The 72089-nt window shown below is 42.7% G+C and overlaps 4 protein-coding genes and 1 long non-coding RNA gene across 9 annotated transcripts in view; 1 reads left to right on the top strand and 4 right to left on the bottom strand.

Moving 5' to 3' along the window:
- Positions 1-11911: 11911 nt before the first annotated feature.
- Positions 11912-24273, bottom strand: LOC111959084 (uncharacterized). Its single transcript, XM_023980514.2, has 6 exons — positions 24080-24273; positions 17000-17125; positions 16847-16889; positions 16505-16540; positions 16267-16299; positions 11912-12488 (listed from the first exon to the last, which is right to left on the bottom strand). Exons 2-6 carry the CDS (start codon positions 17120-17122, stop codon positions 12112-12114), a joined length of 612 nt encoding a protein of 203 aa, XP_023836282.1. The 5' UTR covers positions 17123-17125; positions 24080-24273; the 3' UTR covers positions 11912-12111.
- Positions 24274-29761: 5488 nt separating this feature from the next.
- LOC139023702 (uncharacterized) lies at positions 29762-30054 on the bottom strand. The gene is made up of 2 exons (XR_011474836.1): positions 29978-30054; positions 29762-29944 (listed from the first exon to the last, which is right to left on the bottom strand). It is a non-coding gene; the product is annotated as an uncharacterized lncRNA (long non-coding RNA).
- Positions 30055-31668: 1614 nt separating this feature from the next.
- apom (apolipoprotein M) lies at positions 31669-40257 on the bottom strand. Its single transcript, XM_070437340.1, is given in 9 exon segments — positions 31669-31864; positions 31978-32013; positions 34988-35089; positions 35382-35516; positions 36509-36579; positions 36988-37117; positions 37120-37126; positions 39699-39863; positions 40039-40257. Coding segments are annotated over 8 exon segments (858 nt in total). The 3' UTR covers positions 31669-31864; positions 31978-31984.
- Positions 40258-53025: 12768 nt separating this feature from the next.
- Positions 53026-69030, top strand: bag6 (BCL2 associated athanogene 6). Of its 5 annotated transcripts, none has more exons than XM_023980055.2 (25): positions 53026-53494; positions 56257-56350; positions 56441-56558; positions 57075-57292; positions 57418-57489; positions 59212-59334; positions 59564-59742; positions 61182-61311; positions 61519-61719; positions 62417-62516; positions 62956-63012; positions 63155-63510; positions 63765-63837; positions 63998-64326; positions 64534-64825; positions 65026-65195; positions 65385-65438; positions 65590-65692; positions 65807-65931; positions 66126-66263; positions 66477-66524; positions 66636-66815; positions 67126-67233; positions 67598-67759; positions 68409-69030. In XM_023980055.2, the coding sequence occupies exons 1-25, from the start codon at positions 53235-53237 to the stop codon at positions 68499-68501; spliced, it is 3783 nt and encodes a 1260-aa protein (XP_023835823.1). In that variant the 5' UTR covers positions 53026-53234; the 3' UTR covers positions 68502-69030. The 5 variants fall into 5 exon arrangements, with proteins under 5 accessions (XP_023835823.1, XP_023835822.1, XP_023835821.1 ...); XM_023980054.2 differs by having other exon boundaries at positions 62417-62648; positions 67613-67759; XM_023980053.2 differs by having other exon boundaries at positions 62417-62648.
- Positions 69031-71307: 2277 nt separating this feature from the next.
- Positions 71308-72089, bottom strand: part of LOC111958787 (tetraspanin-13-like) — a 3177-nt gene continuing 2395 nt past the window's right edge. Inside the window, exon 6 of the mRNA XM_023980058.2 lies at positions 71308-71524. Within this exon, the coding sequence (XP_023835826.1) occupies positions 71450-71524 (75 nt within the window). The 3' untranslated portion in view covers positions 71308-71449. The remainder of the gene's footprint in view (positions 71525-72089) is intronic.

The raw sequence follows: 72089 nt of genomic DNA, 5'->3' as shown, positions 1-72089 counted from the left end.
CTCCAGTCCCAGTCCTTGGCTGTCTACCAAAACAAGTAACTGGGGTGACCAGACCGAGCCGCAGACTGCAGCTTAAATGTAGTGTATAGGGGCAATGTATCACTGCTGGTAAAGGTAGTTTGGAGCACTGCCACGTGACACTGTTTTACATGCACTGTGTCACTGTTTCCTTACGTATTCTTACGTGCAAATAAAAGCAATATAGGTATGACCATCAGGGAAGCTTGGAGTATGGTCACAGTTTTTTATGTATTGTCATTCAGTCATAATACTTGAGAACTGTCACGTTGCTATAAAGAGTCGGGAGCCAGGCGCAGTAATGCGTAATAGGGGTTTCTATTTCCCAAATTACAGCGTGCCGTATAAAGGCACGGGGACGAAAACCAAACATCCATGTTACAAAAACACAGGATTGAAACCCAAACAAAAGAGCGAGGAGTACCTCGAATAAATACACACGCGCACAATGATTAACACCGGGACGAGACCCGTAATCATCTGGCAATCCACAAGGGCACGAAAGCCAAAACACACAGCACAGGTACTCACACGCACCAACGGACATTGTAACAATAACCAACCCCCCAATGGAAACCACTATATACAAATACTAATCCGTGGGAATAGGGGACAGGTGTGTGTGATGAAAGGTCCAGAAGGATCCGTGACAAGAACTGAGATCTCACCTCTGATTCATCTCTCAGATTGATTTATGTATTCCTATGTTAGTGTGTAGCAATGTTTCCAAGACTATGACTACCTGCAAATACACGCCAACCGCAAGATCTTGGAAAGAGCAGGGAAGCATTAGGTAATACTTCAGGGGTCATCTGAAATATAATACAGGAACATCTCATACTGAATTCTATTGAGGAAAGAAAGAGACCTTTTGATTGTGAGGAACATAAGTATTGTGATAAAGGGAGGAAACATCTACCTGAGACTTCATATCTCGATGCCCTTCTCTCTGCCCTATTAGCAATACCGTCACCTCAATCCTTCCACCCCTCTCAGTAGCAGGGCCATGGTCCTCCATCCTTCCACCCCTCTCAGTAGCAGGGCCATGGTCCTGCCATGGTCCTCAATCATTCCACCCCTCTCTGTAGCAGGGCCATGGTCCAACCCTTCCTCTCTCTGAAGTTTCAACATTACCCACCACTATCTCTGGCCCTCAAATACTTTGTGGCGGCAGGTAGCCTAGTAGTTAAGAGCATTGGACCAATAACAGAAAGGTTGTTGGTTTGAATCCCCGAGCAGACTAGGTGATACATCTGGTGATGTGCCCTTGAGCATGGCACTTAATGTTAGTTGCTCTTTATGAGCATGTATGCTAAATGACTAAAATATAAAAAGCCACCCATCCCCGATTATGTAATGATGTAATTGGCCCTATTTTGGATTCACCTATCTGTGACTGAAAGCTGGGTCTCCTGCCAGAACAGTGTATTAACCTTACTAGGTATAGGCTTGGGGTCACATGGTTCAAGTTTAGGTCTCCTCAGGACTCATCACGTGGACCTTGATCACAGAACCAGCTGGATATTTCATGTCCATCCAAGTTACCTCAGGGATTACTTCTAGGAACAGAGAAGCAGGCTTTTTCCAACTATTTTATCTGTTTATGTACTAAGATGGCAGTGATACATATCCTTAGGGACGTCAGAGGGGTGATTCATACTGTTTCATCTCCCATTGTCTGAAAGAGCATTTGGGTCATTGTTGTCAAAATTGTTATGATTGTTATCAAAATTCTGAAAACATTTTTGTAGTTAAATGCAGATCGTCTCATGAGGTAACACACTCAAATATTCAAACATACTGTATAATGTCACCTTGTTGTGTACAGAAACAGTCAAACACACTGGCTAGTAGTTAGCACAGTAAAGTAGTTATAGTGGATGATAGTGTCAGTGACTTGCAGTCAGGGTAGGCAGGGTAGGTCGTGCTTACCCTGTGATAATCTGTCAGGAAGTCTATGTGTAGCTGGTGTATAGGAGTCAGGCGCAGGACAGCAGATATGAGTAAATAAACATATTTTACTCAACATATAATAAATGCACTACAAAAACAGAGCCCACAATAACGGACCTTCCTACATAGAAACAATCACTCAAATCAAATCAAATCAAATCAAATTTTATTAGTCACATACACATGGTTAGCAGATGTTAATGCGAGTGTAGCGAAATGCTTGTGCTTCTAGTTCCGACAATGCAGTAATAACCAACAAGTAATCTAACCTAACAATTCCACAACTACTACCTTATACACACACACAAGTGTAAAGGGATAAAGAATATGTACATAAAGATATATGAATGAGTGGTGGTACAGAACGGCATGGCAAACGCGATGCAGTAGATGGTATAGAGTACGGTATATACATAAGAGATGAGTACTGTAGGGTATGTAAACATAAAGTGGCATAGTTTAAAGTGGCTAGTGGGACATGTATTACATAAAGATGGCAAGATGCAGTAGATGATATAGAGTACAGTATATACATATGAGATGGGTAATGTAGGGTATGTAAACATTATATTAAGTGGCATTGTTTAAAGTGGCTAGTGGTACATTTTTACATAATTTCCATCAATTCCCATTTTTAAAGTGGCTGGAGTTGAGTCAGTATGTTGGCAGCGGCCGCTAAATGTTAGTGGTGGCTGTTTAACAGTCTGATGGCCTTGAGATAGAAGCTGTTTTTCAGTCTCTCGGTCCCTGCTTTGATGCACCTGTACTGACCTCGCCTTCTGGATGATAGCGGGTGAACAGGCAGTGGCTTGGGTGGTTGTTGTCCTTGATGATCTTTATGGCCTTCCTGTGACATCGGGTGGTGTAGGTGTCCTGGAGGGCAGGTAGTTTGCCCCGGTGGTGCGTTCTGCAGACCTCACTACCCTCTGGAGAGCCTTACGGTGTGGGCGGAGCAGTTGCCGTACCAGGCGGTGATACAGCCCGACAGGATGCTCTCGATTGTGCATCTGTAGAAGTTTGTGAGTGCTTTTGGTGACAAGCCGAATTTCTTCAGCCTCCTGAGGTTGAAGAGGCGCTGCTGCGCCTTCTTCACAACGCTGTCTGTGTGGGTGGACCAATTCAGTTTGTCCGTGATGTGTACACCGAGGAACTTAAAACTTTCCACCTTCTCCACTACTGACCCGTCGATGTGGATAGGGGGGTGCTCCCTCTGCTGTTTCCTGAAGTCCACAATCATCTCCTTTGTTTTGTTGACGTTGAGTGTGAGGTTATTTTCCTGACACCACACTCCGAGGGCCCTCACCTCCTCCCTGTAGGCCGTCTCGTCGTTGTTGGTAATCAAGCCTACCACTGTAGTGTCATCCGCAAACTTGATGATTGAGTTGGAGGCGTGCATGGCCACGCAGTCGTGGGTGAACAGGGAGTACAGGAGAGGGCTCAGAACGCACCCTTGTGGGGCCCCAGTGTTGAGGATCAGCGGGGTGGAGATGTTGTTACCTACCCTCACCACCTGGGGCGGCCCGTCAGGAAGTCCAGGACCCAGTTGCACAGGGCGGGTCGAGACCCAGGTCTCGAGCTTGATGACGAGTTTGGAGGGTACTATGGTGTTAAATGCTGAGCTGAATCGATGAACAGCATTCTCACATGGGTATTCCTCTTGTCCAGATGGGTTAGGGCAGTGTGCAGTGTGGTTGCGATTGCGTCGTCTGTGGACCTATTGGGTCGGTAAGCAAATTGGAGTGGGTCTAGGGCACATATGTCAGAGTCAAGGCGGGCCACATCCGGCCCGCGAGAAGGTTTTTTACGGCCCCTGGGATGATCTTGATTTATTATTAGAACCGGCCCGCAGACCGCAGCAAGCCGGCAGCCCGCAGATCTTTTACACGCACCAATACTACATTTCCCACAATGCAACGGTGACGCACCGAGCAGTAGGCTGCTTCATTTCAATATTTATTGCACAGCAGTCGTCAGCATCACAGTAAAATTAACTTTCAGATACCCATCAAAAATGGCAAAACGGAAGGTGGACACTGAGAACCGGGGGTTTCAAACAAGGTGGGAGTCGGAGTATATGTTCACGGAGGTAGCTGGAAAACCTGTGTGGCTCTGTGTGGAGAAAGTGTGGCGGTACTGAAAGAGTATAATCTGAGACGACATTATGAAACGAAACACGCGGACAAAAACAAGAATATGGACATGGAACAAAGGCTACAAAAGGCAGAGGAATTAAAACGAGGCCTCAAATCTCGACAGGCTTGTTCAAAAAAGCCAAATCAAAGGCCAGGCTGCTGTCAAGGCCAGTTTTATTTTGGCAGAAGAGATCGCAAATCAGCCCGGCCATTTACGGAGGGGGATTCATCAAAAACTGCATGATTAAAGTTTGTGACGAAGTTTGCCCAAAAAAAGGCAACTCTTTTTAAATGTGAGTCTGAGCAGAAACACCATTGCCGAGAGAGTAGACCAGTTGTCCATCAATCTAAAAGAGCAGCTTGTGAAAAAGGGAAAAGATTTCATTGCATATTCCTTGGCTGTGGATGAGAGCACCGACATTTCTGACATTGCCCAGTTGTCAATTTTCATCCGCGGAGTGGACTCCAGCCTAAGCGTGACAGAGGAGTTTTTGGCTTTACGTCCTATGCATGGCACAACTACGGGGCATGATTTGTATGAAGAGGTGTCAAGATGTGTAAATGAGATGGAGCTGCCTTGGGAAAAACTCGTGGGTTTGACAACCGACGGAGCACCTGCGATGTGTGGACACAGGAGCGGACTGTGGCGAAGATACGGGAAAAGATGCAAGAGGAAAACGCGACAGGTGAGCTGACAGCTTATCATTGTATCATACACCAGAAGCGTTGTGCGGTAAAGCCTTGAAAATGGAGCATGTAATGAGCATCATCACGCGCACAGTTAACTTTATCAGAGCCAAAGGTTTGAATCACCGCCAGTTCAAGGCATTTCTGACGGAGTTAGAAACGGAGCATGGTGATTTGCCTTATCACACAGAGGTGCGATGGCTAAGCCAGGGAAAGGTGCTTCAAAGATGTTTCGAGCTTCGTGAGGAGATTTGTCTGTTCTTGGACAGCAAAGGGAAAGACACAACACAACTCCGAGACGAAATGTTTCTGTGTGAAATGGCTTTTCTGTGTGACATTACGAGTCATCTGAATGCAATGAACTTGCAGCTGCAGGGTCGGATCATGTCATCTCTGATATGTACAGTACAGTGAAGGCATATTAAAACCAAACTGACTCTGTGGGAACGCAGATGCGGAAAGAAAATTTGAGCCACTTTCCCAGCTGCCAGACCATGAAAGAGAAGCTCTTCTACCAGTGCGTTCCCGAGCGCACAGTTGGCTGATAAAATAGGTATGCTTGCCGCTGACTTTCGACGCCGATTTGCTGACTTTGAAGCACAAAAAAGCAGGTTGGAACTGCTCGGTAACCCATTTGCTGTTGACGTGGAAAGCTCACCACCAAACCTCCAAATGGAGTTGATTGACCTCCAATGCAATGATGCACTGAGGGCAAAAATGCGGCAGTGGGTGCTGCGGAGTTCGCCCGTTTCCTCCCCGACACAATGCCCCAGCTGCGCATCCAGGCTGCTCAAACGTTGTCTATGTTTGGCAGCACATACTGTGTGAACAACTGTTTTCTTTGATGAACCTGAACAAAACATCACACAGAAGTCGACTTACTGCTGAACACCTCCACTCAATTCTGAGGATTTCCTCAACTCAGAGCCTTACCCCGAACATTGATGAACTTGTGGAAAAGATGGGACACCACCAAGTATCACCCTCAACCTCAAACAAGTGAACATTACTGTGCAATCACATATTTAGAGTTTTTACTCAGTTCAAGTTTAAAAGTTAAAGTTAATATTTGTTTTCACTGCATGTTACTTCTCCTTAAACAAAGTGTTGTTTTTGATTAATAGATTTTTGCACTTTATTTTATTGTATTTCAATCCAATTATATTTTAAAAATATTTCAGTTGAGTGGATGATAGAAAATTGCTATTATTGTTTTTTTCTTTGAAGTAAATTTAGCCCACTTTTGCTAAAATAAGAAATATAGGCTACTGATGGTGCCTTGAATACCGGTTTCTTTCATAATGTTCATGTATGGGGATTTTTATATAAAGGAAATTTGTCTTTTGTGTCTGTTGAAAATTAAAGATTACTGACAGAGCCATAAGAAAATATTGCTTTATTTATCTGATCATATTGGAATATATTTGTTAGGTTTTCAGTAGTTCAATTAGGTTCACTAGACTATATGCGTCATTTAAATTTTTTTCAATGAACATTCGAACAGTCCGGCCCTCGGCTTGTAGCTAAATTTTTTATTTGGCCCTCCGTCCATTTGACTTTGACACCCCTGGTCTAGGGTGTCCGGTAGGGTGGAGGTGATATGGTCCTTGACTAGTCTCTCAAAGCACTTCATGATGACGGAAGTGAGTGCTACGGGCGGTAGTCGTTTAGTCCTCAGTACCTTAGCTTTCTTGGGAACAGGAACAATGGTGGCCCTCTTGAAGCATGTGGGAACAGCAGACTGGGATAAGGATTGATTGAATCCACTCACAAACAAACATGGGGGAACAGAGGGTTAAATAATGAACAGGTAATTGGGGAATTGAAACCAGGTGTGTAAGACAAAGACAAAACAAATGGAAAATGAAAAGTGGGTCGGCGATGGCTAGAAGGCCGGTGACGTCGACCGCCGAACGCCGCCTGAACAAGGAGAGGGCCCGAACAAGGAGAGGGACCGAACAAGGAGAGGGACCGACTTCGGCGGAAGTCGTGACAGTATCTAATTTTTAAAAAGCTGTTACGAAAAGCCAAATAAAAAATACAATTATATAAAAATTGACATTCTTTTTTACAAATCTAATGTTTTTTCTCAATGATTCTGGTTGTTTTTATACTCAAAATCGCAAAATGTGCTAAAACTACATCATAACATCAGGAAAGGCGCCAGAGTATGCATGCCTTCCTTCCCGTCCACTGAAATCCATTTTCGTGACATCCAATTGGTAGTTACAGTCTTGTCCCATCGCTGCAACTCCTGTACGGACTCGGGAGAGGCGAAGGTCGAGAGCCATGCGTCCTCCGAAACACGATCCTGCCAAGCCGCACTGCTTCTTGACACACTTCTCGCTAAACCCGGAAGCCAGCCACACCAATGTGTTGGAAGAAACACCTTACAGCATGCGACCATGGTCAGCCTGCATGCACCTAGCCCGCCACAAGGAGTCTCTAGAGCGTGATGGGACAAGGACATCCCGGCCGGCCAAACCCTCCCCTAACCCGGACGACGCTGGGCGAATTCTGCGCCGCCTCATGGGTCTCCCGGTCATGGCCGGCTGCGACACAGACTGGAATCGAACCAGAGTCTGTAGTGACGTCCCAATGTAAGATGTACACAATTGGATGTGTCTACATATTTTGGAGCTTGCATACGTTAAACTGAACAAATCTAGCTAGCAAGCAAAAGCAACCTGACAAATGAACACCATACTGCACCTCAAACTATTTTCCAAGATGGATTTCTAAGAAAAACTTGGTCAAATTCAGAGAGGGAGACCAACATCTGCACTCCCTGACCTTCATCAGAAGAAGAGACAGAAAGTCTTCAGAATTGGGCAAAGAAACGATGCTGATGGCCTCTGGATATGATACCTGGCTGTCAAGGCATCAACCGGATTTCTGCTGTTGGTCTATGGGGAGATTTTCAGCTAAACTGAGGCACTCTTTCGTGTTTTGCAGAATAAAATAATGAAAATGGGGTTCTGCTGTGCATGTATCAGGGAAACAATGAAAGTTGTGGATGCCCAGGGACAAGAGTTTGACACTTTCTATGATCGGTTTGAGGAGAAATGACCCACACTAGGCCTGACAGACACAGCAAACCGGAGCAGACAGCTTATGAGAGGAGAGGAATGTTTTACAACATTTTGGACAACATCAGTATTCAAATAAAAGCCAGCTTTGATCATTTTGTCATCCTTGGCCCTCATGCCAATCGAGACTGAGAGCCTTTTCAAACTCAAAAAGAATAAAGAAGACTTCTACAATGTTGTCACTGAGAGGTTTACCCTGAAGGACAGATGAATGGACTTCCTTTACAAGTAAAGGTAGGCTGAAATGCATTTTCCTTAGCAATTTGCAGGTTAGTCTACTGTGAGAACAGACAACATCCCTTTGATGCATTTGATTTATCAAGCTGGAATTACGTTTTGATTAGACACATTTTTCAGTCATTTCGATTGTTGATATGGACATTTCGTGAGAACCTTATTTATTATATATGTGTGTAATAATATTTCACATAATATTAATATGTATGTGTGTTTGTTGCACGCGCCACGCACAGTGCATTGGAAGAATTGTAAATCCATTATGAAAGGCTATGGGGTTTGCATTGCAAACTACTCAGATTAAATGTGTCCATATATTGGTATTTTAGTGCCACCTATTGGATGTAACTGTGGACGCTACATCGGTCTATGGATGAGCTGAGTTGAGCAGTGTGTCATTTTGTCGGATGATATGAAATATGCCGCAATCAGAGGCTATCACTTGTGTGTCTTGGTTACATTGGTATTTACATTTGGTAATAATATTTGTCAATTTAGCCTATGTCACTCTGGTTGTTGGAGCCATCTGTTGTTTGGTGGACTTGGCCTTCATCAAGGTTTATTTGTGAGTAAATCTGGCTTTTATAATAGCCAGTGCCTACCCAGCCACTGACCTCATCGCACGTCACTGTCCTGTGTCTCATGGTCCTCACATGACTGAAGGACAGGCTCATCATCTGTATTTGTCATGTGGTTCATTCATATGATCTGTTTGTAGATAAATGAATTTCAACTACTCGGAATGTAACTGTACTTTAGGATGAACTGGCTGAGAAAAGCAGGAAGTAGGTCCTGAAAACAGGAGTTGAAAGAAAAAATGCTCAGGAATGAAACCACAACAGTAAGGAAGTGATAATCAACTATTGCTTAAATTCTCACGAAAGAAGGAGCAAATATCCCTGTATTGCAGATCAGCGAGGACATCACTTTGTTTCATCACCAAACCTGATTGAAATGATTTCATCAATCAGGAGGGATGGAGGTAGATTCAGTTCATTTCAGACGATGGGGAGTATAGTCCCGTGCTTTAGGACATGAAAGGATTAGGACCTGTGCTGCTTCCTGTGTGAGATAGGGTCAGACTCTACTAACGCCGTAGAGCATGAACTTCCAGGAGCGAGTGACTGCGTTGATGTTTACAGAGAACGACAGGGTGTTGTCCAGCGTCACGCCAAGGTTCTTTGCACTCTGAGAGGGGAACACTGTGAAGTTGTCAACCGTGATGGAGAGGCCCTGTAGTGGCCAGGCCTTCCCCGGGAGGAAGAGCAACTCTGTCTTGATGAAGTTGAGCTTGAGGTGGTGGGCTGACATCCAAGCTGAGATATCTGCCAGGCATGCAGAATTCTGTGTCGACACCTGGGTGTCGGAAGGGGAAGAAAATTTGTTGAGTATCATCTGCATAGCAGTGATGGGGTAAAATCACTGGGAAAGCCAAGCCAGAAAAATATGAACATATTACAACCAATCTTTTGTGATAATTGCGTTGTTTGCTCTGTAACCTGTTAGTTCATATACTTTGCGACCGTGATATACAGTGCATTTGGAAAGTATTCAAACCCCTTGACTTTTTCCACGTTACAACCTTATTCTAAAATGGATTAAATCGTTTTTTTACCTCATCAATCTACACACAATACCCCATAATGACAAAGCAAAAACAGTTTTTTTGAAAATGTTGCAAATGTAATACAAATAAAAAACTGAAATATCACATTTTCATAAGTTTTCAGACCCTTTACTCAGTACTTTGTTGAAGCACCTTTGGCAGAGATTACTGCCTCGAGTCTTCTTTGGTATGACGCTACAAGCTGTTTCATCAGACCAGAGAATATTATTTCTCATGGTCTGAGAGCCCTTTGAGTGCCTTTTGGCAAACTCCAAACTCCATATGCCTTATACTGAGGAGTGGCTTCCATCTGGCCACACGAGGCCTGATTGGTGAAGTGCTGCAGAGATGGTTGTCCTTCTGGAAGGTTCTCTCATCTCCAAAGAGGAACTCTGGAGCTCTGTCAGAGTGACCAAATGCCATTCTCCCCCGATTGCTCAGTTTGGCCGGGCAACCAGCTCTAGGAAGAGTCTTGGTAGTTCCAAACTTCTTCCATTTAAGAATGATGAGGACACTGTGCTCTTGGGGACCTTCAATGCTGCAGACATTTTTTGGTACCCTCCCCTGTGCCTCGACACAATCCTGTCTCTGAGCTCTACGGACAATTCCTTCGACCTCGTCAACTGTGGGACCTTATATAGACAGGTGTGTGCCTTTCCATATCATGTCCAATCAATTAAATTTACCACAGGTAGACTCCAATCAAGTTGTAGAAACATCTCAAGGATGATCAATGGAAAGGATGTACCTGAGCTCAATTTCAAGTCTCATAGATCTGAATACTTATGTAAATAAGTTATCTGTTTTTAATTTGTAATAAATGTGCAAAAATGTCTAAAAACCTGTTTTCGCTTTGTCATTATGGGGTATTGTGTGTAGATTGATGTGGAAAACAATTAATTTAATAAATTTTTGACTAATGTGGAAAAATGGAAGGGGTCTGAATACTTTCCGAATGCACTGTATAGGCCTAAGGCCGAGACAAAAAGAAGAAACAGTGGCAGAATAAATTCAACCACACCTTTGTTTTAATCACAAAACCGGAGAACAACCTCTGTCCGGTGAAGTCCAGAAAGCATATGACGGGGCTGTCCATGGTTCTGATTTCTGTGTGTGTGTGTGTGTGTGTGTGTGTGTGCGCATTCGTGCAAGTAGAAAAAACATGTTGACTCACCCTACTTGTAGAGAAACGCCAATACCATCCTCCTCTCTTTCATGTTGACGAAACGGTCTATCACTCTGTCATACAGTACACGCTTTACATTTTGTTGTCCTTGGCTACCTGGCTAAAATGTTTGCTTGCTTGTCTAACTTCCTTTCATGGGCAACATTAGCTACATATTTTATTTAACTAGGCAATCTGTTAAGAACAAATTCTTATTTACAATGACGCTGGGCCAATTGTGCGCCACCCTATGGGACTCTCAATCACAGCCGGGTGTGATACAGCCTGGAATTGAACCAGGGTCTGTAGTGACACCTCTAGCACTGAGATGCAGTGCCTTAGACCGGTGTGCCACTCGGAAGCCCCCATAGCTACACATTTACACAGATCTTCTCCATGTCACATGGTAGGAGCGGCCTGCCAGGTATTATGCAATCCAACAGTGTGCAGAGCTGGAGACGCCCGGGCCAGACAGAGTGAATAAGTGTGTACAATTGCAGGTTTCTGTGGAGAGATGACTAGGGGAATAGAAGCTATGACTAATCTGACACCGACAACTTTGTGGCTTCCTGTTTTGAGTAGCTATCAATCGCAAGTTCCTGCTTGATTCTGTGTACTAGGGGCAACTAAAGCATCACTGCATTCCATAGACAATGATGATAACAGTAAATAGTGGCAGTGGCATACTTAAACTGTAAGTCATTTTGCCGTTTGATCTAGTAGAATTTGTGTGTTTGACAACAGCTGATAATCAGATAAATTGATGCGATGTACCAAAATGAATAAACACTGGGAATCATGGCAAATCGCACATTAGATGACACATTCGGAGTGCTATTTTAGAAATTTCGGATACTATAAAACTTTTTTTTTTGCATACTATTTAGTACGCTAGTATTGGTATTCAGACACGAACACTGTCTCCATATCAAGTCTATTTACCATCTATAATATCTAGCATCGACTAATTCACATCATGATAGATACCATTAATTTCTCAAGTAATCACACACACACACAAATACATAGTTTGACGATGTATTCTGTTACCTCATTATATAATCAAATCTGTTCAGCAAAACAAACAATGCATATGCATAACAGTTACAGTTTTCACAAAATAAAATCAGTTTAGTAACTACCGCACACTTTTTTTAAAAACAATGTTTTAACAGCTTCTTTGGTTCAATCTTGAACTAAGTCTCAATAACAATGTCTGTTGGCTTAACATGGGGGGAGCTGATATGCCCCCCAGTAGGTATTCTCTCCCCCATACCTAAAACTATTATTCTCTGATGTTATCTCAAGGCTGAGACTGTTACCATGTTGGAGCTTTACCATCCTGGACATGAATACAGTGCCCCCTTTCTCTCCGTGATACACGACTTCACTCAGTCTCCTTTGCTGGGTCTTATTTTGAATGCCATTTTTGAACAGAGTCACCTTCCTCTTCCCCTCTCCTCCGGTGTGCCTAGTGAAGGTGACCTGGACATAGAAGTAGTAGAAGCCTTCAGATCTGATGTAGACAGAGTTGTCGCGGAGGACGAGGGAGCAAGAGCCACAGACGGGGACACTATGGTCATTCTCCCAAGATAATGTTCCTTCTCATGAGACAGAAGGAAAGAAAAGAAAAGAGAATAAAATAAAATATTAAAACGCTTTACATCATATAAATGGGTTAATATACACTACATGACCAAAAGTATGCTCGTCGAACATCTCATTCCAAAATCATGGGCATTAATATGGAGTTGGTCTCCCCTTTGCTGCTATAACAGCCTCCACTCTTGTGGGAAGGCTTTCCACTAGATGTTGGAACATTGCTGCGGGGACTTGCTTCCATTCAGCCACAAAAGCATTAGTGAGGTTGGGCACTGATGTTGGGCAATTAGGCCTGGCTCGCAGTTGGCGTTTCAATTCATCCCAAAGGTGTTCAATGGGGTTGAGGTCAGGGCTCTGTGCAGGCCATTCAAGTTATTCCACACCGATCTTGACAAACCATTTCTGTATGTACCTCGCTTTGTGTACGTGGGGATTGTCATACTGAAACAGGCAGTTTGGAACTCGGAAGTGAGTGTTGCAACCAAGGACAGACTATTTTTTACACGCTACGTGCTTCAGCACTCAGTGGTCCCGTTCTGTGAGCTCGTGAGGCCTACCACTTTGTGGCTGAACCGTTGTTGCTCCTAGACGTTTCCACTTCACAATAACAGCACTTACAGTTGACCGGGGCAGCTCTAGCAGGGCAGAAATGTAACTAACTTGTTGAAAAGGTGGAATCCTATGACGGTGCCACGTTGAAAGACACTGAGCTCTTCCGTAAGGCCATTCTACTGTCAATGTTTGTCTATGGGAATTGCATGGCTGTGTGCTCAATTTTATACACCTGCCAGCAACGGTGTGGCTGAAATAGCTTGAATACTTTCCTTTTAAGGGGTGTCCACATACTTTTGTATATATAGTGTATGTTTGTGCATATATTTGAACAGACAGGTGGCAAAATATTGAATAACTATACTTTTAATACCCCTTTAAAACTCTGTATACAGTGCCTTCGGAAAGTACTCAGACCCGTTGACTTTTTCCACATTTTGTTACGTTACAGCCTTATTCATATTATATATATTTTTTTCAGCAAGCTACTCACAATACCCCATAATGACAAAGCAAAAACAGAAATCTACAAACAGATACCTTATTTACATAAGTATTCAGACCCTTTGTTATGACACTCGAAATTGAGCTCAGGTGCATCCTGTTTCCATTGATCATCCTTGAGATGTTTCTACAACTTGATTGGAGTCCACCTGTGGCAAATTAAATTGATTGGACATGATTTGAAAAGGCACACACCTGTCTATATAAGGTCCCACAGTTGACCGTGCATGTCAGAGCAAAAATCAAGCCATGAGGTCAAACTAATTGTTCGTACAGCTCAGAGACAGGATTGTGTCGAGGCATAGATCTGAGGAAGGGTACCAAATAATTTCTGCAGCATTTAAAGTTTGGAACCACCAATACTCTTCCTAGTGCTGGCCGCCCGGCCAAAATGAGCAATCAGGGGAGAAGGGCCTTGGTCAGGGATGTGACCAAGAACCCGATGGTCACTCTAACAGAGCTGTAGAGTTCCTCTGTGGAGATGGGAGAACCTTCCAGAAGGACAACCATCTCTGCAGCACTCCACCACATGACAGCCCGCTTGGAGTTTGCCAAAAGGCACCTAAAGATTCTCAGACCATGAGAAACAAGATTCTCTGGTCTGATGAAAACAAGATTGAACTCTTTGGCTTGAATGGCAAGCATCATGTCTGGAAGAAACCTGGCACCATTCCTACGATGAAGCATGGTGGTGGCAGCATCATACTGTGGGGATGTTTTTCAGCGGCAGGGACTGCAAGACCAGTCAGGATCGAGGAAAAGATGAATGGAGCAAAGTACAGAGAGATCCTTGATGAAAACCTGCTCAAGAGTGCTCAGGACCTCAGACTGGGGTGAAGGTTCACCTTCCAACAGGACAACGACCCTAAGCACACAGCCAAGACAACTCAAGAGTGGCTTCGGGACAAGTCTCTGAATGTCCAGCCAGAGCCCAGACTTGAACCCGATCGAACATCTCTGGAGAGACCTGAAAATAGCTGTGCAGCAACGCTCCCCATCCAACCTGACAGAGCTTGAGAGGATCTGCAGAGAAGGATGCACACACTCTGATTGTACAGCTACCATTTTAACCTTACATTAATACAAACTCCCCAAATGCAGGTGTGCCAAGATTATAGCGTCATACCCAGAAGACTCGATGCTGTAATCGTTGCAAAAGGTGCTTAAACAAAGTACTGAGTAAAGCGTCTGAATACTTATGTAAATGTGATATTATTTCCCCCCCAAAATATTTTTGCATTGTCATTATGGGGTATTGTGTGTTGATTGATGGGGGGGAAAACAATGTAATACATTTTAGAATAAGGCTGTAATGTAAGAAAATGTGGGAAAAAATCAAGGGGTCTGAATACTTTCCAAAGGCACTGTACGTTGCAAAATTATAACGTATTTTCACAGACAGTAATTGTAGCATTGTGTTGGGGTTAGTGGATGCCCACATCTAAGCAGTTACAGTAGATGGGTTGATTGTGGGTCTTAAACCCCACTTCATAAAGGAGCAGACGGGGGACACAGCGCATGATGAGTGAAACATTGGTGGAACTAAATCTACCTCATTCTGAGCACTCCCTGATTGTACAGCTACCATTTTAACCTTACATTAATACACCTACCCTCACAATAGTTTAATGAATAGATTGAATATTTGCATAATGTTTTCAATACATAAATATAATTTTCTGATGAATAAAGAGGCATAACATCTTGTTGATTAGAGACATACAATGTTGGACTGTGTAGTAATATGTTCTGCTCATGGTGAGTAAGCATGTTATACTGTATATCTTGGCCCTCCCACCCCTACGTGAGGGCAGCTCCCGCTCCAAGCTCTTCTCTGTCCTGGCACCCCAATTTTGGAACCAGCTCTCCCTTGAAGCTAGGTCAGGAGAGTACCTGCCCATCTTCCCGAAAACATCTGAAATCCTACCTCTTCAAACAGTATCTTAAATAATCCTCCTCCAAACAGACAAATAATGGCGCAGTACAACAGTGATGTGCAGAACGGCATCACGGAACGCACAACTTGTCGATCCTTGTCACAGATGGGCTATTGCAGCAAATGACAACACCGGGTTCCACTCCTATCAGCTAAAAACAAGAAGTTGCTCCAGTGGGCACACGATCACCAACACTTGACAACTGAGGAGTGGGAAAACAATGCCTGGTACGTGACAGCGAGTTCAGTTTACTTGAGTGGCCTGTGCAGTCCCCAGACCTCAACCCAATAGAGCATCTTTGGGATGAGATGGAACGGACTGTTCACAGCATGAATGTACCACCGTCCAATCTGCAGCAACTGCGTGATACCATCGCGTCAGCATGGACCAACATCCCTGTGGAACGTTTCCGACACCTTGTAGAATGCCCCGAATAATTCAGGCTGTTCTGGAGGCAAAGGGGGGTCCAACCCGGTACTATATGGTGTACCTAATAAACTGACCGGTGAGTGTATTTTACAGACACATTCTCCATTGTATCATATAAATATTAGGTGTATCACAACCTAGGTGTCAAATGTGTTAGATCAGTTGTACAACCTGAGTGTGTACAGGGCCCTAGTCTTGTTTAGTGGAACTGACAAGTTCAGACAGACTGCAGAAGCTCCAATGTTAAGTCATGCATTCCATGAACTTAGGATGTAAAAAGCAAACTGCAACAAGCATGGAATGTTAGGCCCAAAAGTCCATACCTATAAACTAGGAAAGGAAGTGTTTAGCTTACCCATGGTCAGCTGGATATATGAGAGACAGGGAGCTGGAAAGCAAAAAAGCGGCCATTCATTTTCCTGTTTTGATCTATCTTGTAACGTTTACGTGTTACTCTCTGCTTGTGCAATCTTATAATGACATCTTTCTCCAGAAAATGCACCATTGACCTGAATTCTATTGGACACAATGTATTGTTTAAACATTAGACATTCATTGATAATCAGAAATGGAAATAGCAATGCTTTACTTACCCTTTGATGAATGCAATTGAGCCAGAAAACTGCCGTCTGAAAAATATAAATAATATTTAAAGTCATTGTCATATATATATATATATATATATATATATATATATATTTTTAATCCCAGCCCCTGTCCCCGCAGGAGGCCTTTTGCCTTTTGGTAGGCCGTCATTGTAAATAAGAATTTGTTCTTAACTGACTTGCCTATTTAAAAAAAATATATAATAATAATACTGTTGTAGAATGTCTAATATGGGATAGGAAATATATAACAGTGCCTTGGTCAATATAATGACATACAGAACATAAAAAAACTATTAATGTCAGTATGTGTAACCCAGTACAACTTACTTGCAGGGTGCTGGTTTTCCTCCTTTGATTCAGGTAAATTACTCTTGGAGAGAGAAATTACATAGTGACACCTTGAGATCACCATCAGTCTACCCTTATGTATGATCATCATCATATCTGAGTCTAGCTATCACTGATGATAATTGGACATACCTTGTCAGGTGAGTTTATTTGTACTGTTGTGAGAACTGCGACCATAATCCCCAATGCGACTGTGAGAAACCCGCACCACACATGGAGCAGCAGGTATCTGGAGGTGTGCTGTTGGCTCTTCATCCTCTGAAAAACACACACGTACCACAAACCACTGAGAGCCGTCCCAATTCACTCCCTTCCACTTCCCATCGGCCCTAATCCTTATCTAATCCTAAATGTGCAGATCTGAAGGGTCTAGAATAGATATAAGCAGGCGGGTTGTAGATCTTCCACCATAGGCTACTGTTTGAGTCTGAGCACCTCAACATTAGTCAATAGGCTGCCTTCTGAATAACATTTAGTTTAGATTTTACCCCACTGACCAACTAAATGCCATGCTTAAAGAATGTGATCATAAGAAGGAGATTATGTTCATGGGCGAATTCAATGTAAACTGGGAAAACAAAACTTGTAGGAAAAATCTCAAAGAGATCACAGATTATTTCAACCTGGCTCAAATAATACAAGGTCCAACCAGAGTAACAGTCATCCCAGACTCAAATTGATCTGGTGTTTACTAACAGACCTGATCGAATAATTAAGTCCAGTAACTTACTAACTGGCATATCTGACCACAATGTTACATTGGTGGTTAGAAAGATCACTAAAAAGAGATTTAAGAACCATATTAATGTGTAACAGTACAATAAAAAAATTCTGAAAAGTGAGCAGAGAAACTACGATGTAGCTATAAGTCAAATGGACTAGTCTGATCTGTTAAGCAATGAAGACCCAGAGTCTGGATACAGAACATTTCTGTCAGCTATTGACAACGTGGATACCTCTTTTACTAGGAAATGTCAACGTAAGCCAAGACGAAAAACCTCTCTACCATGGCTCAACGAGGACCTCTGGAGGCAGATGAGAGAACGTGATATTTCCTTGAAAAAAGCACTGAAGTCTGGTAAGAATGATGGCAGATGTATATTTGCATCACTGAGAAATAAGGTAATTAAGAATATAAAAAAAGCTGTGTTCTTTCTTAGAGTGATCAATGAAGCAAAAGAAAATGGCAAAGTGATTTGGGAAAATCTCAACAAACTAACAGGGAGAGGAGCTGAAAAGTCCAAAAAACATCCTGAATTAAAGGTTAATGGGATTCTAATTCAAGACTCCAATTTCATATCCACCACCTTTAACAATGTTTTTGTTGACTCTGTCAGGGAACTGGCTCAAAAATGTTCAACCAAGACCACAGTTCTCACTCCCATAGATAATAATAAACCAATATTCAGAATTCCTGAAATCCCAGCATCAGCAGTGGACAGTATTATTAGCTTCTTCAGGAGCTCTAGAACAAAATATGTATTTGGTCTAGACACTGTATTCCTGAACAGACAAAAATTCTCTGATTGCCCCTATTGTATATCTAGTGAATCTGTCCATCAAATATGGGCTCTTCCCCAATGCTTGGAAGTCTGCTGCAGTGATACCTATTTTAAAATCTGGTGACCCAACACTGGTGGAAAATTACCGACCTATAAGCATCCTTCCAGTGCTATCAAAAGTAGCTGAAAGATGGCTGATCATCTGACTGATCACCTCATTCAGGGGAACTCCATACATCAAATGCAATTTGGATTCAGAACTAACCATTCCACCGAAACAGACAATTGCTATTTTCTGGAGTGCATTAAATCTAAACTGGACATAGGTGGTGATGCAGGCAAGAATTGCAGGCAAGAATTATCGACAAGACTGTTTGTATTTACTTCTCTAATAAATCCATTAATTTTTCCCAACGAGCTGTTCTTGTTAATGGGGAGAATCTGAAAGCTGTGTCTAACTTCAGGTATCTTGGTGTCATTTTGGACTCCAACTTGTCATTTAAGAAACATGTGAAGAAGGTGGTTAACACGGTTAAGTTTGGATTATCCAACTTTAAGTTTAAAAGACATTTCCTTCCTCTGGAGGCCRCCAAACTATATATGCATGCTATGATGTTCTCACATCTGAGACATTGCCTCACATGCTGGTCACAAACAGGAGCTACTATTCTGAAACCAATTGAATCACTCTACAAACACTTAAGATTTTTGATAACAAACCAAACAGTTACCACCATTGTTATATCATTTACAAACATAATTTATTTAGTCTGGATAGCTTTAAGCAGTATTGGAGTTTAGCCCGTTTGGGAAGAAAAAGTATGTGAACCCTATAGAATTACCTGGATTTCTGCATAAATTGGCCATAAAATTGTATCTGATCTTGATCTAAGTCACAACAATAGACAAACGCAGTCTGCTTAAACTAATAACACACAAACAATCATAATTTTCCATCTCTTTATTGATCACACCGTTTAAATATTCACAGTGCAGGTTGGAAAAAGTATGTGAACATTTGGATTTAATAACAGGTTGACCCTCCTTTGGCATCAATAACCTCAAACAAACRTTTTCTGTAGTTGCGGATCAGACCTGCACAACGGTCAGGAGGAATTTTGGACCATTCCTCTTTACAAAACTGTTTCAGTTCCACAATATTCTTGGGATGTCTGGTGTGAACTGCTCTCTTGAGGTCATGCCACAGCATCTCAATTGGGTTGAGGTCAGGACTGACTAGGCCACTCTAGAAGGCGTATTTTCTTCTGTTTAAGCCATTCTGTTGTTGATTTACATCTGTCTAATGGGTTGTTGTCCTGTTGCATCACCTAACTTCTGTTGAGCTTCAATTGGTGGACAGATAGCCTTACATTCTCCTGCAAAATGTCTTGATGAACTTGGGAATTCATTTTTCTGTCGATGATAGCAAGCTGACCAGGCCCTGAGGCAGCAAAGCAGCCCCAAACCATGATGCTCCCTCCACCATGGTTTACAATTGGGATGAGGTTTTGATGTTGGTGTGCTGTGCCTTTTCATTCTCCACACAGTGTTGTGTGTTCCTTCCAAACAACACAACTTTAGTTTCATCTGTCTACAGAATATTTTGCCAGTAGCGCTGCGGAACATCCAGGTGCTCTATTGCGAACTTCAGAAGTGCAGCAATGTTTATTTTGGACAGCAGTGGCTTCTTCCATGGTGCCCTCCCATGAACACCATTCTTGTTGAGTGTTTTACATATTGTAGACTTGTCAGCAACGATGTTAGCATCTTCCAAAGATTTCTGTAAGTCTTTAGCTGACACTCTAGAATTCTTCTTAACCTCATTGAGCATTCTGCCCTGTGCTCTTGCAGTCGTCTTTGCAGGACGGCGACTCCTAGGGAGAGTAGCAACAGTGCTGAACTTTCTCCATTTATAGACAATTTGTCTGACCGTGGACTGATGAACATCAAGGCCTTTAGAGATACTTTTGTAACCATTTCCTGCAAGTCAACAAATCGTAATCTTAGGTCTTCTGAGATCTCTTTTGTTTGAGGCATGGTTCACATCAGGCAATGCTTCTTGTGAATAGCAAAAATGTTTTTTTATAGGGCAAGGCAGCTCTAACCAACATCTCCAATCTCGTCTCATTGATTGGACTCCAGGTTAGCTGACTCCTGACTACAATTAGCTTTTGGAAGTCATTAGCCTAGGGGTTCACATACTTTTCCCAACCTACACTGTGAATGTTTAAATTATGCATTCAATACAGACAAGAAAAATACAATAATTTGTGTGTTATTAGTTTAAGTACACTGTGTTTGTCTATTGTTGTGACCGCTTTCAAGACTTTCAAGACCGTCTATTGGCCGCTTTCAAGATGAAGATCAGATCAAATTTTATGTAAAATTTATGCAGAAATCCAGGTAGTTCCAAAGAGTTCACATACTTTTTCTTGTAGATGCAAGCCTAGAGCTGCCGCTTTCAAGGAGCTAGAACGGCCGCTTTCAAGGAACGGGACTCTAACCCGGAAGCTTATTAGAAATCCTGCTACGCCCTCCGACGAACCATCAAACAGGCAAAGTGTCAATACAGGACTAAGATCGAGTCGTACTACACCGGCTCTGACGCTCGTCGGATGTCGCAGGGCCTGCAAACCATTAGACTACAAAGGGAAGCACAGCCGAGAGCTGCCCAGTGACACGAGCCTACCAAACGAGCTAAACTACTTCTATGCTCGCTTCGAGGCAAATAACACTGAAACATGCATGAGAGCACCAGCTATACCGGAAGACTGTGTGATCCCGCTCTCCGCAGCCGATGTGAGTAAGACCTTTAGACAGGTCAACATTCACAAGGCCAGAGGGCCAGACGGATTACCAGGACGTGTACTGCGAGCATGCGCTGACCAACTAGCAAGTGTCTTCACTGACATTTTCAACCTCTCTTTGGCCGAGTCTGTAATACCAACATGTTTTAAGCAGACCACCATAGTACCTGTGTCCAAGAACACTATGGTAACCTGCCTAAATGACTACCGACCCGTAGCACTCACATCTGTAGCCATGAAGTGCTTTGAAAGGCTGGTCATGGCTCACATCAACACCATATCATCCCAGAAACCCTAGACCCACTCCAATTTGCATACCGCCCCAACAGATCCACAGATGATGCAGTCTCTATTGCACTCCACACTGCCCTTTCCCACCTGGACAAAAATAACACCTATGTGAGAATGCTGTTCATTGACTACAGCTCAGCGATCAACACCATAGTGCCCTCAAAGCTCATCAATAAGCTAAGGACCCTGGGACTAAACACCTCCCTCTGCAACTGGATTCTGGACTTCCTGACGGGCCACCCCCAGGTGGTAAGTGTAGGTAACAACACATCTGCCACGCTGATCCTCAACACAGGGGCCCCTCAGGGGTGCATGCTCAGCCCCCTCCTGTACTCCCTGTTCACTCATGACTGCACGGCCAGGCACGACTCATTCAATTTGCCGATGACACAACAGTGGTAGGCCTGATCACCGACAACAACGAGACAGCCTATAGGGAGGAGGTCAGAGACCTGGCCGTGTGGTGCCAGGACAACAACCTCTCCCTCAACGTGATCAAGACTAAGGAGATGATTGTGGACTACAGGAAAAAGAGGACCGAGCACGCCCCCAATCTCATCGACTGGGCTGCAGTGGAGCAGGTTGAGAGCTTCAAGGTCCTTGGCGTGTACACATCACCAACAAACGAATATGGTCCAAGCACACCATGACAGTCGTGATGCGGGCACGACAAAACCTATTCCCCCTCAGGAGACTGAAAAGATTTGGCATGGGTCCTCAGATCCTCAAAAGGTTCTACAGCTGCACCATCGAGAGCATCCTGACTGGTTGCATCACTGCCTGGTATGGCAACTGCTCGGCCTCCAACCGCAAGGCACTAAAGAGGGTAGTGCGAACGCCCCAGTACATCACTTGGGCCAAGCTTCCTGCCATCCAGAACCTCTATACCAGGCGGTGTCAGAGGAAGGCCCTGAAAATTGTCAAAGACTCCAGCCACCCTAGTCATAGACTGTTCTCTCTGCTACCACACAGCAAGCGGTAACCGGAGCGCCAATTCTAGGTCCAAGAGGCTTCTAAACAGCTTCTACCCCCAATCCATAAGATTCCTGAACATCTCGTCAAATGGCTACCCAGACTATTCACATTGCCCCCCTTCCTCCCCTCTCCACACCACTGCCACTCTCTGTTGTCATCTATGCATAGTCACTTTAATTAACTCTACCTACATGTACATACTACCTCAACTAACCAGTGCACATTGACTCTGTACCGGCACCCCCCTGTATACATTGCTATTTTTTACTGCTAAAATAATGTATTTATTTTTTACTCAAATTTGATTTGATTTGGAAGCATTGTCTTTAAGTTCCTACATGGTCTTGCCCCTTCACCCCTATGCCGGCATATCATGCTCAAGGAAAGCACCTCCAGGATAACAGGGCAGTAACTAGAGGGGATTGCTTTGTCCCTTTTCGACACAGTAAAATCGGTCAATCGGCCTTCTCTGTTAGAGCTACAATATACTGGAATGCAATGCACATGGACTTGAGAAGCTGCACTGATTATTGTACTTTTACATTTGAATTGAAAACATGGCTAAAAATCTATCCAAACCTGTACACATGAGTTATCTGTGGTTCCTCATATGTAAGACGACAGCTGATGACAGTGTTGTTGTTGTCGTTAGAATGATATATTATTGGATGTAATGTATTTGTATTTTGTATTGTTTTAGTGTGTATGTGTATTGTGACTGTGTAATTGTCCTTAGCTGTCCTGGGACTATGGGTGCAAATGATCTTTTGGCTAACCCCGGCACATTTACATGGATGTTGCATTATAGTAATATTGATGTTGATTAATGTGCATTGTCCCCTATAAATAAATAAAACAAACAAACTCTGGGATTTCACCTATACAGGTTATTCCCCTCTTGAACTACAATGCTGCCCTATGTGCAGTATGGTTTGCTACTTGTATTGGCTTAAACAATAACACCAGTGGCTGTAAATGTGATATCTGAACTCACTACCAGAGAAATACAATAAAATAATTTGTAGCAAACATGCAGAGAGTGGTATGTACTGTGTGACTGTGATAAGACATTACGGCTGTCACGCAGTGTACTTTCCGGTATGTTCAGAATGACATGATTGCAATAGTCAAGATAATAATAATAATAATTTGGGGGGTGCTTATATTTGTCCTGTTACACACTTGTACAAGATACAAGTAATTGTGAAGGTATGCATAGTGAGTGAGAGAACGTTCTGGCAAGGATCAATTTGACTGCATTACCTGTCATATGGTATAGGACATGAGACTGGGTCCATTCTATTAGAGTCTCATTATTGAAAATACCACTAAATATTCATACAACATCCACTGTTTTTGGATCAAATATAACTGTAGAGCCATTAGACTATTACTGTGTGATGATAAATCAGACATTACTGTTATCACCAAGTGATTTTACATTGTGTCACATTTTCCTCATTGAAACATCCTATAATTAAGTCTAAGATTAGGAATTTCACATTATGAAAAAGTATTGCAAATACAATGGTCCACTGTCCACAATTCTGTGTTACTACAATTTACATATACATCATTTATAAATGAGTAGCTTGATATGAATAAAATGAAACACAATGACCAGGATCTCAACTCACCTAGCGTGTCTTGTAGTGTCCTTGTACAAACAAATCTGTCTGTTGCATACCATGCTGCATTTCAGAGACATGTTCATTAGACAGGGTTTCGCCCCTTTTTCACTTGAGTTGAGGCTCGATGCGATGGAGTTTTTTCTTCACTGTGAGTTGTGGTTGGAAATAAAGGAGGGAGTGAAAGCAAAGCATCATGGACTAAACAACCACCTCAAAGTCTAGGTTGACTTTGGTCACATTGACCCTGGGACTGGTAAATTAGCAACTGATGACGTCATATTCTTCTATGAAAATGTATTTTAGCCTGGTCCAAGATCTGTTTATGCTTATGCCTACTCCATTATCAAGCCAGGCATGACAATTCCATAAGGAGTTGGCAAAAGAGCCAGGCTATGATTTATTTGATTTCCCTTCTGCGTTTATAACATGTTTTTTTTGTTATGACAACAACATTTTAATTTAAATAATCAATAAACCCAGGTATTTTATCTATTATTTTATGAAATACTGTAGATAAAGTACAGTTGTAAAGTAACTTTTTGACAGCACCCATTTTAATATGAATGAAACCTTTCATCCATACTGGCCCATTGTAGAAGTGCTCAGAAAGTGACTTCTTAGACCTGAATGCCAAAACATTAAAGAGATAGAGGTGCTCAAAATGGACATATTTTTTATACCCCACATTAATATGAGACATCCATGTCTTCATCACTGGAAATGACAAATGGTTGAGATTGATATCATTTAAAAGCTTACAAACAGGGGTGTCAAACTATTCAATAATTTATTGGAATTTTGGGGGGTATAACATTTGTCATTTTATAACCGTATATGTCAATTATCTAAAAACGTGTCAACTCCGATTTTTATCATATTCAGATGTTGTAGCTTAGACCCTACTTTACTTAATCTGAGGTTTTTGTGTTGTGCCCACCATCGGTGGAGACACAACATACTCTTGAATACAGGGTGGGTGTCATGTTTTGGCTGATAAATTTACTAAAATGGGAATAAAATTGAAATTTTAACCTTCAAATGGTACCAAAGAGATGGTCGAAAGTCCACACACTAGAGAATGTTGACTTTAAATTAAAATCAAATCAAATTTTATTTGTCACATATGCCGAATACAACAGTGAAATGTTTACTTACAAGCCCTTAACGAACAATGCAGTTTAAAGAAAAATACAATAAATAAATAAATTTAAAGTAACAAATAATTAAAGAGCAGCAGTAAAATAACAATAGCGAGGCTATATACAGGGGGTACCGGTACAGAGTCAATGTGCGGGGGCACCGGTTAGTTGAGGTAATTGAGGTATTAAAGTGACTATGCAGCAGCGTAAAAGGAAGGTGGGTGGGGGGGGGGAAGAGAACAGAGAGAACAGTCTATAACTAGGGTTGCTGGAGTCTTATTTTTTTTTATTTTTTTTAAATGTAACCCCTTTTTCTCCCCAATTTCGTGGTATCCAATTGGTAGTTACAGTCTTGTCTCATCGCTGCAACTCCCGTACGGACTCGGGAGAGGCGAAGGTTGAGAGCTGTGCGTCCTCTGAAACACAACCCAACCAAGCAGCACTGCTTCTTGACACAATGCCTACTTAGCCTGGAAGCCAGCCGCACCAATGTGTCGGAGGAAACACCGTACATCTGGCGACCGTGTCAGCGTGTACTTCGCCCGGTCCGCCACAGGAGTCGCTAGTGCGCGATGGGACAAGGACATCCCTGCCGGCCAAACTCTCCCCTAACCCGGACAGCGCTAGGCCAATTGTGCGAAACTTTTGAGGATCTAAGGACCCATGCCAAATCTTTTCAGTCTCCTGAGGAGGAATAGGCTTTGTCATGCCCTCTTCACAACTGTCTTGGTGTGCTTGGACCATGATAGTTTGTTGGTGATGTGGACGCCAAGGAACTTGAAGCTCTCAACCTGCTCCACTACAGCCCAGTCGATGAGAATGGGGGCGTGCTCGGTCCTCCTATTCTTGTAGTCCACAATCATCTCCTTTGTCTTGAATGGGAATATCTGTTTTTTAAATGATACTGTCAATCTTCCATAGGAAACCTATTGAAATCATAGAAATATAGATAATAGAATAGATATTTAAGTTTACATTCAACAGTGGGTGGACCCGTGACCATCTTTGTGGTAGTAATTAGAAGTAAAAATGTAAATTCAATTAAAATGTCAATGGCATACCAGCTAAATTGCAGTGGTCTGAAGGGATAGTTCCATTCAATGAATTATATCTGTATGATTGAAATGACACCCACCCTGTATTCAAGAGCATGTTGTGTCTCAACTGATGGCGAGCACAACACAAGAACGTCAAATGTTCGAGTTTGAATGCATAAACTCGGATTCTTTACCCATATGTTGTAGCTTAGACCCTATTTTACATCATCTAGATTTTACGGTGATGAAGACATGGATGTCTCATAGTATGGTATGCAAAACGGGTCAACTGAGCACCTTTATCTCCTGAATGTTTTGGCATTCAGGTCCTAAAAGTCTCTTTCTGACCATGGGCAAACATGTATGATAAGTTTTGTTTAAATCAAAAGGGATGCTGTCAAAAAGTGATTGAATTCAAATGGATTTACCCTAAGAAAAATACTTTGAAGCACTACTTGAAACCTTTTACTGCAGTGGGCTAAATCAGGGTTACACAGAGTGTTCTTGGTAGTCTTAAACAAATCTACTTTGAAACCAAAGTATACACCTCACACACAGTGGTTATGAGCTTTAAAAAAAGAAGACACCTGTACCATGTCAGATATAGTTTAAATGTATTACATTTTGAGTTTGCATCCCAATATTACACTTTATATGCATCACAGTAGACTGAAAAATAACAAAACCGTTTGACATAGAAACATTGGATTTTCAGTGTTTAAAAATAATAATGTTGATTACTTAACTATTTCAAAATGTTTTTACAACTTTTACTTTTACTCCACTAACATTCCTAAAGAAAATATGTGCTTTTTACTCCCATACATTTTCCCTGACACCCAAAGGTATTTGTTACATTTTGGATGCGGAGCAGGAAAGCGATGGAGCGATTACAGAGCGATTACAGAGCGATTACAGAGCGATTACAGAGCGATATCAGTGACAACAGAAACTGTATTTGAATTCAAAACTTTTTTATTTGCATTAAGATATTGAATTTAAATGCAATATTTTTACATTTGTAATGCACAAATGTAATCATTGAACTAATAACTTGAACATGTATTTCATGATTTGAAAAATATTTGAATGAATATTGCATTCAGTTTTAAAATTCTATTACAATTTAATTGAATATTCTAATTCAATATTTATATATTCTGTTTCAATGTGGTGGATATTGCATTCATTGTCTGCGTATCAAGTTTACAAACTATCATTTCAAGTTTACCATAGTTTCACATATTCAACATCTCAGATGCATTTAGATTCAGTTTTCAAATTCAGTTCACTTTCACATATACTTGAGTCATTTTCTATTAAGGAATCTTTACTTTTACTCAAGTATGACAGTACGGGCAAAGAGAAGGTGACAAAACCACTATCATCTCTGTAGCGAGGAACTATAGGCTAGTAAGGCTAAAGATGAGAAAGGCACAACATTGACAGATGTGGGCGGCATGTGTTTTCCCATACATATTTATAGGTCAGTGTCAGCGGGTTCGAAGGGCACAAAAACATGACAGGGAGTTTTCTCATGGTTTCATACACCAGCTGGCAGCCACTGTGACTCAATCTGACTTTACATACATAGGGTATGGGAATAGCCATAAGGTATGGGAATAGCCATAGGATATGGAAATGCAGATGCGTGAAGTTGAACACTGTTGATTTCATAAACAGGACTGAAAGTAACTTTTAGAAAGTGGAGAGAAAGCGAAAGAGAGAGAGAGTGAAAGAGAGAGAGAGAGTGAAAGAGAGAAAGAGGAAGAGAAGAAGATGAAGAAGAAAGAGAAAGAGAGAAAGAGAGAGAGAGAGAGAGAGAGAAAGAGAGAAGAGAGAAGAGAGAAGAGAAGTGAAAGAGAAAAGAGAGAGAGTGAAAGAGAGAGAGAGAGTGAAAGAGAGGAAAGAAGAAGAGAAAGAGAAAGAGAAGTGAAAGAGAGAAAAAAAGAGAGGGAGAGAGTGAAAGAGAAAGAAGAGAGAGAGGAGAGGAAAGTAAAAAGAGAGAGAGAGAGAGTGAAAGAGAGAGAGTAAAGAGAAGAGAAGTGAAAGAAGAGAGAGTAAGAGAGAGAGAGTAAAGAGAGAGAAGAGAGAGAAAGAAGAGAGAGAGTAAAGAAGAGAGGAGAGATGAAAAAAGAAGAAAGAGAGAGAGAGAAGAGAAAAGAAAGAGAGAGAGTGAAAAGAGAAGAAGAGGAAGAGAAAGAGAGTGAGGAGAAAGGGAAGGAAGAGAGAGAGAAGAGAAGAGGAGGAGAGAAAGAGAGAGAGAGAGAGAGAGAGAGAGAGAGAGAGAGAAGAGAGAAGAGAAAGAGAGAGAGGAGAAAGAAGAGAAAGAGGAGGAGGAGAGAGAGAGAGAAGAGAAGAGAGTGAGAGAGAGAGAGTGAAGAGAGAAAGAGAGAGGAGAGAAGGTTTGCTGTAGAATTTCTATGTCCTGTTCTTGGTTTCATGCTCCATGGCACATCCTCAATCAACCTGTGCTTTCCTTGAACCACAACACAGATGGTTTAGGTGCTTAACCAATGCAGCACAATTCTCACAATTCTCAGACAAGGCCTCAATCATGTTTGCCTCTTAGTCTGCAGAAGTGCAGGCACTGCTGTTGTTGAAAGCAGAAACCTTCTGGCATCCATCTTAATTATGTTCTGTTCAGTTTCTGTTCAGTTTTAGATGACTTATCATTTTCTGTTCAGTTTTAGATAACTTATCAGTTTCTGTTCAGTTTTAGATGACTTATCAGTTCTGTTCAGTTTTTAATGACTTATCAGTTTCTGTTCAGTTTTGATGACTTATCAGTTTCTGTTCAGTTTTAGATTACTTATCAGTTTCTGTTCAGTTTTAGATACTTATCAGTTTCTGTTCAGTTTTAGATGACTTATCAGTTCTGTTCATTTATAAACTTATATTCTGTTCATTTTTAACTTATTCAGTTTCGTGTTTCAGTTTTAGATGACTTATCAGTTTTGTTCAGTTTTAGATGACTTATCAGTTTCTGTTCAGGTTTAGATAACTTATCAGTTTCTGTTCAGTTTAGATAACTTATCAGTTTCGGTTCAGTTTAGATGACTTATCAGTTTCTGTTCAGTTTTAGATGACTTATCAGTTTCTGTTCAGTTTTAGATGACTTATCAGTTTCTGTTCAGTTTTAGATAATTGATTTCAATCTGTATAGCATCGAAGATGTGTTTGGCTCAATATTGGTATATACCAGCGGTCACATTCCTGGTCAGGGAGAGCTTAAGGGTGTGCATGTTTTTGTTTCTGCCCAGCACTAACACACCTGATTAGTGTTTTACTAGTGAACTGCTCATCAACAATCAGGTGTGTTAGAGGTGGGCTGGAAGAACGATCGTTTGACAGTAATTATTATGCAGGGAAGAGTTTGACTGCCTATTTTTGGGCTTAATAAGATATGCTTTCATATACTGTAAATCGCATTGATATTTGAGAAACGAACCAGAAATGAAAAGAGGAACACACTGGGAATAGAACCTCAGCTGTACGGTGACTATATTAACTTATTGAAACAAGTCCTGCTGAGATTGAAACAAGTCCTGCTGAGATTGAAACAAGTCCTGCTGAGATTGAAACAAATCCTGCTGAGATTGAGGCTGTCCTATTATGGACATCGTACAGAGAGAGAAAGGTAAGAATCTAAAGTCATTCTGACGGAGACGGGAAGTAAATTCTCACCCTGACCTCTGTACTTTCTGCCGGTCAACAAGTTGTTTCACGCCAAAGTGTATCTGGGAAGTCAAGTGTCTTCATGTTGGTGCGTCACAAGTCTTTGAAAGTGCGTAAATCAGAGAGATAAATGGAGAGGGGGAGGGAGAGAGACAAGGATTTCTTCATGGTTTCGGGATATTTTCTGGCATACATATTAGCACCGGACATAGCTGAAACAAAGAGCTACTTGAAGGGTGACATTGTTAGCTACATGTTGACTTTTTCTAACTCAGCCATTGAGTGTCTCCTGTCACTGGTAGCAGCCACTGGTATGTCAATCATTTCTAACCAGGGCCCTTATTCATAAAGCTTATCAGAGTAGAAGTGCTGACAGGATCAGGTTCTCTATCTATGTAATCTTATTCATTATCTGAAAGGCGAAACTGATCCTAGATCAGCACTCCTGCTCTGCTTTCTGAATACGGGTCCAGAGCTACAGTATAGGATTTAAAATGTTACATAAGCATAAGGACACTGTTGTTTGGCCTTTCCTTGAGGCTACAGGTAAAAACCCACATAACCTGATAATGTCAAGTACTGGACATTGTGCTTTGTCACTGATACCAGTGCAGATGAAAGTCGTGCTATTTTACATCAATCAATGGCTTTGACATAATTTTTATGTATTGTATTTTTTATTAAATGTTTTATTTTTATTTTACCTTTATTTAACTAGGCAAGTCAGTTAAGAACAAATTCTTATTTACAATGACGGCCTAGGAACAGTGGGTTAACTGCCTTGTTCAGGAGCAGAACGACAGATTGTTACCTTGTCAGCTCAAGGAGTCAATCTAGCAACCTTTTGGTTACTGGCCCAACGCTCTACCACTAGGCTACCTGCCGCCTGTATAGGAAAATGTGTATTGTCAGTGTAGTGTATACTGTAGGTGTTTTTATAGGACCAGACATGGGAGTCTGTTATTGTATTTAAGCCATAGAAATTACAAGTACAATGCACCCCAAATCCCTAGTCTACCCCATTATATATCCCTATTTTCTTGATTTTGACCTGCAGTTCAAAGAAATAACCTTACAAGAAATAACAGGACAGGTGAAAGCACATTTCCCCGTTTCTGCTTTCAGTCACCCTGTGTATTATTACATTAGAGCAAATGAACAAGAGAACTGTTGATGACCAATCTAGCTGTGAACAACTTTGGTGCTCTGAGCTTCTGCTCTGTCAGCAGCATCATGGGAATTTCCCCTGCACTGTCAGTGTAACTACGTGGGTGGCTCCTCCCCCATAAACTAGCCCTGGTTTATTTTCGAAATATATGAATGGTATTTAGATGTAGGTCAGCGGAGGCTTCTGAGGGGAGGACTGCTCATAATAATGGCTGGAATGGAGTCAATGGAATGGTATCAACCACATGGAAACCACGTGTTTGATACCATTCCATTGACTCCATTCCAGACATTATTATGAGCCATCCTCCACTCAGCAGCCTCCATTGATGGAGGTAGGCAAACAGTGGAACAAGGCAGTTCAGTGAACCATGACTGAACCATGACAGTTAAGTCATCCCTCACAAAAAGAGAAATGTGTGGAAGTGAAATATTTGCCTGGAAATAGGCCCTTTTAGAAAGCTTGATAACTGTGTGCCTTGTCACTGCAAGTTTAAATGAGCGATGGAAAATGCTTAGAAGTCTAAGCATGGGTCACTAGTGCTATTCTAAACATTCTGAGACTTTGAATAGCTGTTATTTTTTCTGTTTATTTGTTTTACTATTACACATGGGAAATGAGAGGAGAGTTCTTCATTTGAATTAGTTCCACGTTTCTGAGTTAGATCAAAGTTAGAGTGGGCAATACGCTAATATTAAACTATCAAAGGGAAACCTATTTTGATGCATAGCATGATCTTGATTGAAGATTCTAACAAATTGCAGGCAGCCTGTAATAGATTGTGGAGATGGATATGAGCAAATGTAATTTAATAACCACAAAACAGAAGTAGTGATAAGAAGTGCATAAAAATACAAGTGAATGAATCATTTAGATTCTTACCTCAGTGCTACGCCTTACTCTCCAATTTACAAAGCTCTGAAAGAAACACATACACACATATACATATATATATACACTGCTCAAAAAAATAAAGGGAACACTTAAACAACACAATGTAACTCCAAGTCAATCACACTTCTGTGAAATCAAACTGTCCACTTAGGAAGCAACACTGATTGACAATAAATTTCACATGCTGTTGTGCAAATGGAATAGACAAAAGGTGGAAATTATTAGGCATTAGCAAGACACCCCCAAAAAAGGAGTGATTTCTGCAGTGGTGACCACAGACAATCTTCTCATTCCTATGCTTCCTGGCTGATGTTATTGGTCACTTTGAATGCTGGGGGGTGCTCTCACTTCTAGTGGTGCATGAGACGGAGTCTACAACCCACAAAGATGGCGTCAGGTAGTGCAGTTCATCCAGGATGGCACATCAATGCGAGCTGTGGCAAAAGGTTTGCTGTGTCTGTCAGCGTAGTGTCCAGTAGCATGGAGGCGCTACCAGAGAGCAGGCCAGTACATCAGGAGACGTGGGAGGCGGCCGTAGGAGGGCAACAACCCAGCAGCAGGACCGCTACCTCCGCCTTTGTGCAAGGAGGTGCACTGCCAGAGCCCTGCCAATGACCTACCCAGCAGGCCACAAATGTGCATGTGTCAGCATATGGTCTCACAAGGGGTCTGAGGATCTCATCTCGGTACCTAATTGGCAGTCAGGCTACCTCTGGCGAGCACATGGAGGGGCTGTGCCGGCCCCACAAAAAATGCACCCACCACACCATGACTGACCCACCGCCAAACCGGTCATGCTGGAGGATGTTGCAGGCAGCAGAACATTCTCCACGGCGTCTCCAGACTCTGTCACGTCTGTCACATGTGCTCATGTGCTCAGTGTGAACCTGCTTTCATCTGTGAAGAGCACAGGGCGCCAGTGGCGAATTTTGCCAATCTTGGTGTTCTCTGGCAAATGCAAACGTCCTGCACGGGCGTGAGGGCTGCTGTAGCACAACCCCCACCTGTGGACGTCGGGCCCTCATACCACCCTCATGGAGTCTGTTTCTGACCGTTTGAGCAGACACATGCACATTTGTGGCTGCTGGAGGTCATTTGCAGGGCTCTGGCAGTGCACCTCCTTGCACAAAGGCGGAGGTAGCGGTCCTGCTGCTGGGTTGTTGCCCTCCTACGGCTCCTCTCACGTCTCCTGATGTACTGGCCTGTCTCCTGGTAGCGCCTCCATGCTTGGACACTACGCTGACAGACACAGCAAACCTTTTTGCCACAGCTCGCATTGATGTGCCATCCTGGATGAACTGCACTACCTGAGCCACTTGTGTGGGTTTGTAGACTCCGTCTCATGCTACCACTAGAGTGAGAGCACCGCAGCATTCAAAAGTGACCAAAACTCAGCCAGGAAGCATAGGATGAGAAGTTGTCTGTGGTCACACCTGCAGAATCACTCCTTTTTTGGGGGTGTCTGCTAATTGCCTATAATTTCCACCTTTTGTCTATTCCATTTGCACAACAGCATGTGAAATTTATTGTCAATCAGTGTTCTTCCTAAGTGGACAGTTGGATTTCATAGAAGTGTGATTGACTTGGAGTTACATTGTGTTGTTTAAGTGTTCCTTTATTTTTTTGAGCAGTGTATATATATAACACACTACCGTTCAAAAGTTTGGGGTCACTTAGAATGTCCTTGTTTTTGAAAGAAAAGCAACTTCTGTTTCCATTAAAATCAGAAATACGGTGTAGACATCATTAATGTGTAAATGACTATTATAGCTGGAAACGGCTGATTTTTAATGGAATATCTACATAGGCATACAGAGGCCCATTATCAGCAACCATCACTCCTGTGTTCCAATGACACGTTGTGTTAGCTAATCCAAGTTTATTATTTTAAAAGGCTAATTGATCATTAGAAAAACTTTAGTAATTATGTTAGCACACGCTGAAAACTGTTGTTCTGATTAATGAAGGAATAAAACTGGCCTTCTTTAGACAAGTTGAGTATCTGGAGCATCAGCATTTGTGGGTTCGATTACAGGCTCAAAATGGCCAGAAACAAAGAACATTCTTCTGAAACTCGTCAGTATATTCTTGTTCTGAGAAATGAAGGCTATTCCATGTGAGAAATTGCCAAAAAACTGAAGATCTCGTACAACGCTGTGCACTACTCCCTTCACAGAACAGCACAAACTGGCTCTAACCAGAATAGAAAGAGGAGTGGGAGGCCACGGTGAACCACTGAGCTAGAGGACAAGTACATTAGAGTGTCTAGTTTGAGAAACAGACGCCTCACAAGTCCTCAACTGGCAGCATCATTAAATAGTACCCCGCAAAACACCAGTCTCAACGTCAACAGTGAAGAGGCGACTCCGGGATGCTGCCCTTCTAGTCAGAGTTGCAAAGAAAAAGCCATATCTCAGATTGGTCAATAACAAGAAAAGATTAAGATGGGCAAAAGAACACAGACACTGGACAGAGGAACTCTGCCTCGACGGCCAGCATCCCGGAGTCTGTAATCGAAAACACAAATGCTGATCCTCCAGATACTCAACTAGTCTAAAGGCCAGTTTTATTTCTTCTTTAAATCAGCATAACAGTTTTCAGCTGTGCTAACATAATTGCAAAAGGGTTTTCTCATGATCAATTAGCCTTTTAAAATTATAAACTTGGATTAGGTAACACAACGTGCCATTGGAACACAGGAGTGATGGTTTGCTGATAATGGGCCTCAGTACGCCTATGTAGATATTCCATTAAAAAATCTGCTGTTTCCAGCTACAATAGTCATTTACAACATTAACRATGTCTACACTGTATTTCTGATCAATTTGATGTTATTTTAATGGACAAAAAAATAGCTTTTCTTTCAAAAACAAGGACATTTCTAAGTAGAACTATAGAACAAATGAACTTGGACCACCAGAGAAACAAAATATTTTCACTGGTGGTTCAAGTCCACTTGTTCTATAGTGAGGTTAGATGATGTACCAAAACCACAAACCTTTCTCTTGAGGGAGATGGACAAATCTGTCCATATTTTTACAAGCTGTTTGGGTCTGAAACACCTTCACCACTTTATTATCCAATAAGGCACTGTCACGAGCTGGTAAAAAGAAAATACACGATTTTCATTGAGCACCACTTACAGTGCAAACATGCAAATATCGTTTGCATCTCTAAGCACATTAACCCTTTGGGCAGCTATACGATGTCCTTGTTATACAATTTAAAACACATAAAATGTAATATGTACATTGTATGCATGTAATAATTAATTAAACAGCAATGTGATGTATTAATAATAGTATGTATCTCAATTCTTAGATTTTCTCAGCTTTGCTTCAATTCCTGGTATTCCATCACAGTATGGAATCATTGATGACTCCTGGGCTGACCGTAAAGCATGAATCTGTTGAGGGTGTCGTGTGTCTCTAGTGGTTCCAAGTGACGCTCTATCTCCTGGAGCAGGATACACTGGGTGCAGTTCAGCCACTCTCCACTCCACACTAGAGTTTGCAGCTCAGGCCTGCCTGTGTCAAACCAACAGGGAATTCATTATTCAATGGGCTAACATAGTTTTGCTCAAGTTTTGTTCACACATACAGTGAGCTCCAAAAGTATTGGGACAGTGACACTATTTGTTGTTGTTTTGGATCTGTATAAAGTGCAGACTGTCAGCTTTAATTTGAGGGTATTTTGATCCATATCGGGTGAACCGTTTAGAAATTACAACACATTTTGTACATAGTCCACCCATTTTGGGTGACCAAAAGTATTGGGACATATTCACTTATCTGTAAAAAGTAAAATATTTGGTCCCACATTCATAGCACGCAATGACTATATCAAGCCTGTGACGCTACACATTTGTTTTATGCATTTGCTGTTTGTGTTGGATGTGTTTCAGATAATTTTGTGCCAAATTTAAATGAATGGTAAATAATGTAGTGTCATTTTGGAGTCACTTTTATTGTAAATAAGAATAGAATATGTTGCCAAACATTTCTGCATTAATGTGAATGCTACCATGATTACGGATAATGAGTGAGAAAGTTAGAGGCTTAACTATCATACCCCCCAAAAAATGCTAACCTCCCCTGATATTGTAATGGTGAGCAGTTAGCATGTCTTGGGGTTATGATATTTGTGTGTCTATAACTTTGGGACCAAATTCTAAACTTTTGGACTACTTTAATTACACATAAGTGAATTTGTCCCAATAGCCTTGGTCCCCTAAAATGGGGGTACTATGTACAAAAAGTGCTGTAATTTCTAAACGGTTCACCCGATATGGATCAAAATACCCTCAAATTTAAGCTGACAGTCTGCACTTTAACTTCATAGTCATTGTATCATTTCAAATCCAAAGGGCTGGAGTACAGAGCCCCCCCAAAAAAATGTCACTGTCCCAATACTTTTTCAATGGGTCAATATACTCATTGGCCCATTGAAAGTCTGAGTTAAGAGAACAAAACTCAAATTAAAAGTTGCTCCTAAGTTAGTGGGAGTGGATGTAAGTTACCTTCTGATGTCAAATCATCTTTGCCAGACTGAATAGTATAGGTCCAGTTTTTCATAATGCAATGAACACCCCTAAAATGGAATAAAATATGTGCATTCACACAGACAGCTTCTACTGTAATTTTGTAAACAACACTGACATTCTCCTATACTTTAAAATTGTTAGTCAGTGTAGAATAGTCCACAAACATTGCAACACCATATAGGGTGTAATTAAGCCTGTTGAACTGTGTACAACTGGGTCAAATTTGGGTCAGAAACAGACCAAGGATATGTTCAAAATAATCTCTCTCTTCTTCCGTTTCTCAATACTGTTATAAGAAACTCCCTCTAGCCCATGCATATCCAAATCCAATGCTTTTACATTTCTGGGGAGGAGTGAACAAGTGCACACTTCAGGAAGAAGGAAAGATTATTGGGACATACCCCAAGTGGGCTTCTCTGCCAGTATGATTGTGTCAGCTATCCCTGGTCTCTTACACGCGCATGGCTCCGCTCAACAGTAGTGTATTTTTAAAGGTCTCATTCAGGTGAAACACAGTGCTGTCCATCTGTCTGAACATCTGCACATCCGACTCCTTCACACCAGCCGCTGCAATGAAGTACCATTGCCAAGATACTGAGAGAGAGAGAGAAGAGAGAGAGAGAGGAGAGAGAGAGAGAGAGAGAGAGACGAGAGACAGAGAGACAGGAGAGACAGAGAGAGACAGAGAGAGAGAGAGAGACAGAGAGAGAGAGAGAGAGAGAGAGAGAGAGGGAGAGAGAGAGCGAGAGAGAGAGAGAGAGAGAGAGAGAGAGAGAGAGAGAGAGAGAGAGAGAGAGAGAGAGAAAGATTTGTGAAAGGAGGAAAAGAGAGGGGGAGAATTAAATAAAAGGAGACATCTATTTTAAGACATTACTGACAAAAAAACGACCACCACTGTTAGAAAACAGTGGGTGGGGAAAGCGTAAGATGACAAGTGAAAGGCCAATGTGAAATAATCTGAAACTGAAACTGTGAAACCATTTGTTGAGGTGCTGTCCATATCCAGCCATTACGGAAAAACCACATGAATGTCGATTTTCTGTAAGGTACAACCATATACTGTATGCTGTAGGACTCTAATTACACCATTCTGTCAAACCAAATCACATATGGTGGGAAGTCTGTACAGCAAACTGCATTGTGTATGTTGTTTGTGGGGCTCACTTGTAAAAGTGACTCCCTGTATGTTTTAACTCAATGTTGACTCCCTGTATAAATACAGTTGAAATAAAATAAATAAAAAGGTTCATTATGGGTCACACATATTTTTTGTAAATATATTAAAAGACCAAAACGCAATAATAATTTGAGAATCATCATGAAGGGCTCATGATGTTTGATATATCATCGCTTGTGCATAATAACCTAATTGACAGGTCATAATAGTGGTAAAAACACAGATATTACATCTGCATATCTGTCTTACCTGTTGGGTATTGAGGCTGCTTGTAGATAGGAGGACTGGTTGGGAGCAGGGGGAGAAGAGCTGACCCAACCACCCATTCACAAAGAGCAAGAACGAATACACTTCCTTGGCCTCTAACATGCCTGAACCGCCTCAATCAACTTGTGGCCTAAAAGAAACCTGGCAATTGATCTCTCTTTCTGGGCTTGATATTTCTGTGTCCGGATTGAGCTTCAAACATTTTAGGATTGTGGTAATCATTAACCACTTGTTTGTTAGCACAACTTTCCACCATCCCACATAGTCCAAAGGCCCACATACCAAAAGGTGTTGTTCCATGGTCCATGAAGAGGGACCGAAATATGTCAACATTATTGCCTATAAGTCTTTTTGTGTGGGTGGCCTTTAAAGTAAGAAGTGTTTGAGCATTTACCCAATTTTAGGAAATAGGCCTGCTTCTACACCCCCTATTATCCTCACCATCCATCAGCCCCCATGTTGGTGGATGGGTTTCAATATGACTGTCATTTCTGCAGACTACACTGGTAATGCACATCCCACAGGTTATTGAGGTTATCATGTTTTGTAAGACAGTATCACAGTGCAGAGTATCTACCAAGCGGTGTCAACGTAATTAATTATCCCTGTGGTATGCATTAGGGCCAGGAGTGTTCCTGAATATGTGAGCCTGAATAGGAAAAACCCCTGGCACACTACCATACACATACTCAACTTTTTGAGTGTTTCATACAGTAGGTAGACCTCAATAGGATGTCCTTATATTCTGATTTGTGAACAACTTGTGCATATTCATTTGACTCGTGTCTGGAAGATAACGTTTTGATGAGAACAAAGAGAACATTGCTTCCATTTGCTGCAGTCGGATCAACTTTTCAGAGGTTCTTTGTCTCTTCATGGAACATACTAACAATACTAACAATGTCACACTGATAAAGTTCCAAATGTAATGCTGAAAAGCACATCTGATCATTAGATGATTTTTATAATGTAACTACCCACTGGGCACAAACTGGTTGAATCAACGTTGTTTCAACGTAATTTGTCAATGCATCGTGCCGTGGAATCTGTGTGGAAAATACATTGGATTTGAAAAAAGTCATCAACGTCAACGGTTGTTTTGAGGGTGAAATTTCAACCACCGGATGATGTTATCATGGTCACTGTAGTGTTATGCTTTATGTGAAGAATCTGGAGGTGAATGTCACTTTGGTTGACTTTAACGAAACAATAAGTAACATAACACAGGAGACGGTCTTCACTGGACTTGWTACGACGGACGCACGCGGACCTTACTTGCGCAATCACCTTTTATATGACGTCATGAATATACCTGTGCCATGCGTTATAATAAAATAGTTCCAATACAACACATCACCCTTTCTTCTTCTTTTAAGACATGTGTTTCTAAAATGTCAAAACATCACATACTATTTATAGTTCATCACTCTGTAATACACTTGTCTCAACATATGAATTCATAAACAAACTTTTCTGTCTTTAAAGTTCAACAACTCGTGAAACATCAACTCATTTTCTGTCTTTAACATTCGTTAAAACAGTCGTTGTTTCTTCAACACTAACTATATTCTACTCTAAGGTGAGTTGGGTGGACTGCCAGTCACCTTCATAGCTGCAGTGGGGTTCTTCTGTCGCATAATGCCGGCTGTGTGTTAATTACTGCACATACTCTCCGTATCTGTCTGGTGGTTTGACAACTGTACCACGAGAAGTCATGTGTACCGGAGTCTGTGGTTCTGTGAAAGGAGGTGGGTCGGCATCTGGAATAGGTAAGTGCAACTCCGTGTCAAACTCTGGGTGTTCCTCTCCACCCTTTTGACAAGTCTCTGAAGCACTGTGGAAGGGTTTCAGGTGGTGTGGATTCCTGTGCAGCACTCCCGTATCTGTCTGGACCAAGTATGACCTGGGTGTGTCACATCGTTGAAGCACTGAAGCCGTCTTTGTCCAGCCTTGTTCGTCGCCCAGCTTCAAGTCGACGTTCACTCCGTGCTGGAGTTCTGGAAGGGGTTCTGATTTTATACCTGTTATACTTTGGCCATCCTGTTGTCACATAGTGTTTCACCATCTGCAGCTCTGCATCTTGTTGTGTCTGCTTCTTGACGACATCAAGCTTGGTGGGTGAGATAAGCCGTGGTGTATGAACTGCATCCTCATAGGCCTCAATTTCACTGGCCAGCTCTGCAATATCTCCTGTAACAACTGCCTGGGGATGTCTGGAAAGGGTGTATGTTATAACAAGCAGTTTCCCCGGCACATACTTGGCTGTAGGGTTATAACGCATCATGCGCATCAACAGTCTCTGACACCTCAAAGGCACTAAGTCAAKGTCTTTACAGTTTATTAAGAGGTTTGTGATCACTCTGCAGTGTGAATGTATCTAGGCCATACAGATATCTGGTAAACTTCTCACATGCCCAGACTGCTGTGAGAAACTCCTTTTCTATCTGTGCATGGCGCTTCTCTGCATCTGTGAGAGTCCTGGAGCAATAAGCTACTGGCTTTAACTGTCCACCTTGTTTCTGTAGTAGGACCCGCCTAACCCATAACTACTGACTATCGTAGGCTTTGTCATATCATAGTCAGGATCGAGGGAAAGATGAACGGAGCAAAGTACAGAGAGATTCTTGATGAAAACCTGCTCCAGAGTGCTCAGGACCTCAGAGTGGGGAAAAGGTTCACCTTCCAACAGGACAATGACCCTAAGCACACAGCAAAGACAATGCAGGAGTGGCTTAGGGACAAGTCTCTGAATGTCCTTGAGTGGCCCAGCCAGAGCCCGGACTTGAACCCGATTGAACATCTCTGGAGAGAGATGAAAATAGCTGTGTAGCGACGCTCCCTATCTAACCTGACAGAGCTTGAGAGGATCTGCAGAGAATGGGAGAAACTGCCCAAATACAGGTGTGACAAGCTTGTAGCGTCATACCCTACAAGACTCAAGGCTGTAATCACTACCAAAGTGCTTCAACAAAGTACTGAGTAAAGGGTCTGAATACTTAAATGTGATATTTCAGTTTTTTATTTTTTATAAATTAGCAAAAATGTCAAAAAAATCGTTTTTGCTTCGTCATTGTGGGGTATTGTGTGTAGATTGGCTTTTTTCATCATCGATTTAATCACTTTTAGAATAAGGCAACAAAATTTGGAAAAGTCAAGGGGTTTGAATACTTTCCGAATGCACTGTATGTTAGATGCACGTCTCCATATAGGTTAAAGAACGGGATTAAGCCAGTGGCTCAAATGGAACTATCCAACCAGTAGATACATCTCCTTTATATGTTGATATTTGGTTGCGTTGTCAACCAAACACAATTCAATATTGCTTTTGTAATATGGTAAATCTACAGTAAATCTTACAAACTAATGTAACATTCAACCTTAAAATGAGTAACATCCATGGCCACATTTAGGTTACTGTAACTATACATGTCTTCTTATGTAGGTTAATCATATAAGGCGTTCATGTTCAAGATAGCATGCATAAATAGCATTCACAATTGCTGTACTAATCAGCGTAACATCTCGAACGGAATTGATCACTTGCCCCATGTCTTTATAATGTAATCTAAACTGCAATCCAGGTCATTTGGTTCTGCTATTAGACGAAGCACAGTGATAACACAATCTGTTGTATAAATAAACAACATTTCTGACATTGTCTTCCCATTTGAACTTTGCTGTGCTTTTAAAACCTGTTAGATGGTTAGGGGTCCTGCATGGTTCTGGTACCTACCGACATTTTCGCTTATAAATCGTTCTGTGGATACCGTAGATATAAATGGCTTGCATTGAGCGACAGCCCTGGTTCCCACGGACACAGTGGTATTTCTGAGCCTGTGTGGCGTAGGATGTGATATCTGAAACCACCTACCATTTCATTCGCTTTTCGGACTGTCCATCAACTCCTAGCTGAACACCACATCACAGCAACCGAGCCACAGACAAAGCACAGTTGCCTGCAACAGAGTTGCCTGCAACAGAGTACAGAGTTGCCTGCAACAGAGTTGCCTGCAACAGAGTTGCGAGTTGCCTGCAACAAGTTGCCTGCAACAAGTTGCCTGCAACAAGTTGCCTGCAACAAGTTGCCTGCAACAAGTTGCCTGCAACAAGTTGCCTGCAACAAGTTGCCTGCAACAGAGTTGCCTGCAACAGTTACATGCAACCAACATCCTAGCGCAGCAGGAGACAGCGATTTCATCATGGTAGCACATTGAGAGATCGATTTATAGCCATTAATGTAAAATAATTCATATATTTTGAACAAAAAAACAACACTTTTCTGTCATAAATAATGTGTTATGTAAGGCTAGTTCCTAACGAGTTCAGGAAGTCAAGCAAAAGCTCTGTGAGACGTTCACAGTGGTGGGGGCAGACGTTTTGATCAAGAGAGACCTTTAGAAACTTTGCACATTTTATCTAACACTAAACATACAAATATGTATTTTACAGTTATAAGGAAGGTGAAATCTTAGTCATTTTATAATTTGATTATGCTATATTTAGCATATAAGTCATTTCAAGCCTTATTCATGTTGAGTAGGAAATGCATCATAAAATATTTTTATTTTGATCATATTTGTACTGTGTACTTGAGCTTGTGTCCTCAAAAGTGACTACACCTCAGCAATTTATTTAAAAAAATACCAGAAAGGTGAGATTTTATCCTTTTTTTGATTATGCAGCATTACTAGTTATTGTTTATGGCCCACTCATGATAAATAATTACTTTTGGGGATTAAGTAGATTACATTTTTGAAAGCACAGTGATAGACATGTGGGTGACAACTAAACCAAAAATCTGACATTGTTTTCCCATTGGAATTTGGTTGTGCTCTTCGATGGTTGAAAGCATAGTGATAACACATTGGAAATTCAACTAACTTTTGGCTGTCTTTTTGAGTGGGTGAATATAGGTTGTAATCTCATTGATCAACATCTCAACCAAATATTACCCAAGTATCCACGTTGAAATGACGTGGTGTGCCCAGTGGGTAGGCTAAATGCTTAAATAATGATGTCCATATCATTCTCCACATACAACACCCGTTCTGCCAGTCACATTCTGTTAAAGGTACCCAAAGCACACACATCCCTGTATCGCTCCTCTTTTCAGTTCGCTGCAGATAGCGACTGGAACAAGCTGCAACAAACACTCAAACTGGACAGTTTTATCTCAATCTCTTCATTCAAAGACTCAATCATGGACACTCTTACTGACAGTTGTGGCTTCTTTGTATGATGTATTGTTGTCTCTACCTTCTTGACCTTTGTGCTGTTGTCTGTGCCCAATAATGTTTGTTCCATGTTTGTGTGCTGCTACCATGTTGTGTTGCTACCATGTTGTTTTCATGTTGTGTTGCTACCATGCTGTGTTGTCATGTTTTGCTGCCTTGTTATGCTGTAGTCTTAGGTCTCTCTTTATGTAGTGTTGTGTCTCTCTTGTTGTGATGTGTGTTTTTTCCTATATTTAAATTGTATTTATTATTATTATTTTTTTWAATCCCAGGCCCCTGTCCCCGCAGGAGGCCTTTTGCCTTTTGGTAGGCCGTCATTGTAAATAAGAATTTGTTCTTAACTTACTTGCCTAGTTAAATAAAGGTTAAATAAAAACATTAAAATATGATGATTGAATCATCCAAAAGTATTCACTAAAAGCTGGGAGCTCATCTTTTTCCTTGTTAGAAGAGGAAAATGACACATCTTGTAAAATTATACAACAATATCACTGGAGGCTGCTGAGGGGAGGACGGCTCATAATAATGACTGGAATGTAGCAAATGGAATGGTATCAAACACATGGAAAATATGTGTTTGATGTGTTTGATACCATTCCATTGATTCCATTCCAGCCATTACTATGAGCACGTCCTCCCCAATTAAGGTGCCACGGGCCGCCTGTGAAAAATATATTATATTCTGTTGCTCTTTGATTATGGTGTATTTGCGTGTGGGAATCAGAGTGTAAAAGGGAATATGTATCTAACGCCCCCTGCTGGACAATCTAGGGCTAGAATGTTTGCAGATCTGGTTGAGTTTGTGTGGTGGTGATCCCTTGTATTGGCCTAAAGTAATGTCATACTCAACATAGCTAAAAGAACTAACGCGTTAGTAAACTCACTACAATCATGCAGTACAGTGTACAGTCAGCAAGCAGTTACACCGGCGGGCCCCGGTGGCAATAAATTTGTAAAACCAAAATCTTACCTTGACTTGGAAGAGTTTCAGTGTTGGATAGTCATAGCCAGCTAGCTAACATAGCATCCCTCTCTGTTTGAGCTGGGTGTTTGAGTAGGCTAAACTAGCTAGCTGCATTTCTCTCTCTCTCTCTCTTGCKTCTCCTTCATTTGTGAAGAAATGAATTTGTTCAAAGCTGTTCAACTATTGTCTTTCTCTTTGAGTCAACTACTCACCACGTTTTATGCACTGCATTGCTAGCTAGCTGTAGCTAATGCTTTCAGTACTAGATTCATTCTCTGACCCTTTGATTGGGTGGACAACATGTCAGTTCATGCTGCAAGAGCTCTGATAGCTTCTGGAGACGTCCTCCAACCTGTCATGATTACTTTGTAAGTCTATGGAAGGAGGTGAGAACCATGAGCCTCTTATATTTTGTATTGAAGTCAATGTACCCAGAGGAGGACGGAAGCTAGCTGTCCTCCAGCTACACCATGGTGCTACCCTACAGAGAACTGTTGAGGCTACTGTAGACCTTCATTGCAAAACAGTATGTTTTAATCAATTATCTGGTGACGTGAATATATTTAGTATAGTTCTCTAAAAAGGATAACTATTTTTATTTTTGTGAAATTCACTGAGGAGGATGGTTAATCAATCAAATGTATTTATAAAGACCTTTTTAAATCAGCCAATGTTACAAAGTGCTATACAGAAACCCAGCCTAAAACCCCAAACAGCAAGCAATGCAGATGTAGAAGCACGGTGGCTAGGAAAAACTCCCTAGAAAGGCAGGAACCTAGGAAGAAACCTAGAGAGGAACCAGGCTCTGAGGGGTGGCCAGTCCTCTTCTGGCTGTGCCGGGTGGAGATTAAAACAGTACATGGCCAAGATGTTCAAACGTTCATAGATGACCAGCAGGGTCAAATAATAATAATCACAGTGGTTGTAGAGGGTGCAACAGGTCAGCACCTCAGGAGTAAATGTCAGTTGGGTTTTCATCGCCGATCATTCAGAGTTAGAGACAGCAAGTGCGGTAGAGAGAGAGAATCGAAACAGCAGGTCCGGGACAAGGTAGCACGTCCGGTGAACAGGTCAGGGTTCCATAGCCGCAGGCAGAACAGTTGAAACTCGAGCAGCAGCATGACCAGGTGGACTGGGGACAGCAAGGAGTCATCAGGCCAGGTAGTCCTGAGGCATGGTCCTAGGGCTCAGGTCCTCTGAGAGAAGAGAGAAAAGAGAGAAAGAGAGAGCGTTAGAGGGAGCATACTTCAATTCACACAGGACACCGGATAAGACAGGAGAAATAGTCCAGATATAACAGGCTGATCCTAGCCCCTGACATATAAACTATTGCAGCATAAATACTGGAGGCTGAGACAGGAGGGGTCGGGAGACACTGTGGCCCCGTCCGACGATACCCCCGGACAGGGCCAACCAGGCAGGATATAACCCCACCCACTTTGCTGAAGCACAGCCCATACACCACTACAGGGATATCTTCAACCACCAACTTACTACCCTGAGACAAGGCCGAGTATAACCCACGAAGATCTCACCCACGGCACGAACCCGAGGGGGGCGCCAACCCGGACAGGAAGATCACGTCAGTGACTCAACCCACTCAGTGACGCACCCCTCCAAGGGACGGCATGGAAGAGCACCAGTAAGCCAGTGACTCAGCCCCCGTAATAGGGTTAGAGGCAGAGAATCCCAGTGGAGAGAGGGGAACCGGCCAGGCAGAGACAGCAAGGGTGGTTCATCGCTCCAGTGACTTTCCGTTCACCTTCACACCCCTGGGCCAGACTACACTCAATCATAGGACCTACTGAAGAGATAAGTCTTCAATAAAGACTTAAAGGTCGAGACTGAGTCTGCATCTCTCACATGGATAGGCAGACCATTCCATAAAAATAGAGCTCTATAGGAGAAAGCCCTGCATCCAGCTGTGTGCTTAGAAATTATAGGGACAATAAGGAGGCCTGCGTCTTGTGACCGTAACGTATGTGTAGGTATGTACGGCAGGACAAAATCGTAAAGGTAGGTAGGAGCAAGACCACGTAATGCTTTGTAGGTTAGCAGTAAAACCTTGAAATCAGCCCTAGCCTTTACAGGAAGCCAGTGTAGAGAGGCTAGCACTGGAGTAATATGATCAGATTTTTTTGGTTCTAGTAAAGATTCTAAACTGAAGTTTATTTAGTGCATTATCTGGATAGCTGGAAAGTAGAACATTGCAGTAGTCTAATCTAGAAGTGACAAAAGCATGGATACATTTTTCTGCATAATTTTTGGACAGAAAGTTTCTGATTGTTGCATAGATGGAAAAAAGCTGTGCTTGAAACAGTCTTGATATGTTCGTCAAAAGAGAGATCAGGGTACAGAGTAACGCCGAGGTCCTTCACAGTTTTACTTGAGACAACTGTACAACTATCAAGATTAATTGTGAGATTCAACAGCAGATCTCTTTGTTTCTTGGGACCTAGAACAAGCATCTTTGTTTTGTCCGAGTTTAAAAGTAAAACATTTGCCGCCATCCACTTCCTTATGTTTGAAACACAGGCTTCCAGGGAGGGMAATTTTGGGGCTTCACCATGTTTCACAAAATGTACAGCTGTGTATCATCCGCATAGCAGTGAAAGTTAACATTATGTTTCCGAATGACATCACCAAGAGGTAAAATATATAGTGAAGACAATAGTGATTCTAAAACGGAACCTTGAGGAACACCGAAATGTACAGTTGATTTGTCAGAGGACAAACCATCCACAGAGACAAACTGATATCTTTGCGACAGTTAAGATCTAAACCAGGCCAGAACTTGTCCGTGTAGACCAATTTSGGTTTCCAATCTCTCCAAAAGAATGTGGTGATCGATGGTATCAAAAGCAGCACTAAGGTCTAGGAGCACAAGGACAGATGCAGAGCCTTGGTCTGACGCCATTAAAAGGTAATTTACCACCTTCACAAGTGCAGTCTCAATGCTATGATGGGGTCTAAAACCAGACTGGAGTGTTTCGTATACATTGTTTGTCTTCAGGAATGCAGTGAGTTGATGTGCAACAGCTTTTTTTTTTGAGAGAGAGGAATGGGAGATTCGATATAGGCCGATAGTTTTTTATATTCTCTGGGTCACGGTTTGGCTTTTTCAAGAGAGGCTTTATTACTGCCACTTTTAGTGAGTTTGATACACATCGGTGGATAGGGAGGAATTTATTATGTTCAACATAGGAGGGCCAAGCACAGGAAGCAGCTCTTTCAGTAGTTTAGTTGGAATAGGGTCCAGTATGCAGCTTGAAGGTTTAGAAGCCATGACTATTTTCATCAATGTGTCAAGAGATATAGTATTAAAAAACTTGAATGTCTCCCTTGATCCTAGGTCCTGGCAGTGTTGTGCAGACTCAGGACAACTGAGCTTTGGAGGAATACGCAGATTTAAAGAGGAGTCAGTCAGTACTTTGCTTTCTAATGATCATGATCTTTTCGTTAAAGAAGTTCATGAATATATCACTGCTGAAGTGAAAGCCATCCACTCTTGGGGAATGCTGCTTTTTAGTTCGCTTTGCGACAGTATCAAAAATACATTTTGGATTGTTCTTATTCTCCTCAATTAAGTTGGAGAAATAGGATGATCGAGCAGCAGTGAGGGCTCTTTGATACTGCACGGTACTGTCTTTCCATGCTAATCGGAAGACTTCCAGTTTGGTGTAGAGCCATTTCCGTTCCAATTTTCTGGAAGCTTGCTTCAGGGCTCGGGTATTTTCTGTATACCAGGGAGCTAGTTTCTTATGACACATGTTTTTTGTTTTTAGGGGTGGGACTGCATCTAGGGTATTACACAAGGTTAAATTTAGTTCCTCAGTTAGGTGGTTAATTGATTTTTGTACTCTGTCCGTCCTTGGGTAGGTGGAGGGAGTCTGGAAGGGCATCTAGGAATCTTTGGGTTGTCCGAGAATTTAAAACACGGCTTTTGATGATCCTTGGTTGGGGTCTGAGCAGATTATTTGTTGCGATTGCAAAYGTAATAAAATGGTGGTCTGATGGTCCAGGATTACGAGGAAAAACTTTAAGATCCACAATATTTATTCCACGGGACAAAACTAGGTCCATAGTATGACTGTGGCAGTGAGTAGGTCCGGAGACATGTTGGACAAAACCCACTGAGTCGATGATGGCTCCGAAAGCCTTTTAGAGTGGGTCTGTGGACTTTTCCATGTGAATATTAAAGTCCAGAAATTAGAATATTATCTGCCATGACTACAAGGTCCGATAGGAATTCAGGGAACTCAGTGAGGAACGCTGTATACGGCCCAGGAGGCCTGTAAACAGTAGCTATAAAAAGTGATTGGGTAGGCTGCATAGATTTCATGACTAGAAGCTCAAAAGACAAAAATGCAGTCTTCTTTTTTTGTAAATTGAAATTTGCTATTGTAAATGTTAGCAATACCTTCGCCTTTGCGGGATGCGCGGGGGACATGGTCACTAGTGTAACCAGGAGGAGAGGCCTCATTTAACACAGTAAATTCATCAGGCTTAAGCCATGATTCAGTCAAGCCAATCACATCAAGATTTTGATCAGTGATTAATTAGTTCATTATTTATAACTGCCTTGGAAGTGAGAGATCTAACATTAAGTAGCCCTATTTTGAGATGTGAGATATCACAATCTCTTTTAATAATGACAGGAATGGAGGTCTTTATTCCAGTGAGATTGCTAGAGCGAACACTGCCATGTTTAGTTTTTCCCAACCTAGATCGAGGCACAGACACGGTCTCAATGGGGATAGCTGAGCTGACAACACTGACTGTGCTAGTGGCAGACTCAATTAAGCTGGCAGGCTGGCTGGCTATCTCATTGTGGAGCTAGAGGAGTTAGAGCCCTGTCTATGTTCATAGATAAGATGAGAGCACCCCTCCAGCTAGGATGGAGTCAGTCACTCCTCAGCAGGCCAGGCTTGGTCCTGTTTGTGGGTTAGTCCCAGAAAGAGGGCCAATTATCAACAAATTCTATATTTTGGGAGGGGCAGAAAACAGTTTTCAACCAGCGATTGAGTTGAGGGACTCTGCTGTAGAGCTCATCAAATCAAAGTTTATTTGTTACGTGCGCAAATTAAACAGGTGTAGACCTTACAGTGAAATGCTTACTTACACCAATAGTGTGGAAAAAAAGGTATATGTGTGTGTGTGTGTGTAGGTAAGTAAAGAAATAAAACAACAGTAAAAATACATTTGAAAATAACTGTAGCAGGGCTATATACAGACATCGGTTAGTCAGGCTTATTGAGGKAGTATGTACATGTAGGTATGGTTAAAGTGACTATGCATATATGATAAACAGAGAGTAGCAGCAGCGTAAAAGAGAGGTTCCACAATACAAATAGACCGGGTAACCATTTGGTTACCTGTTCAGGAGTCTTATGGCTTGGGGGTAAATACTGTTGAGAAGCCTTTTTGTCCTAGACTTGGCACTCCGGTACCACTTGCCAAGCGGTAGTAGAGAGAACAGTCTATGACTGGGGTGGCTGGAGTCTTTGACAATTTTTAGGGCCTTCCTCTGACACCGCCTGGTGTAGAGGTCCTGGATGGCAGGCAGCTTTGCCCCAGTGATGTACTGGGCCGTACGCACTACCCTCTGAAGTGCCTTGCGGTCGGAGGCCGAGCAGTTGCCGTACCAGGCAGTGATGCAACCGGTCAGGATGCTCTCGATGTTGCAGCTGTAGAACCTTTAGAGGATCTCAGGATCCATGCCAAATCTTTAGTTTCCTGAGGGGGAATAGGCTTTGTCGTGCCCTCTTCGCGACTGTCTTGGTGTGTTTGGACCATTCTAGTTTGTTGTTGATGTGGACACCAAGGAACTTGAAGCTCTCAACCTGCTCCACTGCAGCCCCGTCGATGAGAATGGGGGTGTGCTCGGTCCTCTTTTTCCTGTAGTCCACAATCATCTCCTTAGTCTTGATCACGTTGAGGGAGAGGTTGTTATTCTGGCACCCGGCCAGGTCTCTGACCTCCCTATAGGCTGTCTTGTCGTTGATCAGGCCTACCACTGTTGTGTCGTCTGCAAACTGAATGATGGTGTTGGAGTCGTGCCTGGCCATGCAKTCGTGGGTGAACAGGGAATACAGGAGGGGACTGAGTACGCACCCCTGGGGAGCTCCAGTGTTGAGCATCAGCGTGGCAGATGTGTTGCTACCTACCCTCACCACCTGGGGGCAACCCGTCAGGAAGTCCAGGATCCAGTTGCAGAGGGAGGTGTTTAGTCCCAGGGTCCTTAGCTTAGTGATGAGCTTTAAGGGTACTATGATGTTGAACGCTGAGCTGTAGTCAATGAATAGCGTTCTCACATAAGTGTTCCTTTTGTCCAGGTGGGAAAGGGCAGTGTGGAGTGCAATAGAGATTGCATCATCTGTGGATCTGTTTGGGCGGTATGCAAATTGGAGTGGGTCTAGGGTTTCTGGGATAATGGTGTTGATGTGAGCCATTACCAGCCTTTCAAAGCACTTCATGGCTACGGACGTGAGTGCTACGGGTCTGTAGTCATTTAGGCAGGTTGCCTTTGTGTTCTTGGGCACAGGGACTATGGTGGTCTGCTTGAAACATGTTGGTATTACAGACTCAATCAGGGACATGTTGAAAATGTCAGTGAAGACACCTGCCAGTTGGTCAGCACATGCCCGGAGCACACGTCCTGGTAATCCGTCTGTTCCCACAGCCTTGTGTATGTTGACCTGTTTAAAGGTCTTACTCACATCGGCTACGGAGAGCGTGATCACACAGTCATCCGGAACAGCTGATGCTCTCATGCATGTCTCAGTGTTGCATGCCTCGAAGCGAGCATAGAAGTGATTTAGCTCATCTGGTAGGCTCGTGTCACTGGGCAGCTCGTGGCTGTGCTTCCCTTTGTAGTCTGTAATAGTTTGCAAGCCCTGCCACATCCGACGAGCGTCAGAGCCGGTGTAGTATGATTCAATCTTAGCCCTGTATTGACGCTTTGCCTGTTTGATGGTTCCTCGCAGGGCATACCGCTATTTCTTGTAAGCTTCCGGGTTAGAGTCCCGCACCTTGAAAGCGGCAGTTCTACCCTTTAGCTCAGTGCGAATGTTGCCTGTAATCCATGGCTTCTGGTTGGGGTATGTACGTACAGTCACTGTGGGGACGACGTCCTCGATGCACTTATTGATAAAGCCAGTGACTGATGTGGTGTATTCCTCAATGTCATCGGAAGAATCCCTGAACATATTCCAGTCTGTGATAGCAAAACAGTCCTGTAGTTTAGCATCTGCTTCATTCGACCACTTTTTTATAGACCGAGTCACTGGTGCTTCCTGCTTTAATTTTTGCTTGTAGGCAGGAATCAGGAGGATAGAGTTGTGGTCGGATTTACCAAATGGAGGGCGATTGAGAGCTTTGTACGCGTCTCTGTGTGTGGAGTACAGGTGATCTAGAATTTTTTTCCCTCTGGTTGCACATTTAACATGTTGATAGAAATTTGGTAGAACTGATTTAAGTTTCCCTGCATTAAAGTCTCTGGCCACTAGGAGCGCCGCCTCTGGGTGAGTGGTTTCCTGTTTGTTTATTTCCTTATTCAGCTGACTGAGTGCGGTCTTAGTGCCGGCATCTGTTTGTGGTGGTATATAAACAGTCACGAAAAGTATAGCTAAGAACTCTCTAGGCAAGTAGTGTGGCCTGCAATTTATCACAATATACTCTACTTCAGGCGAGCAAAATCTAGAGACTTCCTTAGATTTCGTGCACCAGCTGTTGTTTACAAATATGCACAGACCGCCCCCCCCCCCCCCCCCTCGAGTGTGCTGTTCTATCCTGCCCGTGCAGCATATATCCCGATAGCTGAATATCCATGTCGTCATTCAGCCACGATTCCGTGAAACATAGGATATTACAGTTTTTTATGTCCCGTTGGTAGGTATTCGTGATCGTACCTCGTCTAATTTATTGTCCAATGATTGCACGTTGGCGAGTAATATTGACGGTAACGGCAGCTTTCCTACTAAACCACATAATAGCACAATTGATTGGGTGCCCGTAAAACTGCTGCCATTTCTTCCGGCGCCATTTTGTGGATTTTCATCACCCCCCTAACTGGGAGGGGCCAAATACAATTACTCGATGCTGACACATCTTTCTGATTTACACACTGAAACCATGTTGCGTTGGTGGTCCTCCCCTTCCTCCTCTGAGGAGCCTCCACTGAACCAAAGCCAGTGCAAACAAACATACCAACACAACTAGATACACCTGGGCTGTATTCATTACATCAACGGAAACGGTTTACTGTTTAAGAACCAAATGGAAGAGGGACCTACCCGAATTTGTCCAATCAAAACTGTTTCAGTTTAGAGTAAACAGTATATATTGCAAGATATGGTGCATCATCCAGAAAAATACAACATATATTTTACATAAAATAAGTTTTCATTAAGAATGCAGATAAAGCGTTTGTATCAGAAGCAATCACTTTTGCATGGGAAAACAGATCCTAATAATTACTACACGTGCTTATTACGTCACTTTTGTTTTGAGCCGACTTCTCAATCAGACAGAGCAGGGCACCTGGCTCACGCCCCCAAATCGAATGCCTCAACATTACGCCGATGTAAAACATGCCTATACGGGCGAACGCGCGAGATTAATCGAACCTCCTCAAACCAGCACCTGCGCAGAYTCCTGGCTCCCGTCCGGTTGTTCATTGTTGTCTAATTCGGGTGGGTTGTTTGATTTCATTGGCTGTTAGCATCTGCTACAGTTCCCGCCTCCCAGACAGCGCGGAAGTGTGCCCTCCCCTGACAACTTTTTGGTGTTGTTGTCAACCAGCCACTTTGGTGCAGGTGAAAGGATACAACCCGAGGAAGACCTGAAACTTTTGAGTAGAGATGCACTGTACTCCTTTTCAGGTGTGTGGTTTCCGCCTGCCTTTCTGAATAATGTCAAATTATTTGTAAATGTAAACTAGTTTATGAGACTGAAGAGGTGGCTTTCTTCATAACTATGTAAAGCTAGATATCTAGCATTTTCCACTTAAATTCAAATCATCATAAAGTTAGCTGGCTTGCTGAATTCGCACGTGGAAACATGGCAGACAATGACCGCAATTTAGTAAATGTTGATGTCTCGGCGGATGAAGATTTAACAGACACTGGCAGCTACACAGATGATGGAGATTCGTCATCCTGGGAAGAATTTGCAGATTACGTGCGTAGTGGGCCAATCCAGCCATACTTGTTCGAACCATTGGTCGGCGATACATCGCCACCGAGGAGAAGAGATTACGACACCGACGAGTCCGAGGAAGAAGAACACGAGGAGCGGGTACCAGTCACAGACCCACCAAGGTAGTTTACCATAGTCTATCCATCTTGTTATGTTTAGGCTATATCTATGTACTGATCAATTCGCTCTCCAAGTAGACTGGATTCCATGAACCGTTACATCAGGTTGGGTTCCTGGCTAGGCTACTCGCCAAATCCAGAGGAAAAAGAAAGGGTGCATTTCAGTCCAACTCCCAAAGGGACTTCATTCATCTCTTTTCCGATTGCCCTGAGCAGCAGGGGTGTATTCATTACGTCCTGTAACGGAAACCGTTTACAGTTTAAGAACCCAACAGAAGCAAACGAATGGGACACACCATAATTTGTCCAATAGAAACTCTAGTTTTCGTTTCAAAACGTTTTGAAACAGAATATGTTTAATGAATACACCCCAGGTCTTGACCCTCGGTGTATTTTACCCTGCCGCTGCCCAGACGCCCAGGCTTTTTGTGGCACGCCCTGTTGCAGCTCTGATCTCTGGATGCACAAGGATGTTTTTAAATGTATGGTTCTGCACAGAGCTGGCTTGTGTGGCAGTGTCTATTAGATGCTCACCTGTGCTGTAGGAGCCACTGTTCAAGTCCTAATTTCAGCTCTCCCTCTAAACTAGTTCCTGGTAGTCATCCATCATATTACATACTAGAAAATACTCTAGTGGTTAGTCTCTTGATTAGAGTTTCTGTTCAATTAGTAAAATAAAAATGTAGGAAAGGAGATTAAGAAACCAGGATTATTGACATGCACACAGCAATAGACTTTTCTCCCACAAGTGTACCATGCCTATTTTGGCTTCAGCCAAAACATGCAAACTCTGACAGCATTTATTTATCAGCAGATTATATTTTTGTTTGCATAGTATATTTCTGCTTTTCAACCCCTACTTCTCTTGCAGTTATCAAACATCAAATAAGTTTCAAGAAAGGAAAAAAGGAGCACTTTTGTTTCCCGTTTATTATACTGTCACCTTCCAGTAATATGAACATGGGGTTGCTGGTTCAAGCCCCACTCAGGTTCTTCTTCCTCTCTCAATCACTACATAACTGTGAATTGATCATCCCAGCGGTCTCAGGCCTTTGTTGGAACTGGAAGCCCTGTTCACTTTGGTGGGATGCCTTTTAAAGAAAGGAAATCATGTCTCACTTTGTTAATGAGGTCTTGAACCTCTTGGCTCCCCTAATTTCCTACAGGCCTGGTTTTAACAAAAACATCCTCACCTTCCATCATCTGCTACTATAACTGCACTGGGGATATTATCTAGCTGTCTAGCAGATCCATTTAACAGATATAAGCAAAACATGTTGAACTGACTTCATGAGCACATCCCATTTGTTACTGTATGTTTGAAACGTCACAGCTGTTCTTGTAGCTAATCATATGTCACGTTACTTTAACCGCAGTTGCTATCATCATATGAGGAAATAGCTAGCTTTACATTCAACACTGAATAATCGGTGAAGAATTGGCAAATATTCTGGTGAAATCGGAAGATTTAACTTCACAGGTAGGAGCTATCAAGTAAGTTAGTAAGTAACTAGCTAGCTAACTTCATACAGCTAATGGGAACGTTAGTACAAGGCTAGCTCGCGAATTGCTTGCTAAAAGCTAACGTAGCTGTGAGCTACCTAGCTAACTTACAAGTTTCACTGTCGTTTTTTTGTCAATATTCATGTGAAATTGATTGGATCATCACTTTTGTAGAAGTTCCATTCACAATTAATATGGATTTCCATCAAGAGAACGCTGACATGAAAAGGTTTTGTTTGACCATGTTTGCTTCAAGGCGTGGATGTTAGCCAGTCAGCTAGCTAGCTAGTTTAGCTAGATAGCTATGGCAGCTTCCATGAGCGTTAACGTTAGACCACATATTATCTTTGTTTAGGCAGTAGCTAGCTAACGTTAAAGTTAGCTAGATAACGAGCCAATTTAAATTATATTAGCCACATTATACCATGGATATTGTTGAATACTCGTTTCTGATTGGCTTCAAGAGCATTTTAGACTGTACATTATTTTCATATAATGCACGGTACATCAGCATGGTAGAATTCAATGTCTATTTTCTACGTTTGAGCTGCTTTTTGATAGCAAAGTCGAATTGAAAACATTGTTGAAATCGATTTTCCTAATAGCAAGCTAGGACTGATGGCTTGGTTAGCTTAACTAGTAACTCTGTTTGTTTCGTTACCAAGGCAACTACTACAGCAATATAGTTAACTGGCTTGCTACTTCAGTGGATGTTGAACACATTTCTACCTGCAAATGAACACATTTTTAGCGGCTAACGTGTTAAAGGTGCACTATGCAGAAATCACTGTGCCATTTCCTGTTTGCAAAAATTCGAATAGTTTGCCTAATTTAAGTTTTGACAAACAGTTGAGAATCATTGTATCATTTAAACTGCTGTGAAATATATTTTTCATAACCAAACATATTGTATTTTCAGCTGTTTGAAGCTGGTGTACTAAACCGAAAGTAAAAGATGCAAAAAAATTACTTAAGAATAGAAGCATAGAACTAGCGCACATAGAACATATTTACTGCATATACTTGCTTTCAATGAGAACGACAGATCTATAACTCACATTTCTATGTGAATTTGGTTAGGTCGCAGCTTTGTTATAACCATGGTATAAAAGAGGTGATCAACTCAGGGCTCTATGCGTTCTCAGGAAAATATTGCAACTCTGTGGAAGATTATTTCCACTCCGCTAGCGTGTAGCCCCTCATTGATTATCCCTTACATAATGCTATTTATGACAGCATTGATATGATACTCTAACACACAGGGTGAACGTAACCATGGAGGAACCGGGTGCTGATATAGAGGTGACTGTCAAAACTTTGGACTCTCAGAGCCGAAGTTACACTGTAGGCGGACAGGTACGTTCTCATTTCCAATGGAGCGCTTTCACAGTAGCCTTACATGTACTGGATATAGGCCTAATCTTCACACCAGTGTCTTTTTCTCAGTTGACAGTGAAAGAATTCAAGGAGCACATTGCCACTTCAGTTGGGATTCCTGTGGACAAACAGAGGCTGATCTACCAGGGCCGAGTCCTGCAGGATGAGAGGACACTGACAGAGTACAGTGAGTAATGCTGTCTGTGGAGCGGCCTGGAATCAATACAAAACAGCCACATGCCAATAAACATGAAATTAGTCCAGACAGTTTGATCTGGAGCAGCTCACAGCTGCAGCAAAGCATCTGTCAACACAGAACAGAAATGCAGCAAACAGACATCTTTGTCTCAATCAAATTGATTTATAATGCCCTTTTTTACATCAGCCGATGTCACAAAGTGCTGTACAGAAACCCAGCCTAAAACCCCAAACCGCAAGCAATGCAATGTGGAAGCACATTGTCTAAATGTGATGTATAGAACAACTCTCTTATTCACTTATTCCATGACTTACAAGGCCAGTAATGCACAGATGTAAGCCTATTATACAACTGCACACCAACAGAACTCTTGCGTACCCATCATGTAATTGCTGTATGCTGTTTGGCTGCTATGCACATCACCTGATAGATTGATGGAGCACCAGTGTCCTCTAACATGAATAGAGATGATATTTCTTGTTCTCTATTTCCTCTGTGTCTCAGACGTCGATGGAAAAGTCATCCACCTGGTGGAGCGGGCCCCCCCTCAGCCCTCCCAGCCTGGCTCGGAGTCAGGGGTAGCGGAGGCCGGAGCGACGCCCTCCTCTACCACCTCCCAGGGAACGTCCCAAGTGCCCCCACAGGACCGCAACGCCAACAGCTATGTCATGCTGGGGACCTTCAACCTCCCGGTTAACGTCATGGACCCTCAGCAGATCCAGGTACAGCGTTTGTGTGTGTTTTGGATCAAATTTGTCTTTGTTCCATGGTTTATAATGATATCCTGAGTGCCTGGTGTGGATCAGCACTGATATCTAGCCTGTACTGTCTACTACACTCTTATTAGATGTCTGTCCAGCAAATGATGTCAGGCTTGGGAGAGAATGCAAGGAATGCCAGAGTCAGCACCAGCACCGGGGTAAGAAATCAAATATATGATTTATAACATTTATGGATTTTTATCTATCAAGTCGGAAGTTTACATACACCTTAGCCAAATGCATTTAAACTCAGTTTTTCATAATTCATGATATTTAATCATAGTAGAAATGACCTGTTTTAGGTCAGTTAGGATCACCACTTTATTTTAAGAAAGTGCAATGTCAGAATAATAGTAGAGAATGATTTATTTCAGCTTTTATTTCTTTCATCACATTCCCAGTGGGTCAAAAGTTTACATACACTCAATTAGTATTTGGTAGCATTGCTTTTAAATTGTTTAACGTCAAACATTTCAGGTAGCCTTCCACAAACTTCCCACAATAAGTTGGGTGAATTTTGGCCCATTCCTCCTGACAGAGCTGGTGTAACTGAGTCAGGTTTGTAGGCCTCCTTGCTCGCACACRCTTTTTCAGTTCTGCCCACAAATTTTCTATGGGATTGAGGTCAGGGCTTTGTGATGGCCACTCCAATACCTTGACTTTGTTGTCCTTCAGTGATTTTCCCACAACTTTGGAAGTATGCTTTGGGTCGTTGTCCATTTGGAAGACCCATTTGCGACCAAGCTTTAACTTCCTGACCGATGTCTTGATGTTGCTTCAATATATCCACATATTGTTCCTCCCTCATGATGCCATCTATTTTGTGAAGTGCACTAGTTCCTCCTGCAGCAAAGCACCCCCACATCATGATGCTGCCACCCCCGTGCTTCCCGGTTGGGATGGTGTTCTTCGGCTTGCAAGCCTCCCCTTTTTCCTCCAAACATAACGATGGTCATTATGGCCAAACAGTTCTATTTTTGTTTCATCAGACCAGAGGACATTTCTCCAAAAAGTATGATCTTTGTCCCCATGTGCAGTTGCAAACCATAGTCTGGCTTTATGGCAGTTTTGGAGAAGTGGCTTCTTCCTTGCTGAGCAACCTTTCAGGTTATATCGATATAGGACTCGTTTTACTGTGGATATAGATACTTTTGTACCTGTTTCCTCCAGCATCTTCACAAGGTCCTTTGCTGTTGTTCTGGGATTGATTTGCACTTTTTGCACCAAAGGACGTTCATCTCTAGGAGACTGAACGCGTCTCCTTCCTGAGCGGTATGACGGCTGCGTGCTCCCATCGTGTTTATACTTGCATATTATTGTTTGTACAGATGAATGTGGTACCTTCAGGCGTTTTGAAATTTCTCCCAATGATGAACTAGACTTGTGGAGGTCTACACATTTTTTTTCTTCTGAGGTCTTGGCTGATTTCTTTTGATTTTCCCATGATGTCAAGCAAAGAGGCACTGAGTTTGAAGGTAGGCCTTGAAATACCCTGACAGGTACATCTCCAATTGATTCAAATGATGTCAATTAGCCTATCAGAAGCTTCTAAAGCCATGATATGATTTCTGAAATTTTCCAAGCTGTTTAAAGGCACAGTCAACTTAGTGTATATAAACTTCTGACCCACTGGAATTGTGATACAGTGAATGATAAGTGAAATAATCTGTCTGTAAACAATTGTTGGGAAAATTACTTGTCATGTCCTAACTGACTTGCCAAAACTATAGTTTGTTAACAAGAAATTTGTGGAGTGGTTGAAAAATGAGTTTTAATGACTCCAACCTAAGTGTATGTAAACTTCCGACTTCAACTGTATGTACAAAATGCTGTGAATAATCATGTTGAGTAGCTGTCAACTAATACTCTTGCTGTCACAGAGCAATGGTTCCATGAATGTGCACATTGATATGGACCAATCGGTTCAGAGTGAGCCCAGGCTGAGACTGCTATTGGCTGAGAACTTGCTGAGGGACACCAATGCTCTCATCGAGAGGATGGAGGTGAGGTTTTAAGTTATAAAGATTATAACAACTAGGAATACCCACAGTATAGACCTAGTTTTTAATGAATAAACTGGCTCAAACGTGAAACATAAGTATTTGGACAAAATGTTATTTGAAAATATTCTAGGCAGTCTCAGGAAGCAGGTCTATTTGAGTTCGAAGTAATTCAATTAAGATGACTGAGCAACGTACTCCCCTTACCTGCTACCTTGTCGCTCAATCTCAGGGTCAACCAAGCGGCACCTCAGCCCAACCGGATTCTGCTGCTGCTGCACCTCCTCCCTCTTCCTCCTCCACTCCCTCTCCCTCCACCCAGCCCATGGACACGTCTCCACCTGCATCTACTCCCCCTCCATCCTTCTCTTCCTCCACTCAAACAGAGGGAGCCGCCCAAGCTGGACCAAAGTAAGACATTATTGCTTACTATTGCTGTCCTGCATGTGTTTTGTTTTTTGCTCTATACTGAATAAAAAGGATGCTGGATGAATTAAAAATGTATCAAACTTGTTTTAGGCCTTTCATGTGAAATAAGAAGAATATGGCTTAATCTGGAACTTGAGACATGCATGCAAAATGTTTCACACAGAATCTGCCATTGACATCAACACAATGAAAGTTGACTTTAGACATTGTGGTTGCAGACAACACCATTCTGTATACTTCTGGCCCTTCTTTGGACACTGTGTTAACAAACCTCCAGATGAGCTTCAATGCCATACAACACTCCTTCCRTGRCCTCCAACKGCTCTTAAATGCTAGTAAAATTAAATGCATGTTCTTCAACCGATTGCTGCGCCCGCCCGACTAGCATCACTACTCWGGACAGTTCTGACTTAGGGTATGTGGACAACTACAAATACCTAGGTGTCTGGTTAGACTGTAAACTCTCCTTCCAGACTCACATTAAGCGTCTCCAATCCAAAATTAAATCTAGAATCGGCTTCCTATTTTGCAACAGCCTCCTTCACTCATGCTGCCAAACATACCCTAGTAAAACTGACCATCCTACCGATCCTCGACTTCTGCGATGCCATTTACAAAATAGCCTCCAACACTCTACTCAGCAAACTGGTTGTAGTCTATCACCATGCCATCCGTTTTGTCACCAAAGCGCCATATACTACCCACCACTGTGACTTGTATGCTCTCGTTGGCTGGCCCTCGCTTCATATTCGTCGCCAAACCCACTGGCTCCAGGTCATCTATAAGTCTTTGCTCGGTGAAGCCAAGCCTTATCTCAGCTCACTGGTCACCATAGCAACACCCACCCGTAGCATGCACTCCAGCAGGTATATTTCAATGGTCATCCCCAAAGCCAACTCCTCCTTTGGCCGCCTTTCCTTCCTTCCAGTTCTCTGCTGCCAATGACTGGAACGAATTGCAAAAATCACTGAAGCTGGAGACTTATCTCCCTCACTAACTTTAAGCATCAGCTGTCAGAGAGGCTCACAGATCACTGCACCTCTACACAACCAATCTGTTATTTATTTTTGCTCTTTTGCACCACAGTATCTCTACTTGCACWTCATCCTCTGCACATCTATCACTCCAGTGTATAATTGCTCAATTGTAATTATTTCGCCACTATGGCCTATTTATTGCCCTACCTCCCTAATCCTACTACATTTGCACACACTGTATATAGATTTTTTCTATTGTGTTATTGACTGTACGTTTGTTTATCCCATGTAACTCTGTTGTTTTTGTCGCACTGTTTTTCTTTATCTTGGCCAGGTCGCAGTTGAAAATGAGAACTTGTTCTCAACTGGCCTACCTGGTTAAATAAAGGTAAAATAAATGTACCTGTGATGCATGTAAATAAGGACAACTTCTCCCCTTGACAGTCACCCCAGCCCAGCAGAGCTGGTAGAGATGCTGTCAGAGCTGAGGAGGGTGGAGGAGAGACTTCAGCCATTCGTCCAGAGAACACACTCTATCCTAGAGTCTGCTACCACCGCAGAATACGCCAACGCTGTAAGCTTTTCACCGCTGCATTCCTCATAACTTACTGCTTTGTGGTTAGGTACAATTCACACAAACGTCATGAGCGTTTGCTGTATTGCCTTGAATTGCAGTCGGACTCTTACAATACGTGTCACTTTCCCCACAAGACTACCTGAATAAAATATCAAAACACACATTCTCAGAAAATGTCTTAAGCCCTCTTCTTGTCACACACAGGATCGAGAGGAGGACCAGCGGATTCTCAACCTGGTGGGGGAGGCCCTCCGTCTCCTGGGCAATGCCCTGGTTGCCCTTAGTGACCTGCGCTGCAATCTGCTGAGCCCCACCCCACGCCACCTACACGTGATCCGGCCAATGTCTCACTACACCTCCCCAGTCTCCATGCCTGGAGCCGTGCACCATCACATCCCGCTACATGTTAGTCGATGTTGTATCCCATTGTCCAACTTATTTTGTTGTCACCTAGCAGACACTTAGACCTATTACATTATTTCTGTCTTAGGTACACTACCGGTCAAAAGTTTTAGAACACCTACTCATTCAAGGGTTTTTCTTTATTTTTACTATTTTCTACATTGCAGAATAATAGTGAAGACATCAAAACTATGAAATAACACATATGGAATCATGTAGTAACCAAAAAAGTGTTAAACGAATCAAAAAATATTTTGTATTTGAGATTCTTCAAATAGCCACCCTTTGCTTTGATGACAGCTTTGTACACTCTTGGCATTCTCTCAATTAACAGGTGTGCCTTCTTAAAAGTTCATTTGTGGAACACCTGTTAATTGAAATGCATTCCAGGTGACTACCTCATGAAGCGGTCATCAAGGCAAAGGGTGGCTGTTTGAAGAATCTCAAATATAAAAAATATTTTGATTTGTTTAACACTTCATTTGGTTATTACATGATTCCATATGTTATTTCATCATTTTGATGTCTTCACGATTATTCTACAATGTAGAAAATAGTAAAAAGAAAAAGCCTTTAATGAGTAGGTGTTCTAAAACTTTTGACCGGTARTGTATTTAGTTATTGGTTAGTGTAAACTTAATTTGATATCGTTTGCCAATGGAACACAGTACGTCAATTACATTTTGAAACTCATCTGCAGATGAACCTGGGAGCCACGGTCACAATGGCGTCCAATGGCAGACCAGCTACAGAGGAACAGGCCCAGCCCAGTCAGGCCGCCGGCCAATCGGACCAGCCAGGTCAGGGACAGACCTCCCCCTCACAGCCTCCTCCGTCCAATCAGCAGGCTGGACAGGGACAGCCCGGCCCCCGGGTCATCAGGATCAGCCACCAGACAATGCCGGTGGTCATGATGCAGATGAACACGGACGGTGTGTTGTCCCGTACCCGCCACTGATTGAATGCTTTACCACAACGTGTCCATCTGTTTCTCGTCCACAAATGGCCCGTTGAAAGTGAATAGCTCTACCGTTGCATTTATTGCCAAATGGTATTTTCTGAGAGAAAGTTTTCCTTCTTTGACCGATAGTCAAAGTACCGTACAGGTCCCTGTACTGCTCAAATCGATAGGTCTCGTTCAATTTTGGAAGGGTGTTTTTCTTTTACGTGCTTGTTAAACCAAAGTCCATTTGTTTCTACACACTGTTCACAGTTCAAACATTGTGTTCGTGTGTACAGACTCTGGTGTTCCTCAGGCAGCTGGACAGCCAAACGCTGCAGGAATGGGTCAGCCAGGTGAGTGTTGGTAACACTTCATGATAATGGTTTAGTACCTCTGGTTGTATCTCCAAATAACTGGGGACTAGAGGAAAGCCCAATATACCAGAGATCCTGAATCCAAGGCACAAAGAAACCTTTTCTTATCCTCTCTCCCCAGGCTTCCAGATGCCCCCCGGTGTTCAGATGAACCCTGACTTCATGCAGTCCATCGTGCAGCAGATCGCCCAGTACACAGAGGCTGTGGCTGCTGCCACCGGGGGCACCATCCCTGGCCAACCCCTCCAGCCTACCACCCCAGGCTCCACCGCTACCTCTTCCACCACTGGCCCTAACACCCCCACCACCACCCCCACGGCTCCCCCCCTGCCTTCTCCTGGGGCACCCCAGGCCAGGGTGGTTTTTACCCGGCCCACCTTTGCCCCCAGGGTCCCCCCACCCACATTTGGCATGCGGGGGGCCACCATCAACCTTAGAGCTAGCGTGCCCCCCATGATGGGTCAGCAACCAGGACAGGTGAGCATGTTTRTGATAGGGGGTTTGGTGCAGGACTGAGGTTAATGGCTTGTAGAGTTCAGTCAAGTTTTGACAAGAAGTTGTCAGACTTGGAATTTCAGTCGGAGGCTTTCATGGTTTGCTAGTCATTGTGGGCATTTTCCATCGACAGTACCAATTGTCTTAAGCTGTAGTGCTCTGAAAGTCTTAATGGCATAGCCACGTTTGTATTATATGCTTATAGAAACTGTTGACCTATGACCTCTCCCACACAGCCCTTCCCTCCTGCTGCCCTCAATCAGATGATCAGTGGACTGGTGGGACAACTCCTAATGCCTGGACAGATGGGTATGCTGTCTTAGAAATACCATATACACCCCACTTCTCTAGACCCCTTTTTTTTGTTGGTGGTTTTGCTTAGTTAACCATCACACTAAAAGTGAATCCTCTGTGTTAAGTGTACTATAAGCCCATTGTAATTTCTTTCCTCTCTTCCTTTCCCCCCCAGCTGGTCAAACAGCCACCTCCTCTGCCTCTCATACCTTCTCCTCAGCTTCTCATACCTTCTCCTCATCCTCCTCCAACTCTTCTTCTTCCTCCTCTGGCCCTATCCCCACCCCTGCTCCTATCCCCACCCCTGCTCCTAGCACCACTGTTCGCCCAGGCCAGTCTGGAGCCATCCCCACCCTGCCCCAGGGAGCTCCCCCTGACCTGGCCCAGCTCCTGGGCTCTCTCCTGGGGACAGCAGGGACAGTTCCTGGGGCCATGGGACCCTCCATCACTGTGACCATGCCTGGAGTGCCTGCCTTCGTCCAGGGAGTGTCTGACTTCATGCAGGTCAGTGTTTGGATCGGAGTTTGTTCCAAGTGTATTTTGTGGATTAGGACATATAGCCGTAGTGCCTGTTAGAACCGAATGGTTGAAACCAAGATTACATCATCCTCCAGTTAACTGACCATAATACCATAATGGTTTCTTAACTACTTATCTTTCATATGATGCATCTTATTTTCTCCCTGTCCATCATCTCACTCTCTATCTCAGGCCTCCGGACCAGTCTTCCCACCACCCCCCAACRGTGCYCMMCAGCCCCCTGCCTCTGGCACCCCCACCCCCCCACCCGGGACTACCCCTAACCCTCCCACGGGGGACGGTGCCGGGGCCCAGGGAGAGGCCCTGAATCCGGAGTTGTTCACTGGGATTGTACAGGGGGTCCTGTCCACCATGATGGGCTCCCTGGGCTCTCCCCAGAGCAACACTGAGAGCATCGCCCAGTTCATCCAGAGGCTCTCTGAGACCAGCAACATCTTCACACCCGGCACAGGGGATGCCATGGGTAAGAGTTCCTGTCTTGTTTGCTTTCTTTTTTCTTCCCTTTTTTCTCGTTTCTCTCTTTCCCTTTTTCTTGTACCTTGCTCTCTCTTTCTGTTTCTGTCTAGGAAGTGTAATCTCTTTCTCCAGCGTTCCCTCTTTTTCTCCCGTGCTCTCTCTTCCTCAATGTTTTTGTTCCATTGCCAAGTTGTCTCTCTCCCTCAGGTTTCTTTGGAGATCTACTGACCCTAGTATGTCAGAACTTCTCCATGGTGGACCTGGTCTTGCTGCTCCACGGCCAGAACCAGCCCCTGGGCCGGATCCAGACCCAGCTGTCTCAGTTCTTCACCCAGCATTACCTCAACGGGAGCGAGCCCACCGACCACAATGTCGCTGTGAGTGGGCCACCGTCTATATAACCGCCTCTATCTGGGATGTTACTGTCCCCTGTCATTACTGCCACGCGTCAATTACTGTCACCTGTCATTAGTGTCACTGCACATGGGGCTAGACAAGCTACATGATGAGTCTCATTATCTCTCCCTCTTTGGTTCTTTTTCTTGGTTCTTTCACTGTGATCATAGGCTGCTGCTGATGGTCTCATCAATGAACTTGAGGAGTACATTACCGAGAGCTTTGTAAGTACCGTAGTTCACTTAGGCTGCCCCCTTTATAGTCAGTGGTCTTCAAATTGCTCAATAATACCAGTCACTTTTAAATTCTCCCCGTGGCCAGTTGGTCAGAGGTGAATCAGTCGCTCACATTTCTCTCTTTGTCTTGGTCCTTCAGTCTTCAGTGGCAGTGTTGGAGGGTGTCAACGTCACTCAGACCAACCTGTCCTTCTTCAGACAGCAGTTAACGCGTATCGCCACACACATACTCCGCTGCACAGGTAACATTCTGTCTTGATTGTGCCAAATTATTTTATTTGACGCAATTCATCTGAACTGGCCTATGAATGTCAGTGCTTTTGTCACTTATTGCTGGGGTTTTTCACCTCCTGCAGACAACACGTTTGGGCCGCAGCTGCTGCAGATGTGCAACCAGGGGCTGTTTGAGTGTCTGGCCCTCAACCTGTACTGTCTGAGAGGAGAGCAGAGTGCCCTCACTTCTGTCATCAACCACCGCATAGTCAGTACACACACACTCAATGTTCCTTATGACATGATATACAACCTGCAACTCATTGTCTCTCCTCCTTCCCTCCCATTTTTCTCTCAGATGATTTACAATACTCTTTCTATAGATTAGAAACAAATAGCTAAATGGATATGACTAGACTGAAATCTGGTCAGTACGTTGTGATTGACCCCCTCTCCCATTAGAGGACGTTGTCGACTGACATGAACCCCAGCCTGGTGAACTGGCTGACCAGTATGATGACCATGAGGCTGCAGGTCATCCTGGAGCACATCCCCGTCACAGAGGACCAGATACTGCATTATGCCGTCCACACACAGCAGGTAATTAACACACACACACCATCTCCCAAACAGGTCATAGTGTTGTTTTTTTAAGCACACTGTTAGTGTTCTAGAAGACTTATTTACTGGACTACATCTAACAATGCACATGGATACCATAATTTTCTAGTCAAGTGTCCGTTACGATGATTGTCATAGATTCCATTACCAGATTCCACTCAAACAATATGTGTTAAATGGTTTCTTTCCAAGGGGGAGGCTTCTAATGCACAGGAGCCTCAACGTGCCCAGATCATAGAGGTGAGTGTTTCAAAATGTATTTGTAAGATTCRTTTTGTTGTCCTCAATATACCTTGGTGTGTTGTCTCTTTTAGTTCCTCACCATAAACTMTTTTCTCCATCCCACCTTAGATTGAGGACACCCACTCCCCAGGCACCACGGCGTCRTCACAGGAGACTAGGGCAGAGCCTAAGGAAACTGGAGCAACCGGAGGGGCTGCGCCATTGGGTGGCGCCATGGCAGCAGCTGAAGCCAGCGGGAGGGAGGAGCCTGGTAGAGAGACCGAGGCCTGGGCTGCTGCCGTCCCTGCTGTAAGAACACTGTTCWGCTCTCTCCCACTACTAGTCCAATCCTTCTCTCGTCCACTTTAGTTGCTTTGCCATTCTCTTTCTCAGTTTTACATACAAGCTTCTAGTTGAATTTATAGTGAATTTTTTGCAAACCTTTCGTTGACTTGTAGTTTGGATTCTTGAGAAAGAAAATGATCCAACAATGGAAGTGTAATCACCTAATCAGATCTGCATCCAAACCCATTCAAATCTTAAAATCCAATGTGCAGTTATATGGCTCTCGATAGTTTAACTGTCTGTCATTCTGATCATGTCTGTCTCTGTGTGATAGGAGTGGGTACCCATCATCAGACATGACCTGATCACCCAGAGGAAGATGAAGGCCCAGCCTCCCATGTCTGACGCCTATTTACATGGGATGCCTGCCAAACGSAGGAAGGTAAATAGATTGCCTGTGGCAGCTYCCTAATGACCATTTACCATTGTGTCAATGTGTGACATCTGTAATATTAGGAGAAGCCATGGAATGATGGAACAGCTTGTTCCATCATGTGAATGAAACTAACTTATGTACAAAAGACAAGCCCTGATCTCACTAGTCTTCCGTTATAGGAGGCATCCTGCAAGCTTTGTTGGCAGACTGATTCCAGGCTGTAGTTGACCCTCCATGGCTAAAACATGGGAGCCTTGCTGTATCAGGGCTAACGTAAACTCTGATCACATTGTAGTATCAGCATGCTATGTTCAACATCTGAGTGCGAGGGCTTATTCTTGTACTAAAAGTTGGATTGGCATATGACCAGGGTGTGTGTTTTCAGACAGGACAGGGGGACGGCGCTCTTCTCTCCCTCTCCGACGCAGTGAACAGGGCAGCAAGGACGGCCGAAGTCAGGCCAGTCACTTCCCCAGACAACCTGCAGGAGGAGCTTGACAGCCCTGAGCTCCAGGAGGCCTATGCAGAGCAGGTACAGTCCTCCACTAACACTCACAGAAAAACAAGCTGTTYCATCATTCCATGGCTTCTCCTAATATTACAGATGTTACACATTGACACAATTGTAAATGGTCATTAGGGAGCTGCCACTGACGGTTATATGCAGTGGTGGGAAAAGTACCCATTTTCTAGTCAAGATACCTTAATAAAAAATGACTCAAGTAAAAGTGAATGTCACCCAGTAAAATTCTGTTTTGTTTTAAATATACTTAAGTATCAAAAGTAAGTTCCTTATATTTGGCAAACCAGATGTTTTTCATTTGCGGATAGCAAGGGGCACTCCAACACCCAGACATAATTTAAACAAAGCATGTGTTTAGTGAGTCCACCAGATCAGAGATGACCAGGGATGTTCTCTTGATAAGTGTGCTAATTGGACAATTTCTATCCTGCTAAGCATTCAAAATCTAATGAGTACTTTTGGGTATCAGGGAAAATGTATGGTGTAAAAAGTACATTTTTAGGAATGTAGTGAAGTAAAAGTTGTTAAATATAAATAGTAAAGCAAACTAAAGTATTTTGCACCACTGGTTGTGATTTTCAATATTGAACGACAATAGCTGATGCATGTTATGTTGAACGACCCTTTTTGTAATTGCCACCTTTGTCCTCTGTATCAGGTGAAGAAAGACATAAAGAAGCGAGTGAGAGAGGACCCGGACTTCAGCTCTCAGCAGTTCCCCAACACACACAGAGCTTTTTCAGACTCCTAACCACAACTTGTTTTGCAACCTGATGAAATTTTACACATAACCAACCTGTACACATCCTCACCATYCTTCCCTTTTACTTTTGGATTGCTCAGTATCACAACTGAATGCAGTTAAGCCTAAATAAAATGTATTTATAAAGCCCTTACATCAGCTGATATCTCAAAGTGCTGTACAGAAACCCCAAACAGCAAGCAATGCAGGTGTAGAAGCACGGTGGCTAGGAAAAACTCCCTAGAAAGGCCAGAACCTAGGAAGATCAGGTGCCTACCAATTTTGTGTTGCACCATAGYATCTCCTTTTGAMTAAATTACTGAGATTTATTTTTAGTGCCTAYTTTTTCCCACCCTCCTGGCAATGGAACACACCTGATTTAAGTTTGTCCTTGTTTTATGGATGACTTTTACATTACATCTGCAATGCTCCGTTTTGTTTAGTGTTACCATGTTAATATTATCCTGCCTATACATGTTACCTGTTTTGTGTTTTTCCATTAGCTTCCCTGAAAATAAAAATGGCTTATTTCAAGACTGCTTGCATGGGATGAAAATAAATGCGCTGAATAAATAACTTGGTACAATGTTGTTTAAAGGTGCTTGTGGAGAGACAACAAGTACCAGCCTTTCAGTTGTCTAGGGCAGTGGTCACCAACCTTTGAGTCAAGATCACTTTTGCAATCAAAAAGCAAGCAGAGCCACCACTGACTTTATTACATTACCCTAATTAAAAACAATTCTGTAAGAATGAGGTTTATGCACTAGGCCTAATACATTATCACAGCATATTGGCTATATTTAACTAGGCAAGTCAGTTAAGAACAAATTCTTATTTTACAATGACTGCCCTACCCCAGCCAAACCCGGACGACCCTCCCCTATATGCATCGCCTGCCAATATTGTTCTTAGACCAGATTACATTTCATTTTCGAGCTTTGAATAGAAAATAGATCACCAATAGATTGGTGAAGCAATTGGAAGGCACAGCTGAGCATAAAGTGAAAACTTTTATTTTACTGGGCTGATGGTAMTGGTGCTTTCAAGTCGGAGGTTTAGAAATATGCCAGTTTGAGATATTTCGAGATGGATGACCGTTCTAAACGATCTTTCCCAGTCGGATCTAGTCTTCCACCTGATGGCGAAACGCATTCGCAACACATCTAACTCGTGCACAAATTCGTGTTGTTCCTATGACCGGAGAAAGTTAAATATTAAAAATAGGAGACCTAATAATAAATACAGCGGGAGTGAAAGCATGGAGAAGCGCGTTTTGTTTTGCAAGTGTTGAATAAAGATTGACAGTGCTGAATCAAAAATGTTACATTAATTCAGTCATAAAACAGCAGCTCTTTGCTGTATTCTTTGACAGTTTATGTAGTCATGGTTTTGAACGTTATGAAATCTTACGTCGGATAGTATTCAACTGTTGCGGCTGGGATCGTGGAAGCCTGCAAAGCACGGCGATTTGAGCTATCCGATTGGCCAGCACAGTAGGCGCACTCGATTTAGCCCCAGATCTCCCCGTCAGGTGGAGTTTGTCTTTAGACAAATGAAATGGTTCGAAATTGGAACACGTTGCCTCCCGGTGCGCAGGGCTTCTGAATCAAGTGCACATACCGCCAACAGCGCAACACAAACAAACGGAACGAAAGCCTTTATCGTTAGCTTTTCTACAGAAATGCTTGATGATCGACCGGTTGGTGACCACTGGCCTATGGGCTTGACAACGGTCATTCGCATGGTGAAACATGTTACCACTGACAGCTGGTGGCACTATACACTAGCAACACATTACTATCACAGAACAGCTCACATTTGTTCCACATGTGCTAAGTTGATCATACAAATACAAGAGCCCGTTTGTTTAGCTTTAACATTGATTTACGTATAGTGATGCCTTCAGGAACAGGTTGGGCAGCCTRTAGAAGAATGAAAGGGAATACACAGTCGGTTCCTGGTTCCTATCCTGTTTGAAAGGCAGGAATGTACCCTAGGCGTGACTAATATGGCACTGAGTTACATATTCTTACTGGGTCATAAGACTGCATTGCAACTCACTGTGCTCTATCTAAAGTAGATCTCAGAGGGGGTTGGCCAAATGGGGCAAGGCAAGTTTCTATGCAAACCCCAATGTTCGCTGGAAAACAGTTGAACTAGTGTGAGTTGATGAAGCATTGAAGTCACACTACCCCATTTCCAGTGAAGAAATCACCTCAGTAAATTATTTTCTTCCTGAATCTCATTTTGAGAATTGTATTTTTTGGTTGTGACATTGTCAGTGTGAGTGATAATAGCCTAAACTAGATGTTTAGAAATGGGTTGTAATATGAACTGATACGAAATCAGTTTGTGTAATGCTTGACGCTTTCAGATCTCAAATGAATAGGATGATATGGCCTAACCGTTTAGAAACACAGACAAAAAAGCATAATGTTTGTATTGGTGCATGTCCTGTGAAGTGATCAACTCTATCTAAACTTTAGTAGAGTTGAATCTGAAAAAGCTGAATCTGTTGGCATCCCGTGTGACATCTAATACCACCCCCCATACACGCAACAAAGACGGCACTGTGTAGGTACCCAAAGAAAGCCGGGTTTGAAACTGGGAATCCACAGACAGCTTACCAGGAAACATTACGCTCTGCCTGTGCTCTGTTTGCATAAGGTGTGCGTATGACATTTGATCACGACTCCAATCAGTRACCTCAGTCAAATTTAACCTTAAAGTAACTGCTCTCAATTTCAGTGTCYATCACTCAAGATTCRAATWGTTTGTTTTCACTAACTGTCAAAAAACAGTCAATAGTATTAGATATATCAACGCATAGTTATATTATCATAGCAATGGAAATATCTGAATTGGAAACATTAGTCGTAGATAARTCACAGGATCTAAATACAAAAATCTAAATACAAATKCATGACAGTGCAAAGTTGAGTTTATGAACAGGCTAGTTATAGAAATGCACCAGAGTTTGGACGGGAATCCTTCTGATTTCTGTATCTGTGYGTTAGCCACACTCCCAAGATCTGAAATTAGATGGAAAAAAATATGGCTGAATATGCGATTAAATTAATACTAAAGCACAATATACACTGAGTGTACAACACATTAGAACACCTTCCTAATATTGAGCTGCACCCCCTTTTGCCCTCAAAAGCCTCAATTCATTTGGGGAATGGACTTTACAAGGTGTGACGTGTTCCACAGGGATGCTGGCCCATGTTGGACTCCAATGTGTCCAAACGTTACGTCAAGTTGGCTGGATGTCCTGGTGGACCATTCTTGATACACATGGGAAAGTGTTGAGCATGAAAACCCCAGCAGCGTCGCAGTTCTTGACACACTCAAACTGGTGAGCCTGGCACCTACCACCATACCCCATTGAAAGGCACTKAAATATTTTGTCTTGACCATTCACTCCCTGAATGGCACACAATCCATGTCTCAAGGCTTGAAAATCCTTCTTTAACCTGTCTCCTCCCTGTTATCTACACTGATTGAAGTGGATTTAACAAGTGACATCAATAAGGGATCATAGCTTTCACCTGGTCAGTCTGTCATGGAAAGAGCAGGTGTTAATAATGTTTTGTA

The sequence above is a fragment of the Salvelinus sp. IW2-2015 genome, linkage group LG35 (assembly GCF_002910315.2).
Source record: "Salvelinus sp. IW2-2015 linkage group LG35, ASM291031v2, whole genome shotgun sequence".
Classification (NCBI taxonomy): Eukaryota; Metazoa; Chordata; class Actinopteri; order Salmoniformes; family Salmonidae; genus Salvelinus; species Salvelinus sp. IW2-2015.
This window is presented reverse-complemented; position numbering and strand designations above follow the sequence as displayed.

Coding starts and splice junctions, on each gene's coding strand:
- LOC111959084 (XM_023980514.2), bottom strand. CDS start 17,122: ATGAAGAGCCAACAGCACACCTCCAGATACCTGCTGCTCCATGTGTGG. Junction 16,300..16,504: donor TCAATTGCATTCATCAAAGG/GTAAGTAAAGCA, acceptor TTTGCTTTCCAG/CTCCCTGTCTCTCATATATC. Junction 12,489..16,266: donor ATATATCCAGCTGACCATGG/GTAAGCTAAACA, acceptor TCTCATGAGAAG/GAACATTATCTTGGGAGAAT.